The sequence below is a fragment of the Trachypithecus francoisi genome, unplaced genomic scaffold (assembly GCF_009764315.1).
Source record: "Trachypithecus francoisi isolate TF-2019V2 unplaced genomic scaffold, Tfra_2.0 Lachesis_group1, whole genome shotgun sequence".
Taxonomy (NCBI): Eukaryota; Metazoa; Chordata; class Mammalia; order Primates; family Cercopithecidae; genus Trachypithecus; species Trachypithecus francoisi.
In genome coordinates, this window is record NW_022681454.1 from 153608873 (window position 1) to 153680961 (window position 72089).

General features: G+C 35.8%; 1 protein-coding gene across 1 annotated transcript; it reads right to left on the reverse strand.

Annotated features, from left to right (window-relative positions):
• Positions 1 to 26098: 26098 nt before the first annotated feature.
• On the reverse strand, positions 26099 to 38706 carry LOC117086072 (NADH dehydrogenase [ubiquinone] 1 beta subcomplex subunit 11, mitochondrial-like). Its single transcript, XM_033215578.1, has 3 exons — positions 38702 to 38706; positions 34295 to 34296; positions 26099 to 26686 (listed from the first exon to the last, which is right to left on the reverse strand). The coding sequence occupies exon 3, from the start codon at positions 26664 to 26666 to the stop codon at positions 26205 to 26207; it is 462 nt and encodes a 153-aa protein (XP_033071469.1). The 5' UTR covers positions 26667 to 26686; positions 34295 to 34296; positions 38702 to 38706; the 3' UTR covers positions 26099 to 26204.
• Positions 38707 to 72089: the final 33383 nt, after the last annotated feature.

Consider the following 72089-nt stretch of genomic DNA (forward strand, 5'->3'; position numbering starts at 1 on the left):
GTGTGAAATATATGAAAAAAGTGAAATAAAAGTTATCTTGGTTTTAGTTCTAGCAGTCTTTGAATAGGTTTCGTGTTTTCAGTAGTATTCAGTTACTGCAGTATAATCTTGTATATTTTAAAAAGTCTGTTTATTTTGGAAGTTTGTTATTTCTGTTTTAGTGTAGGAGCTATGTGAACAGTAATGATCTTGTTCCCCCCACCCATTATTTTTTCCTGGGTTTGTTTCTTTTACTTCATTCACCTAATGATAGTGTCATTGCTCTAGAATGAATACAATAAATGACAACAAATACTCAATATTTATCATGGATGTCCATAGTATTCATTTTTAATCACAAGTAGCAGACGTGTAAATCTAGACAATTAATTCATAAAAAATATTTAGTTATTTCCCTTCCAATTTAGACAGGGAGCAACCAAGAGAACAAAGAATAATTTTACATAAAAATTAATGAGACACAAATAATCTATCATTCTTTTTGCTGCAAGGACAAAATTTGCCATGGAATATTGAACAGAACAGTTTGTAGGAATATATGAGGCCAATGTTTCTCTGCAGTCTTTTACATTTGAAACTAGATTTTTATCCATAATTCTCATTATACAGAACTAGAAGGTAAAGTCAAGCAGTGCAATTTGTGATGGTTTGACTCTTTCAATGGCAATATTTTGCAGGCTTGGTGGTAATTAAATGGGAATTACTTAGAAATATTCTAATTAGCTACAGTTTTAAATTACTTAGAAAACCTGTAATAATCCGTTGACACAGGTCAGTGTTATTCTTATTTTACACATTATTAATGGAACAATAGAAAAGTTGATAAGCATAGTCATAGTGGAGATTCAGCTGCAAAATTATTATGTCTTTTATTTATATAAATAGATAAGGAAGATGATGATAAATTAAAGAATATATGTGTTTATTACATATATACATATGCATACATATTTAATATTTGTTTCCCAAATTTCAAATCAAAATTTAGTAATTATTGTCACTCTAATGAGCCACAGTTCATACATACATTGACTCAAAATAATTTTAATGACAAAATTAATATTGAGTAGCATGATTAATGAAACAAAAATAATTTTAATGACAAAATTAATATTGAGTAGCATGATTAATGAAACATTACATTTAACATTTTATTTCTAATCTCTTTTTTGTTGTTGTTTGGTTTGACTTCCATAGTAAACAGATTTCTTTACAGGAAAACTTAAGAGTTTCTTAAGTGCAATTTTTATTATTATTGTTTTTGCAGAATGTTCCCTATTTATTCTGAAAAATATGAGAAAAAAGAGATGAGGATATATAGCTTTGGAATAACTGTGGGTCCTTATCCAGTAAGTCACCACAGATACCCTGACTCATTTTGATGACAGTTTCCTCTCTTATGTGATTATAAACACTTCAAGATACAAGTTGAGTAACACAACCATATTGAATATGACAGCTTGAAAAAATGTGTAGTAGAGAGATGTTACAAATGTTACAGTAGCATATTCACATATAAGAAAGACACTGCAGATAATTTTCTTAGTAAAGAATATGTATGAGTACCCTATATTCTACTGTGTTGCATATTTTGGTTTGGTTTGTTTTTCTTTGTTTTAGTAAACTAAGAAAAACAATTTCAAGGTCATTGTCAATGAAGACAAACAGCTATTTCTTCCTATAATTTAAATATAGGGTTATCAAGAACCACACTGTATATTATATTAACCTGCCTTTTCAAATACACAATATATTCTGGTTGTTTGTAACAGTATGGGTTATGTTATTTTTCAACTTTAAACATCATAAAAAATCATATATATACATAGAGAACAAAACTGAGCAAAGAAATATTTGATACAAAACTACTGATGTAGGTTAAAGTGAGCATAGGAGCTAAATATAAAGATAGAATACAGATAGAATAGATACAAATATATAGTTATATTTGTAATAGTTATCTTCATAACATGATCTTGAAAAACACTTCTTGAATTTGCTACTTTGAATTAAGTAATTACTTCTTTCATGGCAAATTAAATATAAGCATGTTTATTTTATAAAGAGACATTGTGTCATTTGGAGTATTGGTATTGCTGGGATACCCCATAACCACCAAACCTCAGTCCCTAAAAATGGCAAAAGCTTAATTTTTGCTTATGCTACATGTCCAACATGGGTTAGATAGAAACATCTACTGTATCACATTCTCATTTAAGAAATCCAGGATGAGGGAGAGTCTGTTTCGGTGCTTTCATGACTGCCGAGGCAGCAAAAATAACATGTGAGAAATTGTTTACTGATTTGTAAGTCTTCCACTTCAAAGTGACATATGTTACTTCTACTTACAATGCATTGGTCAATAAAAGTCTTGTGGTCACTTTCAATTTCAAGTGGGCAGGTACATGAATCTGGGAGGAAGAAACAGAATTTATTTATTGAACAACACTAATGACTCTTTTAGCCTATCTTTTAAGTGACAAGTAGTTATCATTGAAAAATATATGCACTCCTTTCCATTGGAAGCAACCCCATTCAATCATAACATGAGGCACAAATTATAATCTTTTTGCACTTGTGAGGAACATTCTTTAGCAAATAATAATACACAGTAGACACTACATCAGCTTATCTCTTGAGAGATTTACTAATTAAAAACGCAAGCTATCTGTTCTCATTCCTCCAATATACAATGGGGTAACAGACATAGGATGGTCATACAAAAAATATCATAAAGAAAATGATGTATAATGAATAGTAGCCATATTCACTAGTATACAACAATTCTGAAATCCTTGTGGGTAGATCTTTTCAGAGCAATACCGTGGGTGCTCATTAATGTTCCTTAGTAGGACTTGGTTTTATTACCAGGCTGTAGATCTTTGTTTTATTGTTCTCTGTGGCCTCAGTTCCTCCCTATAAGAGATTATCCTGGCCAGGTGCGGTGGCTCAAGCCTGTAATCCCAGCACTTTGGGAGGCCGAGATGGGCGGATCACGAGGTCAGGAGATCGAGACCATCCTGGCTAACACGGTGAAACCCCATCTCTACTAAAAATACAAAAACGAGCCGGGCGAGGTGGCGGGCGCCTGTAGTCCCAGCTACTCGGGAGGCTGAGGCAGGAGAATGGCGTAAACCTGGGAGGCGGAGCTTGCAGTGAGCTGAGATCTGGCCACTGCACTCCAGTCCGGGCGACAGAGCGAGACTCTGCCTCAAAAAAAAAAAAAAAAAAAAAAAAAAAAAAAAAAAAGAGATTATCCTACTTGCCTCTGTGCTTTTCTTGGAGGTGCTGAGCATCTTTCTCCATCCACTACCTGCCCATGGATGAGTTAGGAAACAGGGATTATTTCCTTAAATCCTTGTAGAATGTTTTGCACAAGGCCAGTGATTTTTTTTTGACATACAACTCTCCTAACTGATTTGATTGCAGTCACTTCCATATGACAACAGCCACTTACATAGTTAATTTTCTGGAATTATTTCTTAGATTTTTATGTAGTTCCATATATTCCTCTCTTGCTCTTTCTTTTCTTCCCTTACTCATCTTTCTCTAATACCTAATTATAAAAATCTTGGGCTTTTTGTAAATTTAGTCTTTTTTTTTTTTTTTTTTTTGAGATGGAGTCTCTCTCTGTCGCCCAGGCTGGAGTGCAGTGGCCAGATCTCAGCTCACTGCAAGCTCCGCCTCCCAAGTTTACGCCGTTCTCCTGCCTCAGCCTCCCGAGTAGCTGGGACTACAGGCGCCCGCCACCTCGCCCAGCTAGTTTTTTTTTTTTTTTTTTTTGTATTTTTTAGTAGAGACGGGGTTTCACAGTGTTAGCCAGGATGGTCTCGATCTCCTGACCTCGTGATCCGCCCGTCTCGGCCTCCCAAAGTACTGGGATTACAGGCTTGAGCCACCGCGCCCGGCCGCAGTCTTTTTTTCTTAATTGAAATGTTCCTCAGCACCCCATAATTGGACTTTTACTCTGAGACACCTAATCAGTAGGTAGAATAAATGGAATAATATCTCTGATCATGGATTAGAAAATTTAATATTGTTGTCTATACTATTGAAAGTTGATATACAGATTCAGTGCAAGCTGTTATCAAAATCTCAATGACAGTTTTTACAGAAATAGAAGAAACAATTCTAAAATTTATATGGAACCACAAAGGACTCCAAATAGCCAAAGCCATCTGGAGCAAAAAGGACAAAGTTGGAGGCATTACACTTCCTGATTTCAAAATATGTTACAAGGCTACAGAATTTAAAACAGCATGGTACTTGTATTAAGATAGATATATTGCCAATAGAGCAGAATAGAAAGCCAAGAAATAAGCCCATGCATGTATCATCAAGTGATCTTCAACAAGGTCACCAAGAATACACAATGGTGTTGGGAGAACTTGATATTCACATGCAAAAGAATGATATTAACTCAAAATGGATTAAAGACTTAAACAAGGACCTGAAACTGTAAAACTTTTAGAAGAAAACCTAATAAATGCTCCATGACATTGATCTTGGCAGTGATTTCTAGGCTATAACACCAAAAGCACAGGCAACAATAGCAAAAAATGTACAACTGGGACGTCATCAAACTGAGAAGCTTCTGTACAACAAAGGAAACTATTAACACAGTGAAAGGCAGCCTATGGAATGGGAGAAAAATATTTGCAATCCACATATCTGCTCTGGGACTAATATCCAAAATGTAGAAGAAACTCCCTCAACTCAATAGCAAAAACTACCAAATAACCCAGTTTAAAAATGGGCAAAATACTTGATTAGATATTCCTCCAAAAAAGACATACAAATTGCCAACAAATATATGAAAAGATATTCAACATCACTAATCATGAGAAAAATGTCAATCAAAACCACAGCGAGATATCATCTCATCTGTTTTGATGTTCAGTATAAAAAATAGGTAAGTGTTGATGAAAGCGTGGAGAATATTCAGTGCTAACACACTACTGGTGAGAATGTGAAACGGTGCAACCCCTATGGAAAATGATATGGAATTTCCTCAAAAATTAGAAATAAAATTACAGTATGCATTTCCACTTCTGGGAATTTATCCAAAAGAATTAAAATCAGGATGTCAAAGACGTATATGTACCTTCATGTTTACTTTATTTACAACATTATTTACAACATTATTATTTATTTACAACATCATTGCAACATTATTTACAATAGCCAAGATAAAGAAACAACCTAAATGTACATTGATTTGTGAGTGCATAGGTATATACATACAATGGAATATTTCAGCGATTAAAAGAAAATCCTGCCATATACAACATGTATCAACTCTGAGATGATAATGCAAAATAGGATAAGCAAATCACAGAAGGACAAATATTGCATGATTCCACTTATATGAGGGTCCTAACATTTTGAAACTCATAGAAGCAGAGAGCAGAATGGTGGTTGTCAGGTGCTGAGGCTAGGGGAAAATGGGGATTTGCTGTTCAATCAGTGTGAAGATTCATTTATGCAAGATCAATAAGTTCTAGAGGTTAGCTGTAGTACATCGTTATGCTTATAGTTAACAGTATTGTATTGTACACTAATTTTAAGAGGATAAATCTCCTGTTACTTGTTTTTACCATGGTGAGAATACAAAGCAAAACAAAATTAAAAATTAGGTGCCAAATTTTCCCTCTTAGCCTTGACATATCTTAGCCTGTTAACATCTGTTTTCTGCTAAACAAAAGGAAGAGTTGTTTTTTTTTCTTTTTAGCTACTTATTCAGCTTTTTTTGTTTTTACTTCAACATCACTTAAATATTTCTGCGTCTATTGAAAAACCAATGCATACAATGAGTTGCATATAATTTGATGGTGACCTCTTGCACTGGACTGATCAGTAAGACTGACTTTCCTGAAGTTTGCTGTTGAGGAAGGTCCTTCCTTTTTTACTCATTCATGGGCACTGCTCTGAAAAATGTATAACCATGTGGGTCATTTCTATGTTTCAGTGTAAAACAAGAATTCTCCCCAAATTTTAGAGATTAGTTCCAATATGTACAATAAAAGTAATCCTCAATCTATTCTTCTAGTCTAAACATGCAGCTACAATTAAAGTCAGAGCCTAACAGAATTGTAAGGATAGAGTGTTTGGACATTTTCCAAGTGCCCACTTACTTTCTGTTCTTGATTTGGTTTTGCCATTTAGAGCTCATAAATAGGGTGAATCCAAACAAGACTCTTAATTCCTCTTTCTCTAGAACAAGAATCAGAAAACTTTTTCTTTATAGGGCTAAATAGTACATATTTTTGGCTCTGTGGATCCTATAGTATCAGTCCCAACTGCTCAGCACCAACGTGGTTATGCAAAAGCAGCATAGGCAAGATGTGAACAAATGACCATGGCTATAAACAAAATCAAATAATACCTTATTTACAAAAATAAGTGGTGGGCCTCATTTGACTCATGGGCAGTAGTTTGGCAACCCACACTCTAGACCTGTGCTGTTCAGTAAGTCAGCCTTTAGACACATGCCTATTTATATTTAAATGTAATTCAAATAACATTAAACATTCTAGTTCTCAGTCATCCTCACCATATTTCACGTGCTTAATAGTCACATGTGGCTAGCGACTCTCTATTGGGTCATGCATTAGAACATTTTCATCATCACAGAACTTTCTATTGGGCATCTCTGTGGTCTAGACCAATTTAGTTGAAATTCTTTAGCAGGCTCTATGCTATGCACTGAATTCTTGCAATAACCACGACTTCACCAGAAGATATTACGTACAGCTGCAGTTGACCATATTGTTTGGACTTATATTGAAGTTGCTGTCATTGACTCCAGTATTTAAGGAACCAGAAATAAATTCTAAATACATCAATTGCCCTGGAGTAAGAGGATCTCTTACACTCCCCACTATATGCCTGAGAGTTTACCTTAGTTTCTTAGAAAAGAAAGTTCTAAATTCTTATGAAGTAAATATGAAAGTCTTAATGGCAATGAATTCTCTCTATAGTGCTTGGTCAGACATTATTTTAAGCTCTTTCAGTGTTTTTTTTTTTTTTAAGACTAAACTATGCCATAGTTTTGGTTAGTGCCAAAGATTCTGATTCACAATGTTTTCTTGAATTGAAATATCATTGCCTCCCAAATTTTCACTGTCATGGCTTATCCTCTCGAGTAGATACCCTTCACACTGATTTTTGTGAAAACCTTGTCAGGGTAATAAAACTTCAACCTGGTTCCAGCAAATATGCCAGAATTTAGACCTCCAAATGAATGCCCTCCATGCCAGAAAAAAATTAGCTTGGAAGCTATGCATTTATTTCAATGATGCTGCCGTTATTTTTTTTTTTTTTTTTTTTTTTTTTTTTGAGACGGAGTCTCGCTCTGTCGCCCAGGCTGGAGTGCAGTGGCCGGATCTCAGCTCACTGCAAGCTCCGCCTCCCGGGTTCACGCCATTCTCCTGCCTCAGCCTCCCGAGTAGCTGGGACTACAGGCGCCCACCACCTCGCCCGGCTAGTTTTTTGAATTTTTTTAGTAGAGACGGGGTTTCATCGTGTTAGCCAAGATGATCTCGATCTCCTGACCTCGTGATCCGCCCGTCTCGGCCTCCCAAAGTGCTGGGATTACAGGCTTGAGCCACCGCGCCCGGCCTGATGCTGCCGTTATTTTAAAGGTTTTAGAATTAGACTGTAAGAATTGCCTTCGCAACATAAATAACTTATATTTTAGAAAGTATTCAATGCTCCTTAAATTATGATGGGGTTACATCCTTCTAAACTCATTGAAATTTGAAAATATTGTAAATCAAAACTGAATTTAATAAACCTAGCCTACCAAACATCATAGCTTCGTCTAGCCTACCTTAAACATGCTCAGTTATTTACATTAGGCTACGGTTGGGAAAAATCATCTAATAAGAAGCCTATTTTATAATAAAGCGTTGAATATCTTGTGTAATTTATTGCATACTATACTGAGAATGCAAAACAAATGGTTATATGGGTACTCAAAGTATGTTTTCTATGGAATGTGTATCTGTTTACACCATCATAAAGTCAAAAAATCTTAAGTTGAACCATGGCAAGTCAAGGACCATCTCTATTTATTCAGCATTTGCTGACTAGTACATTGCACTTATGTAGTGCATAGGATGTTCAAACATGAGAAAGAAACATTTTTTAATTCTTAAGGAGCTTGCACGGTAGGACAAATAGACACCTACTACCAAAACTGCAATGAAAGCAATAAATTTAGGCAATAGTAAAAATAGTAACCCAAAGTTGTTCATTGAACAGGAAAATGGCAAATCCTAACATATACTTTGGTATGAAAATATGAGGTGTAACTACAGTATTAGTGCTTTAGCTCTGGAAATGATTCAAAACATTTAATAGTGTAATAGGCGAGTGACATGAAATCCTTCTAAATAATCACCTAGAAAAACATGCCTAATTTACATGTTGCACAGCCTTTGCATATTTGTATTAAGATGTATCATTATAATTTTGAATATATTAAAGTGGCATCCTTGTGTAGGGTAATACCTGAGATTCACTGTCTCACGGACATGGAAAACTAGGACGTGGACACACAAAGAGTGAGGTTCAGAGTGGAAGTTTAATAGGTGAAAGAAAGAGAAAAGCTCTCTCTTGCAGACAGAGGGGTCCTGAATGGGTTTCCACTTCTGCAGTGAAATAAGGAGGTTTTGTAGATGAACTTGAAGAGACAATGACTGATATACATTGGGTTCCAAAGATCAGTTCAATCAGGTGTGCCATTTACATAGCGTGTGAAAAGCTGGCTGCCCCACCCTAATCTTTTATTATGGAGATGGGTTCTCCACCTGGCTGGTGCCATGTTGCCTGGTTTGGTATGGTACACATAGTGACAAAGAAAAGGAAAAAATGGAGCCTCCATTTTGAACATGCCTGGCCTCCAGGTAGCCCTTTTCTATTGGCAAGCTGTTGACATTCACTCGTGCAAGCTTCCAGCTTGTTATCTATGTCTGCAACTCAATTTTTTAGGCTGCTCTTTGTTAGAAAAATGATTTTGGAGCTATTTTTTGTTAAAGGGAAGCCTTGCTGAGGACTCTTTTACCCTCACTCTCTGCCTAAATAATTTTTTTCCAACTCACGTATTGAGTATCTAATACATAAACAAAAATTATCACGTTATACCTTGAACATTTTCTGTATCAGACAACTGGAATTATTGCTTTTAAAATTATTTTCAACATATCACAAACTGGAAGGTTTTTTAAGGGTTAAATAGCTGCTGGAATGATTGATTGAACAGTACAAGGAAAGATGATATAATATACATATGGACACGCATTAGAAGAAACAGGATGAGAAGATGGCAGACAAGATCAGGACTAGCTTGAAGCTCCTGCTCGGACAGACAGAACAGTGTGTGGAGACTCACATCATGAACATTTGCTCAAAGACATACCACAGGAGCATACCTGGAAAGTTGAGAGAATCCACAGACCCTTTGAAGGAACTGGATTGTTGCTGCAGGCTCCCTGAGATGCCAAAAAAACTGTGAGTCACCTTGCTTTCCCAGCTGGGAGACTGGTAGTCTGGGATACGTTTTCAGCCCTGATCACCAACTGCTTGGAAATAGACTCATTGATGTTGGGAGGGCAAAGAGGGAGTGAGACAACCCTTTAGGACTGTGGGCTGTGTGGGAATGAGGTAAGCCCTGTGACTGTCGGATTTGCCTTTCTTCCCTGGTGCATTGGTTCATTTTCATGCTGCTGATAATGACATAACTGAGACTGGGAAGAAAAAGAGGTTTAATTGGACTTACAGTTCCACATGGCTGGGGAGGCTCAGAATCATGATGGAAGGTGAAAGGCACTTCTTACATGGCAGTGACGAGAGAATAAGGAAGAAGCAAAATCAGAAACCCTGATAAACATGAGACTTATTCACTATCATGAGAATAGCATGGGAAAGACCAGCCCCCATGATTCAATTACCTCCCCCTGGGTTCCTCCCACAATAGGTGGGAATTCTGGGAGATACAATTTGAGTTGAGATTTTGGTGGGGACACAGTCAAACCATATCATTCCCCACCTGGCCCCTCCAAATCTCATGGCCTCACATTTCAAAACTATTCATGACTTCCCAACAGTCCCCCAAAATCTTAACTCATTTCAGCATTAACCCAAAAGTTCACAGTACAGAGTTTCATCTAAAACAAGGCAAGTCCCTTCTGCTGATGAGCCTGTAAAATCAAAAGCATGCTAGTTATCTTCCTACAGGCTAGATGCAATGGGGGTACAGGTATTGGGTAAATACAACCATTCCAAATGGGAGAAATTGGCCAGAACAAAGGGATTACAAGGCCCATGCAAGTCCAAAATCCAATGGGACAGTCAATTTTTTTTTTTTTTTTTTGAGATGGAGTCTCGCTCTGCTGCCGGGCTGGAGTGCAGTGGCCGGATCTCAGCTCACTGCAAGCTCCACATCCTGGGTTTACGCCATTCTCCTGCCTCAGCCTCCTGAGTAGCTGGGACTACAGGTGCCCGCCACCTCGCCTGGCTAGTTTTTTGTATTTTTTAGTAGAGACGAGGGGAACAGTCAAATTTTAAAGCTCCAAAATGATCTCCTTTGACTCCAGGTCTCACATCCAGGTCACGCTGATGCAAGAGATGGGTTCCCATGGTCTTGGGCAGCTCTGCCCCTGTGGCTTTGCAGGCTACAGTCTCCTTCCCAGCTGCTTTCTCAGGCTGGCATTGAGTGCCTGTGACTTTTCCAGGCAAAAGGTACAAGCTGCCGGTGGATCTACCATTCTGGGGTCTGGAGGATGGTGGCCCTTCTCTCACAGCTCCACTAGGTAGTGCCCTAGTAGAGACTCTGTGTGGGGGCTCCAATCCCACATTTCCCTTTCACACTGCCCTAGCTGAGGTTCTCCATGAGGGCCTTACCCCTGAAGCAAACTTTTGCCTGGGCAACCAGGCATTTCCATACATCTTCTGAAATCTAGGCAGGGGTTCCAAACCTCAGTTCTTGACTTCTGTGTACCTGCCCACTCAACACCATGTGGAAGCTGCCAAGGCTTGGGGCTTCCACCCTCTGAAGCCACATGAGGTGTACGTGGGCCCCTTTCAGCCATGGCTGGAGCAGCTGGAACACGAGGCACCAAGCCCCTAGGCTGCACACAGCATGGGGACCCTGGGCCTGGCCCACAAAACCACTTCTTCCTCCTGGGCCTCCAGGCCTGTGATGGGAGGGGCTGCCCTGAAGGTCTCTGACATGGAGACATTTTCACCATGTTCTTGGGGGATTAACATTAGGCTCCTTGCTACTTATGCACATTTCTGCAGGCAGCTTGAATTTCTCCTCAGAAAATGGGTTTTTCTTTTCTACTGCACCATCAGGCTGCAAAGTTTCTGAGCTTTTATGCTCTGTTTCCCTTTTAAAATGGAATGCTTTTGACAGCACCCAAGTCACCTTTTGAATGCTTTGCTGCTTAGAAATTTCTTTCGCCAGATACCCTAAATCATGTCTCTCAATTCCAAAGTTCCACAGATCTCTAGGCCAGGAGAAAAATGCCACCAGGCTTTTTGGTAAAACATAACAGGAGTCACCTTTGCTCCAGTTCTCAACAGTTCCTCATCTCCATCTAAGACCACTTCAGCCTGGACTTCATATCACTATGAGCATTTTTGTCAAAGCCATTCAACAAGTCTTTAGGAGGCTCCAAACTTTCCCACATTTTCTTGTCTTCTTCTGAGCCCTCCAAACTGTTCCAACCTCTGCCTGTTACCCAGTTCCAAAATCGCTTCAACATTTTCAGGTATCTTTTCACCAACGCCCTACTATAACTGGTACCAACTTACTGTATTAGTTCATTTTCATGCTGCTGATAAATACGCACCTGAGACTGGGAAGAACAAGAGATTTAATTGGACTTACAGTTCCACATGGCTGGGGAGGCCTCAGAATCATGGCTGAAGGTGAAAGACACTTCTTACATGGTGGCGGCAAGAGAAGAATGAGGAAGAAACAAAAGCAGAAACCCTGATAAACCTATCAGATCTCATGAGACTTATTCACTATTACAAGACTAGCATGGAAAAGACTGGCACCTATTATTCAATTACCTGCCCCTGAATCCCTCCCACAACACATGGGAATTCTGGGAGATACAATTCAAGTTGAGGTTTCAGTGGGGACACAGCCAAACCATGTCACCTGGTGACCTGTACGACTGAGCAGAGGCAGCCATAATCCTCCTGGGAACATAACTCCATTGAACTGGGAACCACACCCCCCATCCCCTACAGCGGCCACAGCAAGCCCTGCCCAAGGAGAGTTCGAGCTCAGACATACCTATCCATGCCCCCACTCAGTGGAGTAGGGCTGAGACTGGGGTTGGGTCTTCTGTGGCAGATGGAAGTCAGGGGTGGAGGCCCTGGTGGTCTTACTCTCCCTGCCTTGGTTGCCAAAGACAAATGACATAACTTCTTGGGAGCTCTATGCCCTGCACACCACTCAAGAAACCTGAATACTTAACCAGGTGTCCCTAGGACAAGTTTGCATCCTCCCTATAGTACTGCTGCTGATGTGCTCTTGAAAGCAGCACCTCCTGGCTGAAGGCCAGCCAACACAGAACTAGTGCACTAAACAAAAGTAAAACCAAGGACCCTCACAGAGTGCTTTACTCCCCTGCTACCTCCACCAGAGCTGGTGCTGGTATCTATGGCTAATGGACCTGAAAATGAATCACATAACAAGACTCTTTGCAGACACTCCCCAGTACCAGCTTGGAGCCCAGTAGCTCTCCTGGGTGGCTAGACCCAGAAGAATAAAACAATCACTGCAATTCAACTCTCAGGAAGCCCCATTCCTAGGGGTAGGGGGAGAACAGCACATCAAGGGAGCCCATGGGACAAAAGAATCTGAACAGCAGTGTTTGAGTCCCACATTTTCCTTCTGACATAGTATATTCAAATGAGAAGAAACCAAACAACCAATTCGGGTAATATGACAAAACAAGATTCTTTAACACCCCAAAAAGATCACACCAACTCACCACCAATGGATTCAAACCAAGACAATATCTCTGAATTACCAGAAAAAGAATTCAGAAGGTCAATTATTAAGCTAATCAAGGAGGCACCAGAGAAAGTTGAAGTCTAACTTAAACAAAATTAAAAACATGTTACTGGATATAAAAAGAAAAATCTTCAGTGAAAAAGATAGCTTAAATAAAAAACAATCACAACTTCTGGAAATCAAGCCACACTTAAAGAAATGAAAAATGCACCAGAAAGTATCAGCAATACAATCAAACAAGCTGAAGAAAGTGCTCAAAGACAAGACTTTTGAATTATTCCTGTCTATCAAAGACAGAAAAAAAATAAAAAAGAGAACAAGGTCTCCAAGAAGTTGGGGACTATATTAAGCATCCAAAAATAAGACTATTCATTGTTCCCAAGGAAAAAGAAGTCTAAAAGTTGGGAAAATATATTTGAGGGAATAATTGAGGAAAATTTCCATAGCCTTGCTAGAGGTCTAGATGTCCAAACATAAGAAGCTCAAAGAACACCTGGGAAATTAATTGTGAAAAGATAATTATCTAGGCACATAGTCATCACATTATTTAAAGTCAAGACAAGGGAAAAAATCTTAAGAGCTCTGAGGCAAGATTATTAGGTATCCTATGAAGGAAAACCTATCAGAGTAATAGCAGATTTCTCAGCAGAAATGCAACAAGCTAGGAGGGATTGGGATCCTATTTTCAGCCTCCTTCAACAAAACAAGTATCAGCCAAGAATTTTGTATCCAGAGAAAGTAAACTTCATAAATGAAGAAAAGATACAGCATTTTTACAGACAAACAAATGTTGAGATAATTTGCCACTGCCAAACCAGCACTACAACTGCTAAAAGGAGCTCTAAATCTTGAAATAAATCCTGGAAATACACCAAAATAGAACCTCCTTGAAGCATAAATCTCACAGGACCTATATAACAATAACACAATACAAAAATTATTCAGGCAATAGATGGAATGATGAATAGAACAGTGCCTCATATCTTCATAATAATGTTGAACGTAAATGGCCTCAATGCTCCACTTAAATGATACAGAATGGCAGAATGAATAACAATTCACCAATCAAGTATCTGCTGTCTTCAGGAGACTCACTTAACACACAAGGACTCTCATAAACTAAAGGGGTGGAAAAAAATATTCCATGAAAATGGACACCAAAAGCAAAGACAAAAAGGGACATTATATGATGATAAATGGACTAATCCAACAGGAAAATATCACAATCTTAAATATATATGCACCTAAACCGGAGCCCCAAATTTATGAAACAATTACTAAGATATAAGAAATGAGATAGATGGCAACACAATGATAGTGGGGGACTTTGATACTCCACTGACAGCACTAGACAGGTCATCAAGACAGAGTCAACAAAGAACAATAGATTAAACTATACCCTATAACAAATAGACAACATATTTTCAGAACATTTTACACAAAAACTGCGGAATATACATTCTATTCATCAGCACAGGGAACAGTCTCTGAGATAGACCACATAGTAGGTCACAAAACAAGTCTCAGTAAATTTAAGAAAATCAAAATTATATTAAGTACTCTCTCAGACCACAGTGGAATAAAATTGGGAATTAACTCCAAAAGGAACCTTCAAAACAATGCAAATACATGGAAATGAAATAAGCTGCTCTTGACTGATTGTTGGGTCAACAATGAAATCAAAATGGAATTAAAAATTGTTTTGAACAGAAGAATAATAGTGACCCAACCTATAATAACCTCTGGGATACAGCAAAAGTGGTGCTAAGAGAAAAGTTCATAGCATTAAATTCCTACATCAAAAAGTCTGCCAACGTGACCAACATGGCTAAACCCCACCTCTGCTAAAAATACAAAAATTAGCTGGGCATGGTGGTGGGTGCCTATAATCCTAGTTACTCCAGAGGCTGAGACATGAGAATAGCTTGAACCCGGGAGGTGGAGGTTGAGCTGAGATCATGCCATTGCACATCCTGGGAGACAGAATAAGACTCTGTCTAAAACAAAAACAAAAACAAAAAAACAAAAACAGTCTAAAACAGCACAAATAAACAATTTAAGGACACACCTCATGGAAGTGGAGAAAGAAGAACAATCCAATCTCAAACCCACCAGAAGGAAAGAAATAATGAAGATCAGAGCAGAACTAAGTGAAATTGAAACAACAACAACAAAAAACAATATAAAAGATAGATGAAAACAAAATATTTGAAAAGATAAAACTGATAGAACATTAGCAGGATTAACCAAGGAAGGAAGAGAGAAGATCCAAATAAGTTCAATTAGAAATGACACGGGAGATATTACTACTGATACCACAGAAATGCAAAAGATTATTCAGGGCTACTATGAACAGCTTTATGTGCATAAATTAGAAAACCTAGAGGAGATGGATAAATTCCTGGAAATATACAACCCTCCTGGATTAAACGAGGAAGACTTAGAAACTCTGAACAGACAAATCACAAGCAGCAAGATTAAAATGGCAACAAGAAATTGTCAGCAAAAGTTCCGGACCAGACAGATGCACAGCTGAATTCTATCAGACTTCAAAGAATTAGTACCAATCCTATTTACACTATTCCACAGGATAGAGAAAGAGAGAACCCTCCATAAATTATTCTACAAAGTCAGGATCATCCTAACACCCAAACCAGGGAAGAACATAACAACAACAACAACAGCAAAAACTACAGACCAATATCCCTAATAGACATAGATGCAAAAATTCTCAGTGAAATACTAGCCAACTGAATCCAATAGCATATCCAAAAGAGAATCCACCATGATCAAGTGGGTTTTACACCAGTGATATAGCAATGGTTTGACATATGCAAATCAGTAATGGTGATACACCACATAAACAGAATTGAAAACAAAAATCATGTGATCATCTCAATAGATGCAGAAAAAGCATTTGACAAAATCCAGTATCTCTTAATGATTCAAACTCTCAGCAAAATTGGCATACAAGGGACGTACATACATTAAGGTAATAAAAGCCATCTATGAAAAACCCACAGCCAACACTATACTGAATGAGGAAAAGTTGAAAGCATTCACCTTGAGAACTGGAACAAGACAAGGATGCCCACTTTCATCACTTCTGTTCAACATAGTACTGGAAGTCAGAGCAATTAGACAAGAGATAGAAATCAAGGGCATCAAAATCAGTAAAGAGAAAGTCAGACTGTTGCTGTTTACTGATGATATAATTGTATACCTAGAAAACCCTCAAGACTCATCCTGAAAAGCTTTTAGAACTTGTAAATGAAGTCAGCAAAGTTTCAGGATACAAAATTAATGTACACAAATCAGTAGCTCTGCTATACATGAACAGTGACCAAGCTGATAAATCAAGAACTCAACCCCTTTCACAATAGCTGCAAAACAAACAAACAAACAAACGAAAAAGGAATATACCTAATCAGTGAGGTGAAAGACCTTTATAAGGAAAACTAAAAAACACTGCTGAAAGAAGTCATGGATGACACAAACAAATGGAAACACATCCCATGCTCATAAATGGGTAGAATCAATCCTGTAAAAATGACCATATGGCCAAAAGCAATCTACAAATTCAATGCAATTCCCATCAAAATACAACCATCACTCTTCACAGAACTAGGAAAAACAATCCCAAAATTCATATGGAACAAAAAGAGAGCCTGAACTGCCAAAGCAAGACTAAGCAAAAAGAACAAATCTGGAGGCATCACATTACCCAACTTCAAGCTATACTGTAAGACCATAGTCACCAAAACAACATGGTACTGGTATAAAAATAGGCACATAGACCAATGGAACAGAAGAGAGAACCCAGAAATAAAGGCAAATCCTTTCAGACAACTGATCTGTAACAAATCAAACAAAAACATAAAGTGGAGGAAGGGCACCCTATTCAACAAATAAATGGTACTGGGATCATCAGCAAACCACATGTAGAAGAATAAAACTGGATCCTCATCTTTCACCTTACACTAAAATTAACTCAAGATGGATCAAAGACTTAAATCTAAGACCTGAAACTATAAAAATTCTAGAAGATAACATCGGAAAAACTCTTCTAGACATTGGCTTAGGCAAAGACTTTATGACCAAGAATCTAAAAGCAAATGCAACAAAAACTGATAAATAGATGGGACTTAATTAAACTAAAGAGCTTCTGTAAAGCAAAAGAAATAACAAGCAGAGTAAATAGCCCACAGAGTGGAAGAAAATCTTCACACTCTATACATCTGACAAAAGACTAATATTCAGAATCTACAAAGAATTCAAATCAGCAAGAAAAATCAATCAATCCCATCAAAAAGTGGGCTAAGGAAATGAATAGACAATTCTCAAAAGAAGATATACAAATGGCCAAACAGCATATGGAAAAATACCCAACATCACTAATTACCAGGGAAATACAAATCAAAACCATAATGTGAAACCACCTCACCCCTGCAAGAATGTCAATAATCAAAAAATTAAAAACTAACAGATGTTGGCCTAGATATGTTGAAAAGGGGAACACTTTTACACTGTTGGTGGGAATGTAAACTAATACAACCACTATGAAAAACAGTGTGGTGATTCCTTAAAGAACTAAAGGTAGAGCTATTATTTGATCCAGCAATCCCATTCCTGGGTGTCTACCTGGAGTAAAATAAGTCATTATATGAAAAAAGACACTTGCACATGCATGTTTATAGCAGCACAATTTGCAGTTGCAAAAATATGTAACCATCCCAAATGGCCATCAATCAACAAGTAGATAAAGAAAATGTGGTATATATATATATCACATATATATAATGGATCTATATATATATTGGATATATATATATGAATACTTTTCAGGAAAATCGATGCTTGCAGGAAAATTGATGCAGCCATAAAAAGGAATGAATGAATGGCATTTGCAGCAACCTGGGTGGAACTGTAGACTATTATTCTAAGTGAAGTAACTCAGAAATGGAAAGTCAAACATTTTAAGTTCTCACTCATAAGTGGGAGCTAAGCTAAATGGATGCAAAGGTGTAAGATAATACAATGGACTTTAGGGACTCTGGGGAAAGAGTGGGGGGGGTGAGGGATAGAAGACTACACATTGGGTACAGTGAACACTGCTTGGATCATGGGTGCACAAAAGTCTCAGAAATCATCACTAAGGATCTTATTCATGTAATCAAACACCACCTGTTCTCCAAAACCTATTGAAATAATAATAATAATAATAAAAAGAAATAGGCAGAGAGATACCAAAGAAGTAAATGGCCTCAAAGGCTTCCCAGGTTACTCATTTATTGGCTAGATTTCAGATAGATTAAAATTAATGATTTAAAAATAACTATTTCTGGCCTCCATGTGTACAGTTAAGCAAAATGTGCTCATGCCGTCCAAAGGAGCCTATTTGATGGAATAGAATTTCTAAACACGAATTTAAACATTACTCCAAAATAAAGCATAAGGAATGAGAAAAGCATATGCTGAGGTATAAAAAACAATGTCATGGTTTGTGGAAAAAAGAAAGCTATGATGAAATATCCTGTCCCTCGTGGACATCCATATTTTATTTATTTAAGCTTTGTGTTTCTTTTTGACTATATTAGTAAGTATTAACATTTAAAACAGAAAATATTGAAATCATAAATTTCTGTTAAAGGTATAACATTCCCCAATATCCTTCTAAATATTTACAAGAAAAGGGCAAATAAAAGATTGACAAAGAGTGTGAATACACATGTCAGAGAGAGAGACTTTAAATGGTTAATATAAACATGAAATACAGAGTCTTAAACTACTTATCACCAGAAGAGTGATGTTGAATACATTAAACCACTCTTTTTATTGTTGTTCATTACATGTCTGACAACACCCAATGTTAGAAGTGTGTGGTAAAATCATCACTCATATTCTAATGGCAGGAGGGTGAATTCTCATACAGGTAATGCACTAGTAAACTTGCACTTGCTTCAAACTAAGAAAGGGGTAAATAAATAATCACGTTTGTCTTTAGAATTCTCATCTACATTTCTCTTCTTTCAAGTATCCTATCTGGTAATAGCAATATGTGAGTGGCAATGTGCTCCGCATCAATATTTTACTTACATAATACTTTTCAGGAAAATGAATGCTTGCTTTTTGGAGTCTACAGAAGTCTCATTTACTTTATTACTTAAATTCCAATGATTTTAGTACCTATGTTCATGCAGAATCTCAGATCCCTAGGCAATTTCCTCGTCTTTCAAAACAAAGTAATCTGGTAACATTTATTAGAATAAAAAATGCATACGTTTAGCTAGAAGTGAGAGGACAGGGAGATCATTTGCTTTTCCTTCATATACCTCTTTACTATTTGAATCATTAAAATGCTGATAAACAAGTCGTTATTAAAATAAAACTGAATGAACTGAGTCATAAAAAGTGATTAGTCTAAATCTACGAATCATAATTTATTTTATTTTTTTTTTTTTTGAGACGGAGTCTCGCTCTGTCGCCCAGGCTGGAGTGCAGTGGCCAGATCTCAGCTCACTGCAAGCTCCGCCTCCCGGTTCACACCATTCTCCTGCCTCAGCCTCCCGAGTAGCTGGGACTACAGGCGCTGCCACCTCGCCCGGCTAGTTTTTTGTATTTTTAGTAGAGACGGGGTTTCACCGTGTTAGCCAGGGTGGATCTACGATCTCCTGACCTCGTGATCCGCCCGTCTCGGCCTCCCAAAGTGCTGGGATTACAGGCTTGAGCCACCGCGCCCGGCCACGAATCATAATTTAAATTAGCTACCTTCCTTGATTAAAATTGGTCATGACGTAGGATAGATAATGTTCCACTTTCTGTTATTATCACAGCAACATAAAGGCAAGAGTAAGCATTTGCAACTTTTTGCTTTGAGCTTTAAAATTATGGTAAGTTTTGGATGTGGGTAATCTTTTGATAGTAATGTATGACAGTGATTCAGTTATGAAATGTTATTGCCAGGACTAGTAATTGGTAGTAGGGATACAACATTTTATTTCACCACTTTCTGTTTTCTTGCAGAAAATAAACTTTAGAGATAATAAAAAATTGACCAATTAATAAAGCCTTGGTTCTTGATACACAGTGCTTCAGATAATTGCCCACTCAACTCTCCCAAACCCTTTCTTTTTCAATTTTCTTTAAATTCTTTTTATTAAATCTGGAAGAAAGCCCCAGTGGCTATATTCATGGCTCATAGCCCTGGTTGCTAATAGCAGCTTGTTAAATCTGCTCAGTAACTGGATGCAGCTAAAAGATCAAACTCATGAATCCAAGTTCCTGAATCAGAATTCCTATAAAGGGTCATGCAAAATGTAGATCAAAGAAAAAATGTGTGCAGACACAATAAGCCCTTCTTACTTATGTTATGTGACTGGAAGTATTTGTTGTTCAGGGAAAAATGAAAGGAGAAAACTTACATATGTTAGTTAAATATTTTCCAATTTGAAATATGAATTGACTTCTACTTCATTTTGCTTAGAGACATTCCTAATTTTAAGTAAAAATATTTTAAGGAGATTTTTCAAAAATATACAATAACCATCTAAACCTTATTGAATAAGTTTAATTCAGAGTGATCCACATGGAACACTATTTATTTAAGAAATATATTTCAATTCTCACAATATTTGGTCTTTGTCAAATAAGAAGAGAAGTCATTTCAAGACACACATGTCTGGAACAGTATTTAAAGTATTTAAGGAAAAATATGGAGAAAGAAACAGTAGCTTTTACATAAAAGCTGGCTGTTCATCACATCCTGGTGTAGAAAATAGGGATCTAAAAGGTTCAGACAGTTCAGGAGAAAGAAACACAAAGCTTAAATAAATAAAATATGAATGTCCCCGTGGGACAGAACATTTCATCATAGCTTGCTTTTTTCCACAAGCCTTTTTTTACAAAGGCTTTTTTTTTTAACAACTTTTTGCTTTGAGCTTTAAAATTATGATAAGTTTTTCATAAGCCATACTATGGGAGAAGTCCTTACCCTGGCAAAGTCAGTAACAGAGGTCCAAACTTTGTGGTTGCAGGGTGGATCAGAGGCTTCCAGGGCTCATCCTCTGCCCCAACATCCTACCAAAATGAATTGCTCTAACACTTAGCTGTAGCTGCTCTCTACAAGGTTTCACAAAAGGGTACTCTTCTTTATGCAAGGTCACTTTGCTGGAGATCATTCTTGAAAAAGTTTATACGTCTTTTATGTGCTAATAAGGACTTAAACGCGGTGTTGGTAATCCTTAGAAATAAAAAGAAACTTATTTTGACAGTATGAAGAGTCTGCTACCATCAGAACTTTCAGAAAAATTGCCAATGAATAAAATGCAACTTTGATTCTTTGCTCTCTCCCTCGCCATATCTTGCATCCATATTTCTTTCCCCAGCCATGACAGTTATCCATTGCCTCGCACAGATATTCTTGTGTCCAAGTTGTCCCATACTGCAGAATAACATCTACTGAAAGTCCATTTCTATCCTAAAATAATATTTCCCCTTTTTTGCATAATTCTTCAAGAAATAGTATGTGTCAGGCACTGTACTAGACACTAGGAAAGCAAAGATTAAAAAAAGACATGACTCTTTCTTCAAAAAGCTTAAAGGTATTTGGGAGAAACATATATGCTTACAGAATACCTGTTTTAGGCAATCTGGTCAGGAGATTGGAAAAACTAAGATTAAGGTATAAAGCAGCCTAGTATATGAGGCTTAAGTTATCTAGTTTACCTATAAGTTGAGAAAGTCTTTTCATTCAAATTAATTTTTATTGTATAAAAATGATAAAATTTTGGAACTTTTAAATAAAGTTTTCAATCACATTTCACAAAACGATTTCCTAGCCTTATTAATTGTAAATCTTAAAGACCAACTTATGATATATCTAAAAAAAAAAAAAAGAAGGGGCAAGTTTCAAGGTGCCTTGATTTAAAGAGCAGGAATTCAAGCACATTAAAACAGCCAAGCCATGAGCAATTTCTTAATCTGGTTGTGTTCTTATAAAGGAATACCCGAGACTGGGTAAATTGTAAAGATAAGAGGCGAATTTGACTCAGAATTCTGCTGGCTAGAAGATTGGGCATCTGGTGAGAGCCTCAGGCTTCTTTTGTTCATAGTGGAAGGCACAAAGGGATCTGGCATGTGGAGAGATCGCATGGTGAGGGAGAAAGCAAGACGGGGGCAGATGTCAGGCTCTTTTTAACAACCAGCTCCAACAAAAAGTTAGAATGAGAACTCGCTCATTATTGCAAGGATGACAACAAGCCGCTTATGATCTTATTAGCCAAATACCTCCCACTAGGTCCCACTTTCAACATTGGGGATCAAATTTCAATATGAGGTTTTTGGGGACAAACATACAAACTATAGCATTTTACTCTGGTCCCACAAATCATATGTCCTTCCTACATATAAAACACTTTTAGGTCATTCTTTTGCTGTCACTAGGACAGGGACACAATGCAGCCGAGTTCTTTACTATCATGTAACAAGTAGGACTTTTGTTCCCTGATATGTTTTGGATCTGTGTCTCCATCCAAATCACATGTTCAATTATAATCCTCAAAGATGGAGGTGGGGCCTGGTGGGAGGTGATTAAATCATGGCAGCAGTTTCTCATAGTTTAACACCATTCCCCTGTGGTACTGTTGACAAGATAGTGAGCTCTTTTGAGATCTGGTTGTTTAAAAGTGTGTGGTACCTCCCCATTCTCTCTCTTCCTACTGCTCTGGTCATGTGATGTGTGTTCCGTCTTTGCCTTCTACCATGATTGGAGGCTTCCTGAGTCCTCTTCAGAAGCAGAAGTAACTACTCTTCTTGTACAATCTGCAGAAACATGAGCCAATTAAACCTCTTCTCTTTATAAGTTGCCTAGTCTCAGGTATTTTTTATAGCAATGGGAGAGTGATCTAATACACTCTCATTCCTAGTAAGTTCCTCATTTACATCTGAGACTTCATCAGCTTGACATTTACTCTCTTTATTTCTTTTGGAATTTTTTATGTCTTTTTTTTATTTTTCTTTTTAATTTTTTTTTATTTCAATAGGTTTTGGGGGAACAGGTGGTGTTTGGTTACATGAATAAGTTCTTTAGTGGTGATTTCTGAGATTTTGGTATACCAATCATCCAAGCAGTGTACACTGTACCCAATGTGTAGTTTTTATTCTTCACTACCCCCTCAACCTTTCCCCTGGGTCCTGAAAGTCCATTGTGTCATCCTTATGCCTTTGCGTCATCATAGCTTAGCTCCCCCTTATGAGTGAGAACATACAATGTTTGATTTTGCATCCCTGAGTTACCTCACTTAGAATGATGGTCTCCAATTCCATGCAGGTTGCTGTGAATGCCATTATTTTATTCATTTTTATGGATAAGTGGTATTCCAGGGTTGGCATTTTTTTCACAATGACTTTGCCAATCTCTAAGCAGTTTCACACTTTCCTTTGTGTTTTACTCTTCTTCTGAGCCCTCCAAACTCTACCAACCTCTCCCCATTTCCCAGTTCCAAAGCCACTTTCACATTTTCAAGTATCTTGACAGCAGCATCTCACTTCTCAGTACGAATATCTGTCTAAGTCTGTATGTACCACTATAAAAGAATACCTGAAACTGGATAATTTATAAAGAAAAGAGGTTTATTTGGTCCTAATTTCACTGGCTGGAAGATTGGGCACCTGGTGAAATCCTCAGGATACTTCTGTTCATGGTGGATGGCAGAAAGGGAGTCAGTGTGTACAGAGATCGTATGGTGAGAGACGAAGCAAGAGAGAGAGAGCATCAAGCTATTTTTCACAACCAGCTCTGGTAAGAACTAATAAATCAATAACTTACTATTAACATGAGGACAGCATCAAGTCATTTATGAAGGATCTACCCTTATGAGCCAAACACCTTTCATTAGGCCCTGCCTCTAATGTTGGGGATCTAATTTCAACATGAGGTTTGGGGAGACAAACATCAAATTATAGTAGGGATCCTTTTTGTAATGATTACCATTGATGTAATTTACAATGTAGAATAATGTCTTCTTCAATAGAGATTCTTAGGTAAATTTTCATATGGCTGTTGCTCAAACAGCTTTGATTCAAACCAGAAAAGGGTTATATAAATAATCATACTTATCTTTAGAATTTCCATGCTACATTCTTTCCTCCAACTAAGCATCCAATCTGATACCAAGAACTGTGTCAGTGAAAAAGGATCTCCACTCAAGTTTCTAGTTATATGGTACTTTGAAGCAAAATTTCATGGTTATCTTTTTCAGATGGACGTGTCTCAGTAGTCCTGTTTACTTCACTATTTAAATTCCAGTCACTGTAGTGCTTCCAAAAGCTTGTTTAGGATCTCAGACTTTCAGGAAGTCCCATCTACTCATTCCTAGTACTTCTGAGAATCTCTGGAGTCTCACAAAATGGTCAGCCAGGTCCCTGCCAAATATTATCTTCTCCACTGGGTCTCCCATCTCTTCCACAGCGCCACTGTGCATGCATTGAGTTTCTTCAGAGCCATCTTTGGGCATTGTGAATCACACACTATAGGAGTTCTCACAGTGTCGGCATAGTGCTGTTTTCTGCTCCAAAATGGAGAAAATGCTTAGTAAACTCAAACATGAGCATTATGACTAGAGACCAACGATGACGATCCCAGTAACAGTGCTGAAAACCAAATATCATGCTGATGGCTATATTTTTCTGCCTCTCTTATTCTATGTTTACCTTCCCTCCCTGTGTTCTCAGTCCTCATCTTAAAAAAACATTCCAGCTGGGCATGGTGGTTCACACCTGTAATCCCAGCACTTTGGGAGACCAAGGCGGGAGGATCACCTGAGGTCAGAAGTTTGAGACCAGCCTGACCAACATGGTGAAACCCTGTCTCTACTAAAAATACAAAAATTAGTCAGGCATGGTGGCGGAGGCCCGTAATCCCAGCTACTTGAGAGGGTGAGGCAGATGAATTGCTTCAACCTGGGAGGCAGAGGTTGCAGTGAGCTGAGATTGCGCCACTGCACTCCAGCCTGGGTGACGACAGAGCGAGACTCCGTCTTAAAAAAAAAAAAAAATTTCCTTCTGCTGGACTCTTACTTGCTAAAATCAATCAACTCATATGTATAGAATCCTGAAGGCCTCAGAAATTCTCATATTTAGATTCAGAATGTCTTAGAGTGATCTCGTGGCATGCATATATCATATTTCCTGTTGAGTGAATGTGGTGAATTTTTCTTTCAAGAAAATAGCATCAGAAAACTTAGCTAGAGAACCTATCTGGAAGGCAAACATCAACTCCGAAAAATATGTGATTTTCTAGCTTTGTTCTCATAGGGTAAGATATTCTATGAATAGTTGTTAAATTATTTGATGCCAGTCTTTTCTGCTTTTCAGCAGAAATCCACAAAGGTAAGCTAATGAATACTAACAAATTTAAATTTATTTACCTATAAACTCTCCTTTGTTTTGGCTCCTTTTTCACCTATTTTGATGTGTGGAATTAGAAATAAGAAACTATGTATTTCGTTATTTTCTGTTAAATACAGTGATATTTCAGACTGATGTATTCTAAAAAAATTATACATTAATCTAGTTGTTCTGCCACCTGAATATATTTGAACTCCACATTACATTATTAACATGCAACCATGATATTCTTCTGAGAATATCCAGTATGTTTTATTTTACCATTAGTAGTAGAATAATATAGTTGACAAAATTTAGTAATCCTTAGTTATCTGAATTTTGGAAACACTGTATATAATTTATTCCTGAATTAGTTTGTTCCAGAGATGGAGCTTGAAGAATTTTCATTCCTCAGAGGCTTGAATTTTAATAAAAAAATTGAAATTTTAATTACTTTTCCTGAGTTTATATACTAGATATATTCTTAAAAATTTGGACTTTTATTTTGTTATCTTTTACCCTGTCACAAAAAAAAAAAAAAAGGTTTGCATACATTTTTTTGAAAGGGAAAAGGACTAGTTGTTACAGGGATCTGGGATCAATAAAACAAGATTATGATTACAGTAATCTTCCCTTATCCACAGTTTGGCTTTCTTTTTTTTTTTTTTTTTTTTTGCGAGTCGGACTTTCAGCCCCTTTAATTAGGTGCTCTGAGAAGAGGTCAGAATGGCAGGCAGGAGGTGGGGAAGGTGGTACTTCTTGAGCCCCACTCAGCAACTGGTCACTCATCCTCTGGCAGCTGGATCTTGCTGGGGTCGAAGTAGTTGGATTCCATAATGGGAAGGCCATTGGCCTCTCGGTATTTCACAAGTCTCTCAGCTTCGTGGCGGGACCACTCTTTCATCCTGTAGTCAGGCAGATAGGCCACATAGGTGCTGCCAAGGACCAGGACGATGGAGACGCCAAAGAAGAAGACAACTCGCATGTTCCAGACGTCTAAAATGGGGTCCTTGTCATAACCATGGGAGTCTGGGTTCGTCTCATAAAAGTTTTCGTCTTCGGGTTCTGGGTCCTCTTGCCACGGTGTGGTCGGTTCTGGGGCCCGCCTTCCCGCCACAGCGAACGGGGCGATCACAGTCCTGGAGAAGCTAGATCCCCAGCGGACGCGGGCGGCCGGGAGCCCTCGCGTTGCCGCTGCCACCAAAAGACGGCGAGCGCTCAAACCAAACAGCCCAGCCGCCATGACAGATGGTGCTGCAGGGTCTAAGGGGCGGGGACGGAAATGCGACTGTGCGCAGCTGCAGTGGGTGAGAGCGCGACAATTATCGCTCCCCCTCCACCACGCTATATAGGTCCCAGATCTGATTTTGTTTTCCAGTGAGGCGGGGCGTTGAGCAACCGTCTTTGCCTCCAGTTGTCCTGGCTTCGTGGTGCCAACCATTCTCTCCCCCTTTCGGCCAGGCTGAGAAATTTCTTATTGATGGATCTGCTCATTTCCTGGATAGGAAGAAATCGGGGCTAGTTTGGCTTTCTATACCTGCATTTATTCATGGTCAACCATGGTCCAAAAATATTAAGATATTTTGAGAGACAGAGAAAGGCAGACACATACACACACACACACACACACACACACAAATACACACAGAGAGAGAGACTATATTCACATAATTTTTATTATGGTGTATTGTTATAATTGCTCTATTTCATTACTAGTTATTGTTTTCCATCTTTTACTGTGCCTAATCTTTAAATTCAACTTTTCATAGGTATATGTGGGGTTTGGTGCTATTTGGAATTTCAAGCATCCCCTGGGGGTATTGGAATATATACCTCACAGATAAGGGGGGACTACCATATAAAGTTAAGTTAGAAATCATAATACTACTAGAATTGTTACTTGTCTATGACCTTAAGTGTAATGAACTGACTAGGACTATAAACAGAACACTACTCATCAGGAGAACTGTTAACCTTTCCAATCAAAAAGGGTTTGTTTTGGTTTCATGTTGCATTTTCAAGGTTTAATGTTTTTTCTGTCAATTTTTACTTTATTTATTTTATTATACTTTAAGTTCTAGGGTACATGTGCACAACGTGCAGGTTTGTTACATAGGTATACATGTGCCAACATAATTTGTTTAATGATACAAGCTTTATAGAATCTCAGATTAAATGATTTGCCTGAGGATACATAGTCATTGTGCACTGAAACTGTCTTAAATCTAAGCCCTATGGTATGGAAGTCTGTGCTTATTCCATAAAGTGTAGCTGAAACATTTAATTGTGTTTGTGAACTGAGAATTCATTATGACAATCTCAGTTATTATTAATTCCAGTTAGTACTGGATTAATTTGTCTCTGATTTAAAAATATATGATTCAGAAGTCATTAATCTTAGATTGCTCTTGTTTTCATTTGATATTATTAGAAGAAAATATCTTAGTCATATAGTTTTTACTAATTTGATATAAAAGCATATTTTACAGCTAGTACCTAGATGTTTCCCTTGAAATAGAGTTTATATTAGAAAACCTAACACAACATTTTCTATACTGTATGGTACAAAATTTTCAACTATCACTATATGGAGTTATAATAAATGATTGGTAATATGCTTACTAATGACTTGCAAAATTTCTTTTTGGTAGAGCAGAAATGGTAACTAATTTATTTAGCTTCTGCTACTATAGATTAGCCTATTCAGTTGTTAAGGTATATTTTTAATTGTTTTAGAAACATGTTCTATATGAAGGTTATAATGAATTTACTAATGGGGTCTTGACTACTATTCTTTTCATTCATCTTCTGCTAGGAAGGTATTGATTACTGTCCTTTGAATGACTTCACATTACTTTCATTTTCAATTATCTGTAACAGGACTCAATAGAAAATAAAGAATGGTTCTATTTTTTAAAAAATAGAAAATGACAATATGCAAAGATGTATAGTATCTGCAAGAGATGATATTAATTTTAGGTTTGTTCAATAATTTCCATCATTAGAATATGTTCCTTGGAAATCACAGAATGAAGAATCTGATAGGAAATGTTAATAGCATCAAATGGAATAAATTATTTTCCATGTTATAATAATCTGATTTAAATAGTACTCTAAGAAGGTAAGTTTTCTTCTACAATTGAGGGATTTAACTTTTACAGACTGTATTGTCCATCATGTTGAGGGATGTATTGATTCCCATAGGTTTTTCTGATACCTTTATAGCCTTATGTATCAGAAATGCTTTGCATCAAACATAACTATCTTCTTGTCTACCACAGTGAAGCTTCTGAAAAAATACAATTTGTACATTTGTTTTATTATATTACATCATCATGGATTCTTAAAAAAAAAGAAAGCCAATTCTCATTGATAGATTTTTAACTACTTATTGCTGGTAGTCTTGTGGTCTTGGATACAAGTGCAAGTATAAACATAATAACTATAATCAAAGTAATATAAAATCCTTTTAATTTTGGAAGTTAGTGGGTTTAAATGCCATATTTTAAATTGAGAGGGAGGTAGAGAGGTATCTGTAGCCTAAACAAAACTTTAGTGTATGAGACAATTTTAATTTTTTGTTTTTAATTTATTTGAGTACAGGTTATGCTATATTCTATAAACATTATTATATTATATTATATTAATATTACAATTGCATTGTATTATATATGCAACTGTTGCTGAAACTATGAATAAAGTTTTTGTTTGCTTACCTTTTGAGGGAGATTTTCTAAAAGTATTTTTATCACAATATTTTCTTTTTACTCCCTATAAAACTTCTTGATTTCAAAGAATTTGAGAGTAAGAGTAGAGGCCAAATTCTTCTCTTTGCATCTTACTATTGAGCAAAGGAGACAGTTGTGACTTTCTTTTGCAGAAATTCTCTTCCATAGAATTAATCTTTGCATATAAAGTGGGAATGAGAGGCTGTGCTGCTGTCGTCACTGATGTTCACATGATTAGAAGATGTTTTGGTTGTTTAAAATATAGTATATTTCGGCCGGGCGCGGTGGCTCAAGCCTGTAATCCCAGCACTTTGGGAGGCCGAGACGGGCGGATCACGAGGTCAGGAGATCAAGACCATCCTGGCTAACACTGTGAAACCCCGTCTCTACTAAAAAATACAAAAAACTAGCCGGGCGAGGTGGCGGGCGCCTGTAGTCCCAGCTACTCGGGAGGCTGAGGCAGGAGAATGGCGTGAACCTGGGAGGCAGAGCTTGCAGTGAGCTGAGATCCGGCCACTGCACTCCAGCCCGGGCGACAGAGTGAGACTCCGTCTCAAAAAAATAAAATAAAATAAAATATAGTGTATTTCAATGACTGTTTTGATTGATAAAAATGAGTCTAATTTGAAAAATATGTTCTTGATTTTACTATAATAGACAATTTCTATAGAGGCAATAGCAAATATATATAATATACCTTTTGAATCTCTAATCCTAAGAAGCATACCTTTGAGCTAAGAAGAAATGTGATCTAATAACTCTCTTAACGGAGATTATTATTTTATGATTTTAAACATTACCATCCAGAAGGTCTTGTTTATAACTGAACTTCAATATGAGATAATTTTCTTTCTGAGAAGAAATAAGAAATAGGAAAACATTATTCAACATGTAGAATGTTTTATATTTTCAGTATGGCTAAGAAGTATTATACGTTGCTTAATTTCCAAATACTTGTGGACCTTCCAGGTTTCAATCTTTTTAATATTTTATAGTGATCTGAGAACATATTTTATATGATTTCTATTCTCTTAATTTTGTTAAGATGTGTGCTGTGGCCCAGAATATGGTTTATATTGGTGAATGTTTTATGAGCTTGAAAATAATATGTATTTGGCTACTATTGGATGAAATATTTGATAAATGTCAATTAGATCAAGTTTACTGATAGTGCTACATAGGTCAGCTATATCCTTACCAATTATCTGCCTGCTTATTGATTACTAGTTGAGATATGTTAGAGTCTGAACTGTAATTGTGTATTTCTCTATTTTTTTCCTTTCATTTACATTGTTTTAGCCCCATGTATTTTGATTCTCTTCTTTTAGGTACATAAAGCTTTAGTATTGTAACGTTTTGGAGAATTGGCCACTTTAACCTTATGTAATGCCCCCATTTTTCCTAATAATTCTTGCTCAGAAGTCTTCATTGCCTGATATTAATATAATAGCTTTATTTTAATTAATATTAGCATAGACTATCTTTCTCTGACCTACACAATTCCTTATATTTAAAGCATTTTTCTTATAGATAACATATTCTTGGATTTCTAATCCACCCTTACAGTGATGTCTTTCAACTGGCATATTTAGATATTCAAATTTAAACTAATTATTGATATACATCAATTAATATCTACTATTTTTATAATTGATTTTGTTTTTTTCATTTTTCTTCTTTGTTTTGTTCTCATTTTCTGCTTTCTCTGGTTTTAATTGAACATTGAACAAAATTCAATTTGTTTCCTTTCTTAGCATATAAATTGTACTTCTTTAAATAATTAATGGTTGATCTAAATGTACAACATACACTTTAACCTAAATTCACCTTCAAACCATAATATACCAGTTCAAGAGGAGTACAGATATTTTAAAGCAAAATATTCTAAATTCCCTTTCTTTGTGATGTTGCTGTCATTAATTTTACTTAATATATCACCCAATGCATTGTTAGTATGAAAACTTTAAAAGTTATTTCAAAATCAATTAAGAATAAAAAATTAAAAAGTTATTTTGGCTTTCATTTATTCCTTCTCTTTTGACCTTCTTTTTTTCTTTATGTAAATCCAAATTTCTAACGTGTACTATTTTTCTCCTGTCTGAATTAATCATTTTAACATTTTCTTCAATGCAAAAGTCCTGGCAGCAAATTCACTCAGTCAGTATTTGTCTGAGAAAGTCTTTATTTTTGTTTTGTTTTGTTTTTGAAGAATAGTTTTGTAACAGCTCAAGGTTGTTGGGGTTTTTATTCTTTCAAATTTTCAAATATTTCGTTTCAATCTTTTTTACTTTCGAAATTTTTTAAATTATACTTTTAAGTTCTGGGATACATGTGTAGCGTGCAGGTTTGTTACATAGGTACACACGTGCCATGGTGGTTTCCTGCACCCATCAACCCGTCACCTACATTAGGTATTTCTCCTAATGCCATCCCTCCCCTAGCCACCCACCACTCCCGCCAACAGGCCCCGGTGTGTGTTGTTCCCCTCTCTGTGTCCATGTGTTCTCATTATTCAACTCTCACTTATGAGTGAGAACATGCAGTGTTTGGTTTTCTGTTCCTGCGTTAATTTGCTGAGAATGATGTTTTCCAGCTTTGTCTGTGTCCCTGCAAAGGACATGAACTCATTTTTTTTTATGGCTGCATAGGATTCCCTGGTATATATATGCCACATTTTCTTTATTCCATCTATTCTTGATGGACATTTGAGTTGGTTCGAAGTCTTTGCTATTGTGAACAGTGCTGCAATAAACATGTATGTGCATGTGTCTTTATAGTAGAATGATTTATAACCCTTTGGGTATATACTCAATAATGGGATTGCTGGGTCAAATGCTATATCTGTTCTAGATACTTGAGGAATCACCACACTGTCTTTCACAATGGTTGAACTAATTTACACTCCCACCAACAGTGTAAAAGCATTTCTATTTGTCCACAACCTCTCCAGCATCTGTTGTTTGCTGACTTTTTAATTTTCCCCATTCTAACTGACATGAGATGGTATCTCATTGTGGCTTTCATTTGCATTTCTCTAATGACTAGTGATGATGAGTTTTTTTTCATATGTTTGTTTGCCACATGAATGTCTTCTTTTGAGAAGTGTCTGTTCATATCCTTCACCCACTTTTTGGTGGAACTGTTTGTTTGTTTGTTTGTAAATTTGTTTAAGTTCCTTGTAGATTCTGGATATTAGCCCTTTGTCAGATGAATAGATGCAAACATTTTCTCCCATTTTGTAGGTTGCTTCTTCACTCTAATGATAGTTTCTTTTGCTGTGCAGAAGCTCTTCAGTTTAATTAGATCTCATTTGTCACTTTTGGCTTTTGTTGCCATTGCTCTTGGTGTTTGAGTCATGAAGTCTTTGCCCATGCCTATGTCCTGAATGGTATTGCCTAGCTTTTCTTGTAGAATTTTTATGGTTTTAGGTCTTATGTTTAAGTCTTTAATCTGTCTTGAGTTAATTTTCATATAAGGTGTAAGGAAGGGGTCCAATTTTAGTAAAATAATTGATTTTCAGTTTGTTCAGATTTTCCATATCATAAGGATGAAAATGAAGACTTACTCTTTTTTTTTTTTGAGATGGAGTCTTGCTCTGTTGCCCAGACAGGAGTGCAGTGGCGTGATCTCAACTCACTGCAAGCTCCGCCTCCTGGGTTCACGCCATTCTCCTGCTTCAGCCTCCCCAGTAGCTGGGACTACAGGCACCCGCCATCTCGCCCAGCTAATTTTTTGTATTTTTAGTAGAGACAGGATTTCACCATGTTAGCCAGGATGGTCTCGATATCCTGACCTTGTGATTCACCCTCTTTGGCCTCCCAAAGTGCTGGGATTACACATGTGAGCCACCGCGCCCAGCCGACTTACTAACTCTTTATATGTTAAAGTTTAAATGGTAAGTTTCTTATTATACTTGCAAATTTGCATTTTCCTTAGTACCAGTGGGACTGAGTGCCTTTCCCTATGTTTAAAAACATTTTGCTTTTTAAAAAATTTTGTCAATTCCCTGTTTAAATGCTATTTCTCTTCAAATTCTCCATTTCTCCGTAAAAATAACTCCCCAAGTTGGTGTTTAAAACTACAGTTTGTTATCTATTTTATTTTTCTGTGGGGTTGACTGGGATCAATCCAGCAGCTTTAGGTTGGTATTTTATGCAATTGCAGTCACATGGCAGCTCAGGAGCTAGGGCTGGAGTAATCTGAAACTTTATCTGGTGTGAATGTCCAAAATAGTTTATTTACATCTGGTCATTTGGTACTTGGCATAAGTTTTATATTGCTGCCATACCAATTATCATTAACATAGTGGCTTAAACTACACACATTTGTTATCTTACAGTTTTGTAGGTGAAAAATCTGACATACTACTCACTGGGCTAAAACGAAATTGTTGATAGAGGCAATCAATAATTGTCTAGAGCCTCCTTTAAATTATTAGTGCCTCCTTTCTGGAGGTGCTAGGCTAGGGTGTTGTCTATTTCTTGCTTACTTGGGCTATTGACAGAATTCAGCTCTCACTGACTCAGATTTTTACCTCAGCTATATGTTGAGGTTTCTGTTTTCTTCTTGACTGTCCGTTTAAGTGAGGACCCTTTGTAGCTCCCTCTAGAAGCTGCCCATGTTCTTCGGCTCATAGCCCTCTTCTTCCATTTTCAGACAGCAATGGCAGGCTGTGTCTTCTCTCTGTGTATTCCTTTTAATCTGTCCTCTTCTTACTTTTATTGCATCTCTCTGACTCAATGTTTGACATTCCTCTTCCATGTGTAAAAGCCTAATAATCCAGAATAATATCTCTATTTTAAGGTTTCTATTCTTAGTCCCATATGCAAAGTTGCTTTTACCATGTAGGGTCACAGAATCACATGTTCTGGGGATTAGAGCACAGACATTTTTGGGGACCATTATCTGCCCATGATGTATCCATTGCCACTCTTTCTCCACATGGTATCTTGTATTCCAAGACCATGCCACATGGCTTGCCTCTGTTTTCTTTTTTTATTTTATAATTTTTGAAAATTTTATAGATTCAGTTGACACATGTGCAGGTTTCTTACATGGATATATTGTGTAATTTTAAAGTTTTGGCTTCTCGTATACCAATCATCCGAATAGTGAACATTGTACAAAATAGGTAATTTTCAACCGCTATCCACCTCTCGATCCCCCTTCTTTGAGGTCTCCAGTGTCTATTATTTATCTCTGTATGTCCATGTGTGCCCATTATTTAGCTCCCACTTATAAGTGAGGATATGTGATATTTGGTTTTCTGTTTTTCAGCCATTTCACTTAGGGCAGTGGCCTCCAGCTTTATCCATGTTTCTGCAAAGGACATGATTTTATTTTCTTTTATGACTGCATAGTATTTCATAATGTGTATATGCCACATGTTCTTTATGTTATCATCTAAATGTCCTAAGTTGATGGACACTTTGGTTGATTCCATGACTTTGTTATTATAAATAGTGTTGCAATAAACACACAAGTGCAGAGCCTTTTTGATATAATGATTTCTTTTGTTTTGCATAGATAGCCAGTTACAGGATTGCTGGATCAACTGGTAGGTACTATTTTTAGTTATTTGAGAAATCTCCTAATTTACATTCCCACCAGTAGTGGATAACTGTTCCCTTTCCTCTGCATCCCTGCCAACATCTGTTGTTTTTTGACTTTTTTATGATAGTTATTTTGACTGGTGTAAGATGGTGTCTCGCTGTGGTTTTAATTTGAATTTCTCTGATAATGAGCAATTTTGAACATTTCTTCATATATTTATTGGGCAATTGTATATTTTCTTTTGAAAAATCTCTGTTCAGTCCTTTGCCCACTTTTTAATGGAGTTGTTTGTTTTTTCTTATTGAGTTGAGTTCCTTGTAGATTACTCATATTAGTCCTTTGTCAGATGCATGATTTGCAAATACTTTTTCCTATTCAGTGCGTTGTCTGTTTACTCTGTTTACTCTGTTGCCAATTTTTTTTTTTTGCTTTGCAAAGCTTTTTAGTTTGAGTCTCATTTGTTTGTTTTTGTTTTTGATGCATTTAATTTCGAGGTATTAGTCATAAATTCTTTGCCTAGACCAATGTTCACAAGAGTTTTTTCTAGGTTTTCTTCTAGAATTTTTATAGTTTCAGATCTTACATTTAAGTCTTAAATCCATCATGAGTTAATTTTTGTATATGGAACCGTATGAGAGATAGGGTTCCAGTCTCACTCTTCTGCACATAGCAATCAAATTTTCCCAACATCATTTATTGAAAAGGGGATCCTTTCCCCATGCTGTTTTGTTTACTATAGCTTGGAGTATAATTTGAAATCAGGTAGGGAAATGCCTCCAGCTTCATTCTTTTTGCTCAAGACAACTTGGGCTATTTGCACTGTTTTTTAGTTGCATATAAATTTTAAGATTTTTTTTCTGATTCTTTGAAATATGAGATTGATAATTTCATAGGAATTGTATCTGTAGATTGTTTTGTACAGTATGGTCTTTTCAGCATGTTGATTCTTTCAATCCATGAGCATGGAATGTTTCTTCATTTGTTTCTGTCACTTATGATATCTTTCAGCAGTGTTTTGTAATTCTCCTTGTAGAGATCTTCCACTTCCTTGGGTTAAATGTATTTATTCCCAGGTGTTTTGTGCATGTTGTGTATATTGTAAATGGAATAGAGTGCTTGATTTGGTTCTCAGCTTGAACATTATTGGTGTATAGAAATGGTACTGATTTTTGTGCGTTAATTTTGTATCCTGAAACTTTATTGGGGTAATGTTTCAAGTCTAGGAGTCTTTTGGAGGCGTCTTTAAGGTTAAGTATAAGATCATGTCATCAAAGAACCAAGATAATTTGACTTATTCTTGGAATTTTAATGCTTTTTCTTTATTCCTCTTGTCTGATTGCTTTGGCTAGGACTTCCAGTACAATGTTAAATAGATGTGGTGAGAATGGGCATTCTTATCTTGTTCCAGCTGTTTATAAGGAAGATGCTTTTGACTTTTCCCCATTCAGTATAATGTTGGCTGTGGGTTTGTCATGCATGTCTTTTAGTATTTTGAGATATCCTCCTTTGATGCTTAGATTATTAAGGGTTTTTTAAAATAATAAATGAATGCTACATTTAATTGAATGCTTTTTTCTGTATCTATTGAAATGATCATATGTTTTGTTTTTTTTTCATTTGGTTTAAGTGATGGATCATATTTATCGATATGTGTAAGTTGAACCATCCTTGGGTCCTGGAATAAAACCCACTTAATCAGGATGTGTTATCTTTTGTTATATGCTTCTGAATTTGGTTTGTTAGTATTTTGCTGAGGATTTTTGCCTCTATGTTTATCAGGGATATCGGTCTGTAGTATTTTTGTTGTTGCTGCTGTTGTGTCCTTGCCTGATTCTGGTATCAGGGTTATGCTGGTTCTGCAGAATGAGTTAGGGAGGAATCCCTTCTCCTCAATGTTTTGAAATAGTTTCCATAAGATTGGTAGGAGCCCTTTGTATGTCAGGTAAAATTTGGCTGTGAATTCATCTGGTCCTAAGCTTGTTGCTGTTGTTAGGATAATTTTTATTACTACCTCAATTGTATTACTTGTTATTGGTCTGTTCAAGGTTTATATTTCTTCCTGTTTCAGTCTTGAGGGGGTGTATATTTTCATGAATACGTCCTTTTCCTTTAGGTTTTCTAGTTTGTGCATGTACAGACACTCACAGTAGTGTCTGATGATATTTTGTATTTCTGTGATACCTAATGTAATGCCACCTTTATTTCTGATTGTGCTTATTTGAATTTTCTGTGTTTTTCTTGGTTAACTTAGCAGTCTATTAATTTGGTTTCTGTTTTCAAAGAAACAACTTTTCATTTCATTGATCCTTTGTATCCTTATTTTGGTCTCAATTTTACTTAGTTCTGCTGTTGTCTTTGCCATTTCTTTGCCATTTCTTTTCTTCTTTGAGGTTTGTTTTGTTTTTGTTTTATTAGTTCTTTGAGGTGTGGCATTAGGTTGTTAGTTTGAGATAATTGTTTCTTTTTGATGTTGCCTGTAATGCTACAAACTTTCCTCTTAGCACTGTTTTTGCTGCATGTCAGAAGTTGTCATACGTTTTGTCACTATTTTCATTCATTTCAAAATTTCTTTTATAATTTCTTGCTTTAATTTCATCAGTCACCCAAAAATTGCTCATGAACATATAGTTTAGTTTTCATGTTTGTATAGTTGGGAGAGTTCTTCTTGGTATTGACTTCTAATTTTAATCTACCCACATCACTTGCCTTTCTAATGGCATGGTTATACCAAGGTTATAACACTTTTTACCTGGTAGCTTGCTTCCAAGGAGGAACTCCCCTAGAACAGGTATTCTAAAGAGTCAGGCAGTAGAAGCTGCCAGATCATTTGGCAGTAAACCAAGAAATAGCACAGCATAACATACCTTCTATAATCCTATATGGCTGAAGCAGCCACAAGACCTACCCAGATTTGAGAAAATGAAGACAACAGATCAACACCAACTATCTTATTTGTGAAGTCAAATTGTGGGATGGAAATATATAATAAGCTACAATTTTCATTTCCAATTGCTGTGTAAAAATCTACTTGCAATTTAGTAGCTCTAAAACCAGTCTCATGATTTTTATGGGAGCAGTTCTCTCTTGAGGCAGTCATAGTTAGATACTAGATGAGACTTCAATAATCTGAATTCTCATCTAGTCTAGATATCCAAAGTGGTACACTTACATGGCTGCAGTTGATGTTGGGTTTTTGCTAGGACCTCAGTGTGAGCTGAGTGCATCTACACTTGGCTGCTTCAGGTGGCTTGAGTTTGAGAATGAGTGTTTTAAGAGACCCAAATAAAAACTATAAGACTTTACAACTTCACCTTGGATGCCTCAGAAGGTCATTTGATCTGCATTCTATTGGTAAGTCAAAGGATTTTGGTCCGCTTAGATTTGAGGTGAGGACAAAAAGTCCTCAAGTAAAAGAAAAAGTACTCAAGTATCTTTCTTCAAGCAGTTTCTCAGCATGGCCAGTTAGGCTTCCTCACTGCTATGGGGACCTCAGGGTTCCAAATCAGGGCAGAAAGTGCTGATCTTTTTAAAGGAAAGGCCTGAAACAGGCATAGCATCACTTTTGCTTAACTATAGTTTCAAAATATTCATTGGTCAGTCTGAAGCCAAGGGGAGGGGAAATATACTGTCTCTGAAAGGAAGGAGTGTTAACAAACTTAGAGCTATCTTCAATCTGTTACATACATAAAGAAAAACAGAAAATAGCTCCTTCCTTGTTATGTGAGTTGCAAGTGATTTTTCAAGTTTGTTTCTTGTCATGGTTTATTTTGTACTCAGCAAATTAAAAAAAAAATTGTGTTCACATCTACTTATATCATTATAGTTCTTTGTTTTGTGTTTAGAAATACTTTTCTTATTCGCAACTTACTTTTAAAAAATTCTTATATTTTCTTCTAATGCTGTTATGGACTTCTTTTTCTGGGTTTAAACCTCTAAACAACATGTGATTTATTTTTCTTTATGTTTATTTTATAAATATACTTAAAAGTCTTGAGACTACTCTGTGTTTTCAATATTATTTATTAAGTAGTATATATCTTCCTTCACCCCACTAGTTTCGTTCTCTTATAATCAAACATCTTATAAGTCTAATCCATTTTGAACATTTTCATGTGTTCTTTTGATCTATCTATTCATGTACAAGAAAAATGGTTTTAAAAATTGTGGTTTTGTATCATCTAGAAGGTATATATTTCCCAGTATGGTTCCTTGTCAGAATGTTCTTTGAAATTCTTGCTTATTTATTTTTCCATTAAAATATCAGAATTAGTGTCTCTGGTTCCAAAAAGTTCTAAAAATTGACATGCTTCTTTTTTAGAGAAAATATGTATTTTTTTATTTTTATTTTTTGTTTTTTTCAGACAGAGCCTCACTCTATTAACCAGGCTAGAGTGCAGGGACACAATCTAGGCTCACTGCAAGCTCTGTCTCCTAGGTTCATGCCATTCTCCTGCCTCAGCCTCCCAAGTAGCTGGGACTACAGGCGCTCGCCACCATGCCCAGCTAATTTTTTTTTGTATTTTTAGTAGAAAGGGGGTTTCACTATGTTAGCTAGGATGTTCTCGATCTCCTGACCTTGTAATCCGCCTGCCTTGGCCTCCCAAAGTGCTGGGATTACAGCTGTGAGTCATCGCGCCCGGCCAAAATGTGTATGTTTTTTAACATATAATGCATCTATCCAAGAAGGTAGTATGACTTTCCAATTATTTTTCCAATCTGTGATGGTTATGATTAAAAGGGAGAGGTGAAATTCATGCTATGTTCTTCATCAGCCTCTTAAATTTTGTTTTACATAGATATTATACATGTTTTGTTTAAATTATTCCTGGAATTCTCTTTTTATCCTAGTTATTATTATTTTCTAATAAAACCATTGAGTACATTATCATTCGTATATACTTTTCTCAGACATACTTCTGATTTGTCTATTTATTATCTTTTTTTAAGTTTCTTTTAGTTTTCTGAGCAAAATTATATTATCCAAAATAATAGTAATTTTTATCTCTAAAAGTATACATTAAAAAAATTTTAAATGACACAATTTTCTCAAGTATATTTGTCTACTGGGGTAGAAGGACATATCGTCTTCACATGGAAATGTTTATATGTGCATATAATTATCACATATTATTCATAACATGAATTTACCACTGGAGTTTCATGACTTTGTGTTTGGAAACATTTGATCCTGTCCAACATACATGTTTTATGTATAAGAGAAGAAAGATTTAAGAATATAAGTGACCCATGGAAATTTGCTACCTAGTTATGACAGAATTAGGGTGACTAAGTCATCTGGGTCAGAGGTAGAGGAAGCGTATCTCTCTTCCTTCCCTTAGTTATACTTTCTACCTCAATTAAATGAAACTGCTTTCAATCTCTTGCCCTAGCTCCATGCCTTTGACTGTGTTATTCTTCCTGCATATTGTGCTTCTCTCTCACATCCATAATTCTAGTCCCTCCCCAATCATTTTGAAAACTCACATCTTGTTTTGATCATCCTTCCATGCTCCTCACTCTCCATAAAATACAACACTACCCTCGCAAACCAAGTATTGCTATGTACCTTTCTCATGGCTCATATCATTTGGTAACTTATGCTCACTTGTGTGCATGTATTACGTTCCTTTCTAGGCCATATTTTACTTGTCGTGCTCAGTCTTGTCATACTTCCAAGTTTTAGCACAGTGCATTGAACATAATAGAAAACTGAAGATGATTCTTGAGTTAACGACTAATAACATTCATATTTATTGAGCCATTATGTATATATGACTAATCTATTTACACCTAAATTTATGTGCAAGTACACAGATTTATACACATACCTCCATGCATATACATATGCAGTTACAAACTCTAGTGTTGATAATTTTCAATATATTTAAATCATCAATGAAGATATTCTTATATAATATTGCTGATAAGACAGTTATATTCAGTGTTTTGAAGGTCAATACATTCTGACATTAGCATGTAAAGTGGATATTAACATTATGTAGATAAATGTCTTTTGTAAGTTTATTATAGTAAGGAGAAGCATCACATGTTTCAATATTTGTAACTGATGATAAGAAAATGTAAAATTTATAAAAGAAAATGTTTCAAAAATAACACATTTTATTTATAATCTATACTTAGAACAGAGAAACACTGTATATGGGTAACATATAACTTACTAAAGAATCATAATCACATTGTCATATTTTTTCAAGTCTTAGGTCATTGCTTAAAATGGAAAGTTTCCTGTTGTCAGTACAGTATAAGAACAAGAGGCAAATTCTGTTAATTGGAACAGAAAGTTCTATAAATGAGTGATAAATATGATGAGAACACATTAAATGCAGATGGGTTTGAGAAGTCGTAGCACTCATGATGAGAGTTTCAAGTCTGTTTTATCACAAACGAATAGATTGGAAAAACCTGATTACCTTACCTGTCCAGGTGGGCAATAAGTAAGATAACTTCTTATACAAAATGTATTTTCTATCAAAGAAGGTAGGTATTTTTACTTGACTTATTTAATTAATTTTCTTTATAGAGTATGCCATCTGTTACTCTGACTTGTTATATGGTGAAAGGGCATTTTGGATGCTGCATGACCCAATAATCATTCTTTTCATTATTCACAAAGTCAAAATTGAGAATACATCACCTATACTGTCACATGCCTTTCTCAAAAGTCAACCATTTGAAGAGTAGCCCCAAATGAGATTTTTTTATATAAAATAACTGAAAAAGATGTTATTCTATTTATATGAACATTTTTTATAATAGATGTATTTCCTTCTTGGTACTTAACAAAGGTTCAGAGGTAGATTAAGTTTTCTTCCCTATTTATTTTGCAGGAGAGTTTATTCGTACTTTATTTTTAAGGAAAAGTATTCACTAACTATTAAGTAAATTTCTATTTGTCAAAAGCTGGTAGTAGTATCTGTTAAGGAAAGCCATAGACATAATCTAAAACCTGGAAATCCAATAAAAATGTGTACATATATTCAACAAAAGCTGTGTAGTAGAATGTTCACAATAGCCATGTTTGTATTAGTCTCAAATTGAACACTATCCAAATACCTGCTAAGAGAGGAATGGGTAAATATATGATAGTGTCCTCACAAAACGCAGTGCCATAGAGCAATGAAAATGAACAAAATACTGTACCTAATAATCTGGAGGGATCACATAAGCATAAATGATGAGTGAAAGAACCGAGATACAAAAGTCTGCATATTAAATGGGTCTATGTAAATAAAGTTCAAAATAGAGAAAAATGACTTGTGCTGTGAGAAGTGAATATAGTTAGGGTAGTGACTGGAGGAGGCATTTGAGGGACTTCTGATGCTGGTAACCTAATAATGCCTGTTATAGGTGTTCATTAAATGAATATACTCAAAGTCATTAAGCTTATGAACTTATGGTATGTGTGCTGTTCTGTATATATGTTTTGATTTAATAAAAACTTTAAAAGTACTGCCAGTTAGCTGGACAATCAGATTTGTATATTTATAATCAAGTTATTATGGCCAGTTACTGCAAATGGCATAATTTACTAGTCAACAAAGTCAACAAGTGACTTTGCCTTTGTTAAGAATGAAAATATAAATGCCATTTATAAAGGAATAGCATGATTTTCTGTAAAAATCTAGAGCAAAAAAAGTATAATGATATATATTTATGGTATTTTCAAATTTACAGAGTGGTTTCAAATACATTATTTAATTTTCTCCTCATTCCTATGTTTGCCAGGCTAAGGAGAAACTATTCCTGTTTTTGAGGAGAAAAGGACTTTGATTCTATTAAGTTTATGGTGCCTGCTTTGAAATAATCCTTGTTTGTAAAGCTGCTATAATCACGGTATAACTTAATATCATAGAAAATTATTTGGTGAAAAACAATTTGATAAAATTTACATAACATTGGCAAAGGTGTTGCTGCTCAAATTTATATAAGCTCTCCAAGTTTTCCCCTTACAATTATGAACATATTTAAGGTGCTCTGGTTTGAGGTAAAATAATTTTCTGTTATTTATAGTTTTGCATTTAAGAAAGTTTTCTAGGCCCTAGATTGAATGAACAGAACATATTTGGAGAAATTATCTTAACTTTTATATTTATCCACATATGTGGATAATCATTAGCTTTAATTAGTTATTTCATAAATATTCTGGACAATTTCCTATCTCATTGAACTTTAATAAGCAACTCACCCTGATGATATAAAGGTGAATCATGTAGTTTCCATTAGGAAGTAGAAGCTTGAATTTCTGTGACTTAAGCCTGACACCTGTTACACCTGTTTGTCTTTCCTGCAGTTAAAATAGAAACATCTGTGGCTATAATTACAGCGACAACAAGACCTGGGCTTAAATGACATGCTTGGAATTATGGTTCCAGTTTTATTTCTCCTCAGTTGGAAATTCTTTTAGGACTTTTAATTATATGTCATCCTTCTCATAAAATTGAGAATCACCGACACTTTTTACAACTTCCTTATTCTCGTATGTAAAAATCTGTTGTTAAGATTAAGATCATGCATGAAAAGTATAACTGTACCTCATTTTTTCTACTTACTATCACACATTAAAATTATTATCCTCAGCAGTGAAGATATTAGGAGCTAATGCTTGATGAATAAGTCATTATCAATTTTTCTAAAATATTCTCTAGTTTTATCTGTAAGAAACAGAGGATATGGTTGGTCTAGGAAAAGTATCCTAAATAATTCTATAGTGATTGCATCCACATAAAAAAGAGATTTTATCCATTGCTCAAATACAGAACTTTTTTTTTTTTTTTTGAGACAGAGTCTCACTCTGTCTCCCAGGCTGGAGTGCAGTGGCCGGATCTCAGCTCACTGCAAGCTCCGCCTTCCGGGTTTAAGCCATTCTTCAGCCTCAGCCTCCCGGGTGGCTGGGACTACAGGCTACAGGCGCCCACCACCTCGCCCGGCTAGTTTTTTGTATTTTTAGTAGAGACAGGGTTTCACCGTGTTAGCCAGGATGGTCTCAATCTCCTGACCTCATGATCCGCCCGTCTCGGCCTCCCAAAGTGCTGGGATTACAGGCTTGAGCTACCGCGCCCGGCCCAGAACATTTCATATGAGGTTTTTTTAAACTAAGCATTTTATAACAGTTTTAGGTTTACAAAACCTACAATTTTTCCACAACCAGATTTCCCTATTGCCAACACCTTACATTGTTCTGATATATCATCACAATTAATGAACTAATATTAATAAATTATTATTTACTAAAACCTATACTTTATTCAGATTTCATTAGTTTTTCCTTAATGAGATTTTTCTGTTCTGAGGTACCATGTTATATTTAACCATCATAGCTTGTAAGGCTTTTCTTGGTAAAGACAGTTTCTCAGACTTCTGGTTTTGATGACCTTGATAGTTCAGAGATGTAATTATCAGGTATTTTGTAGAAGGTCCCTCAAATTGGTTTTGTCTGATGTTAGTCTCTTGGTTAGACTGAGGTTATATGGTTTTGGAAAGAAAACCACAGAAGTAAAGTGGCATTTGCATCACATTATCTTGAGGTTACATTCTATCAATCTGTATTATCACTGTTGATATAACATTGACACGTGGTGGTGGTAATGTTTGTCATGTTTCTTCATTGTAAAGTTATTACCCCTTTTCCATACTCTACCGTTTGGAAGCAAGTCACTGTGCACCCACATTTAAGGAGTGGGAGTTATGCTCCACTTCCTTGAAAGGGGATATACACAGAAACTGGAGTTTTTGTAACCATGGGATTTTTCTCTTCTCTTCCATTTATTTATTCAATCATTTATTTATATTAGTATGGATGTTCATTATGTATCTTTATAATTAAAAATATACTATAGGCTACAATATAGCAATACATTATTTTATTGCTCACATTGTTCTATCTTTGACTACTGGAAGCTCTTTCAGCTGGCTCCTGTGTCACTTTGATATACCTCCATGCTTATTTTTGAGCACTGCTTTACTTTCTGGTGCTATGGGATGCTCAAGGCTCATCTTGTATATTCACTCTCCCAGTCCTTGAATTAACCATGTCTCTAAGGAGCACCAGTCCTTTTATTGGACAGTGGTATCAGAAATCAAGATCTGAGCACTAGGTTCACATTACATTTATCATTGGATGCTAGTCCTAGAATATCCATGAATGAAGCTCTGTCCATTATTCCTAATAATTATTTCACCAAAATTGTATCTATGTATCTAATACATAGTCTCACCAAAATTGTACCATAATGTATATTATACTCAAATTTTGGTTAGATTATAAAAATAAGAGATCTTTTCTATAAATGAAAATATTGTTCATTTTGAAGGATCATTAATACAATGTAAATGTACAAGGCCAGTATTAATTGCTACAGTGTAAATCCTTAAGAGAACACACATTTTTGTGATGCATATCAATATTGTCTCAAAGATTGAAAAAATACGTCCAGTGATTTGTGCTATGATTACTAACATTTTCCCTGTTTACACTAGAGAACGTACTTTTTTCTGAGATTTCATGGCAGTTTTTTTTAATTATATATACTAGCACTAAGGTAAAGAGAAACAAATTGAAGATATCAAACACAGACACGCTCAACATCATTAATGATCAGAGAAATGCAAATCAAAACCACAATGTGATATCACCTTACTCCTGCAAGAATGGCCATAATCAAACAATCAAAAAAATAATAGATGTTGATGTGCATGTGGTGAAAAGGGAGCACTTCTACACTGCTGGTGGGAATGCAGTAACCACTGTGGAAAACAGTGTGGAGACTCCTTAAAGAAGTAAAAGTAGAACCACCATTTGATCTAGCAATCCCACTACTGAGTTTCTACCCAGAGAAAAATAAGTCATGAGATTTTCTTTTTTTTGGCGGGGGAGATGGAGTTTCGCTCTTGTTGCCCAGGCTGGAGTGCGAAGGCGTGATCTTGGCTCACCACAACTTCCACCTCCTGGGTTCAAGCAATTCTCCTGCCTCAGCCTCCTGAGTAGCTGAGATTACAGGCATGTGCCACCACACCCAGCTAATTTTGTATTTTCAGTAGAGACAGGGTTTCTCCATGTTGGTTAGGCTGGTCTTGAACTTCTGACCTCATGTGATCCGCCTGCCTCAACCTCCCAAAGTGCTGAAATTATAGGTGTGAGCCGCCACGCTTGGCCAGAAGTCATGAGATTTATACAAAAAAAGATACTTGCACATGCATATTTGTAGCAGAGCAATTTGCAGTTGTAAAAATATGGAACAGCCCAAATGCCCATCAGTCAACAAGTGGATGAAGAATTGTGAGATGTATGTATATATAGACAAAGGCTTGAAGCAAACACAGTTTGTGGGTAATTAACATTGTTGACCCCCCCAGGTAGAGAGCAGCCCTGAGCCGAATGATCAAAGGTTTGTTTCTGGAGACAGGAGTCAACAAATTTATCTAGCTAAGTTCCTTTACATTCCTTTGTTATCTAACCTTTGCCTTCAGACTCCAGATGGGAGAATCAGCTGCCTTCAGTCATAATTCTCTCCTGAAGCTTTTGCAAAACCTCCTGGCCTTCCAAGAAGGTTTGCATCTTGCCCTATAACTTTTTCTTATAACTTTTCCCACCACCCTGCCCAATCTCCTATATAGTTATATAAAAAATATAGAAAGCTTATTTATTTATCTGTTTATTTACTGCTGGTTTAGACTCTGTCATCAGTAAGTGCCTTTTTCTTACCTTGCTTCTGTTTCCTATTATAAGAGAAGAGGAAAAAGCATTATTTGCTTATTTGCTTTAGTGTCTTTCTTATTCAAAGTGTTTCTTAATGTTCAATAGTTGTAACTTTTAAAGGTGAATAAATGGATGTCTAGCACTGCCTTCTATGCCAAAGGAGTGTCATTTGAATCAAGATATCACTCGGTAAAAGTGTCTATTTTCTTTAATTTTATACTCAGCAAAATGGAAATATAAATTCAAATGTGTAACCCTGTCCTCTATAAAATGAAGATGAATTAGTCAGGAGATGATTTTTCAAGTCCCATCTAGTTTTTTAAAATTTAGTAAGTCTGAAGAGACACTTAAAAGTAATGGTTACATATTCTGTTAAGGTTTCTGCAGTCATTGTAAACGTGGAAATTTTCAGAACAAATAAAAAAAAATTCAGTTTTTCACTTTATACTGCCCACAACAGCACGGGCTATGTCACTGTCTCCTTTGCAAAGTTGAAATATGTTTCAAGAGTTTAATCTTACTAATTGATTTAGGAGTTTGAACTTACTGACTTATTTGTCGATTTACTGTTGATTGCTTTTGCTCTCTAGTGGCAGAAGATTTGAGAATCCGCAACATCTCAAGAAGGCAGAAAAAATACTATTATAATAAGATATGGATACGATTAGAACAGAAATAATTTCTCTCATTTCTTTTATTACCATTTCCCTACTGCCTCTTAGACCTATTATGAACTGTTTTAGAGTCTATGTGTTGTATCCCAGCACTCATTTCTTCATGCTTTCTCCTGATTTCTTATATGGTTTCCTAATAGATATTCCAAATGTAAATGTAGAAATCTGCACCAGAAAAAACAAAACTCAGCATTGTATATTGATTTGTGTTTTAAGAGAGACCTGAATTTACCCAATTCTGATGACCAATCATTATTTAACAGTAGAGAAAAATATTCAAATATTCGTTTTTTTAAATTCTGATGAAATATTATTTTATTGAGAGGTATAAGGAGAACTCAAGAGATGCCTATTTAAGTGAGGGGAAAAAACCTGAAAAGAATGAGGGCTGAAAGAAAGGTAATAATCATTATATGCTTAATCTCCATCCAAAAGGAAAGAAATATATATGAGTTCTCATTTCAAGATGCATGTTGTACAGAATTAAGACCATTTTTGGTTTTTAAGTTTACTATGGAGAAAGTTTGAGACGAGAAGAAGAAAAATAGATTTTTATAGTGCCTATGATATCCTGAGAAAATCGACTTGCTTTACAAAAAATAAAATTATAAACACAGCATCTAAAATATATCAATTATATATGCAATTAGAATTATTATTCAGTTTGCTAAAAAGGTGATTCTTTCATTTGCAACAACATGGATGAAACTTGAGGACGGCCGGGCGAGGTGGCTCATACCTGTAATTGCAGCGGGCAGGTCACCTTAGGTCAGGAGTTCGAGACTAGCCTGGCCACAATGGCAAAACCCCGTTTCTACTAAAAATACACAAAAACTTTAGCCAGGCGTGGTGGCGGGTGCCTGTAATCCTCGCTACTTGGGAGGCTGAGGCAGGAGAATCGCTTGACTCTGGGAGGTGGATGTTGCAGTAAGCTGAGATTATCCAACTGCACTCCAGCCTGAGCAACAGAGCCAAAGTCTGTCAAAAAAAAAAAAAAAAAATCTGGAGTACATTATGTTAAGTGAAATAAGCCAAACATGGAAACAAAACAAAACAAAACAAAACAAAACACCATACTGCAAAAAAAAAAAAAAAAAAAAAAGTGTTGACTAGATCGAAGCAGAGAACAGAATAGTGGGGGTGGGGTGGGAGTGGGAATGGGAAGATACTGGTCAAGGGGTACAAAGTAGCAGTAATGTAGAATGAATGAATGTAGAGAACTAAAGTACAGCATGATGTCTGTAGTTAATATTATATTGTATGTTGAAAATTTTGTTGTATGTGGAAACTATTATTAACTAAAAGAGGTAACTATTTGAGATAATATACATGTTACATTGTTTACCTCCAGTAATTATTTCACTGTGCAATACATCAAAACATCATCTTGTTTACCTAAAATTTAAACAAACAATTTTTTGTTATCTTATAATGGTACCATAGTATATAGCTAATTATCATCTCCTTGATAGAAACTTTGCAAGACTTTAATAATTTACTTGTACATTTGTTTTACTTTGTTGCAGATAACCAGATGCTTAATAAGAAGCTTTTGGGTTACGGTGACTATTTTTGACTATTTCTGTATTAAAATATTGAATATTTCTCTTGTTAACTGTGTCAACAAGTAAAATTGGAGTTTTAGTTGGAAAAATGATGGAGAGTAAATTCTCTAATTACTCTTCAGAGTTATACTGGCATTTGTCTTTGATAAACAATGATAGCCTTCATCTCGCTCATAATAAGCCATGCAAAACTACGTATAACAAGCCAACTTGCATGCATTCTGATGGTCTCTTCCCAATTTAAATGTGAAAGTAGGCCCAAGGGCCTAAGTTCTTTCATTTCTTTTACCTATCCCAATTTTTTCTAAAATTTTTTAACTCTAGATCTTCTTTTCTATTATTTTTTCTTTATATTCTTAGACTATAAGATTAGACTAGTCTTAGACTAGTCTTCCTGTTTTCTTTTCAACTTATGCTGAACATGATATTCAGTAGTCCCTGCATATATGTTTGAATTTCAAGTAAAAAAATGGAAATCACTATATTTTCTTTTACAAAAGCCAGAGGAATTCAAATGTATTGATTTTATACTTAGTTTAATTCAGAAACTGATATTTTACATTTGGTAAGCTTGGCACTAACAAGCCATAGGCTTTGCACATATCAATTCTAATCACTGAGATTCTGTTTTAAACATTTTTATAATGTTTAAAAAACGTATGTTTTAAATTTGACATACAATATCAAACATATTTAAAAGCATGATATTTTGAGACACATATGTGCAATGATCAAGTCAGGGTAGTTAGCACATCTATCATCTCAAACCTTATCATTTCTTTGTGAAAACATTCAAAATTTTCTCCTTCAGCTATTAAAAAAATACAGCAAATTATTGTTTAGTGTAGTTATCTTACAGTGCTATAGAGATCTACACCTTGTTCTTCCTGTTTAACTGTAATGTGTGCTTTAACCAACCTCTCCCTCTCCTGCCTCCTCCCTACACTTTTCAGCCTCTACTAACCACTCTTCTACTCTCTACTATTTTCTACTTCTTAATCACTGGGATTCTAATTTCTCAGAAGTAAAAGGAGTATTTGAGCCTGTGATTATGATTTTTTTCAAATTTAATATTTAATAAAGAATAGAAAATAATATGAATTTAAATATAATTTTAGGAAATCTAATACAAGCATATTATAGACAATTTAGAAGATAAACATTATTTACACTTGCCTCACTGTAGTATAGCCATGGACAGAAATGTAGAGTATGAATCAAATGCATATAGAGATGATAAAAATCGTGCACATTCCTGCAATAGTTCCTGCATCAAATAGTACTTAATAAATACTTTATTTCCTCTTTTCTTTCCAATTCATTATGACATATCCTTTTATTCTCCAATTATTTATTTAGCTACTCAGTCATGTATTTTTAACTTACTGAGTTTAATTTTCTTATCATTAGTTTATTTGTCTAAAACTTTGAACAATAAAACTTGAATTAATTATGTGTTTAAATAAATGGTATTGAGATAGTATGCCTAGTTTTACTGCGTGGATATACATGATGTATTCTCACCTATTTTACCATATATTTTGACCTTCTTTTACCTGTTATTCTGATTTATTTTTTATAATCATATTGAAGTGTATATACTTCTCTAAGCTGTCACAAAATCTTTAAGATATAAGATAGAGTATAAATAAATAACAGATACATATTCCCTTCATTCTAATACTTGATGAATTCTCCAATTTAATTCATATTTTTAGGTTGCTATGAAAGTCTCTTCCTAACAAATACCTCAAATAATACCACCTTTTGCCATCACTAAAATCATTCTATTTGGTTATGCATTTATGAAAAATGGTGTCTGGAGGATCTGCTAACTGGTTCATATGACATGACACCACAAGATTACTCTTTGAACAATGCCAATTTAATCAGGCCACTCTCATTCATAAATTCAATATTATCAACATAGTCAAGGTCAAAAGCTTTAATATGGCATAAATATTCCGTAGTGATTTGTTTTCTTAGCTTTTAGAAAGCTTATTTCCTGCCCTACCCTTCTGTCTACCTTATATTCCATTCGCATAGATCAATGTACAATTTTCTCAGGAGTTATTATGTCCCTGAATGCCTCCACATAGTCTCTAGGTATGAAGGCACCACATCTGAGACCAGGAAAGAAACCTATGAAATCTCTCTCTCTCGAAATTCAGTTGTATTAGCACATGTATAGCTGTTCTTAATTCCTCAGGCAGAATTATTTAATTATTTTGTGTTCACACAGGTCCGCTCGTATCTTTCTTACGGCATCTATCAGACTGCATTTTATTTATGTCTTACTTCTTCTCAATAAACTGTAAACTGCGGCTAAAGCCTTAAGTAGGACTCCACAAATGTCAAAAGAATGAATGAATAAGCAAAAATAAAGAAGTGAGAAAGAAAATATTTCATTTTAGGTATCAAGGTAAATGAGAACTTTTAATAGACTATAAACACAAGTTAACTTTTTTTCCTTCATCATGGAGAATGAAAGAAATCACAAATACAAACTAGCACACCATAGACATACAAACTTGTGTTTAGAGAACTTGAAGAAAAATGGTTTCACTAACATTACATTAAAATAAATGATTTTATTTACTCTCAACTGACTTTTAATAAAATATAATGGAAAAATATGAAAAAAATATTGTTTTCAGTTTCATAAACTTTTTACAGAATACAGTTTCAAAATTGAATAAGAGGGCCAGAACTGATACATCTTAGTTAAAAAATCAATGTTTAAATACCTAAAATATTTAAAACTGATAGTCCCTTGGCTATACACACACACATACACACATACACACACACAGACACACAGAGAGAGAGAGAGTAAGTATAGAAGCATGGGAACAAATACAGATATAGATGCATACACACAAACATACATATGAGGCTTTTGAGTTTCCCTGCAGGATAAATGAATCTGTTAGTAACTCATTTTGTTCTGTTACAGACAATTTAACATTTTTAACATTCAGTTGATATGCTGTGTTAGAATAAATCTAGTCGAATAAGTAGTGCAGATTGCTTCTTTATGACTTATTTGTTTCAGGTTTTATTGATCCTCCCTTCTTGACCTCAATGAAAACCAAAGAAAATATTAAGAAACAAGTCAAAAAGGAGATATAAAACTCAAAAAGTAACATACTTATTGACCTGGAGAATTATGGTTTCAATAGAAACTGGAGAGTACGAGTCAGAGTCAAAATAATTAGATTGAAAGTGAAGGTTTTATTCTCATACCTTTGACACTAGAAAAGGCAGGATGGATAGAAAATAATTTGGACACTTCAGGAAATGAGAGGAAATTACTTTCGCAACCCACATGTACCTGAGAGCCCACTTTTTACACTCTGCAGGAAGGAAAGTCAGACAAAAAAGCAACTGATTAGATTTCTTCTAGCTTAGTTATTTTGTATTTGCAATGTTTTCTTAACTGCTGTGACCTTAGGACTGCAACATTTTATACATTATGTTTACAAAAAGTGCAAAGAGAGCCTCTGCTACTAAGGGACTAATTTGCAGAATATGAAGATGTACTTGATGAAAACCTTAACAATGAACTGGTAAACATAGGAGCAATATTATCTTCAGGTTATTTGACAGACTATGAAAAACTGGAATAAATTAATTTAAAGACCAGAAACCAGACATCCCTCTTGGGTATACATTTTGAAGACACTGAGCCATAAAAGGAAAGGTATTTACATCTTATTGTGCTGCTCCTTAGCCTTCATTTAGGTGATATATTGTAATGATATCCGGGTCTAAATGCAAAAGAAATGACTGATGATGCTTTTAACGCTCAAGAATGAAAAGTTAATCATGTCACAATAGGAATTCCATTTAAAATATGCCATGGACCTTTGATGACCACTTGAAATTTTTCTCAGGGAAAATGTGCTTGCATAACATCCCATAGTAAATATGACTGGAAATATAACTGGTCATAACATAATTGCTAATAAAATTATATGAAATACTACACATCCTTTGAATGTGTTCTGGAACTATTAATGTTAATGGGAATAACTTAGCAGGTAGAAATGAAAGCTAGAAGGCATTTGAACAGCTAACACTTTAGGAACATCATGGACATAAGCAGAATCAATAGGACTTGAGCCATATGTTATATGTGCCTCTGTCTTTGTAATGGCTATAATTTGACATAAAAACAGGTTCTTCTCTTATCCTAACTACCGGTTTCTTTCTGGTTGTGAGTCACTATAGAAGTAATAATATCAAAAACCTTATGCCATTATTCTTTAGGAAGTACTGTGACTACAAAATCCTATATTTTAAAAATCAATTTATCTTATAAAGTAGCTCTTAGAGACTTAAGATAGTGTCCAGAATGAGGAAATCATATTTTATTATTCTGACTCCATCATTGACTTGCCTTGAGATTCTGGATAAATTCTGTATTTAGCCTTTCTGTGCTTCAGCTTATGAAGCTGTAAAATTGATACAAAGCAATTATCATGCCCTATATTAACCCAATGATAAAATGAGTTTAAAATACAATCGGGTTATTCCAATAGACTTTTTCAAAATAACAACTTTGCTAGAAATGTTTCTATTGTATAGCTATGGGTTTGAACATGACCACTGAAAACCCTTCCAATGCTTGCAACTACCAGGTGGCTGGGGCCCTCTTCACTGGGGGGAAAAACTTCTTTTTTTATCCTTCCTTTTCCCTGCTACTACTCCTTTTATCTAGTATTCAGCCTGATAGTATTTTAACAGAATGAAAGATTTGTAATTTATCTACTCAACAGCTATTTACTAAATGACTTCTAAGTGCTAAATGGATCTTTGTGCTGTAGATTCAACAGTAAACAAAAACAAAAGCAATAACCAGAATCTCTGTCCTCAGGAGAGATTCTGGTGAGTGGTCAGAGAAAATAAATGAGTCCACTAAATTATATGTGAAAAATATTACTCATAAAATAAGGAATGGCAGGGTGTAGGGTATACTGATGGGATGTGTTGTAATTTTATGTAGAGTCGTCAAAGAAAGTTTCCAGAGATAGTGATGGTTGCATAAAGACTCTCTAATAAGGTCAAGAAAAAAATACGGGATATTTGAAGGAGTGGAACTCAAGGCAGCAAGGTTTTGCAAAATAAGTGAGCGGCAGGTAGTAGAAGATGTGGCCACAGAAGTAGCTGATGAAGTCTTTGGCATTTAGTCTGAGTTAGATAAGGAGCAAGGGGAAGGTTTCCAGCTCAGAATGAAATGTTCTGATTACATTTTAAGGTGATCACTCTGCCTGTTTGAGAACAGATAATAGACAAAGATGAAAGTAAGAAAACCACTTTGCGGGCAGTTACAATTATCCATGGGAAAGATGATGGTGGCTCCCCTTCCTCAACCATATTGATACATAATTCACAAATAAAAGCTGTATGTATTGATAGTGTACAATGTGATGTTTTGATATACATTGTCAAGTGATTTCTGCAATCAAGCTAGTTGCCATATCCACCACCTCATATGGTTACCTTTTTTGCATATGTGGTAAGAACATTTAAGATCTACTTTCTTAGCAATTTTCAAGTATATAATACAGGACTTATTAACTATAGGCACTATAGTCACTGAATTAGTTTGTGCTTCTATAACAAAACAGCACAGACTGGGTAATTTATAAATAACAGAAATTTACTTCTCACTTCCCAGGGACTGGGAAATCCAAGATCAAGGAAGTAGCAGATTTGGTGTCTTGTGAGGGCTGTTCTCTGCTTCCAAGATGACACCTTGTTGCTGCCTCCTCACATGGGAGAAGGAGGAAGGGCAAACAACGTAGCTAGTTATCTCCAGCTTTTTCAATAAAGGGATTCATATCATTCATGTGGGTAGAGCCCTCATCACCTAATCACCTAAAAGCTCCACCTTTGACTGTCATGACCTTGGTGATTAGATTTTAATATATAAATTTTGGAGAAACACATATTCAAACCATTGTAGTGGCCATGCCACAAACTAGATTTCCAAAATGTATTCATCCAGTATAATTGAAACGTTGTACCCATTGATGAAAAACTCCCCATTTTCTCCACCCTCTTGTCCTTGGCAATCACCATTCTATTATTTATCCTCTGGGTTCATCCCTGCTGTCACAAATGACAGGATTACCTTTCATTTTAAGGCTGAATAATAGCCTACTGTGTGTGTGTGTGTGTGTGTGTGTGTGTGTACGTATACATCACATATTCTTTATCCATTCTTTCATCAATGGTTGCTTAGGTTGAATCCATATCTTGGATATTATGAATAATGCTGCAATGAACATGGGGTGCTCTTTGACATACTGATTTTATTTCCTTTGGATTTATATGCAGTTACAGAATTGCTGGATTATATAGTAATTCTATTTCTGATTTTTAGAGAAACCTCCTGTATTAGTCCGTTTTCACTCTGCTGATAAAGATATACCTGAGACTGGGCAATTTACAGAAGAAACAGGTTTAATGTTTAATGTCCTTACAGTTCCACATGGCTGGGGAGGCCTCGTAATCATGAAGGAGCAACTCACATGTGGAGGGTGGCAGGCAAAGAGCAAGAGCTTATGCAAGGAAGCTCCTGTTTTTAAAACCATCAAATTTTGTGAGACTCATTCGCTATCACAGGAACAGCACAGGAAAGCCTCACACCCATAATTCAAGCACCTCCCACTGAGTTCCTCCTAGGACATGTGGGAATTGTGGGAGTTACAATTTAAGATGAGATGTGGATTGGGACACAACCAAACCATATCATTCCACCCCCAGCCCTTCCCAAATCTCCTGTCCTCACATTTCAAATCCAATCTTGCCTTCCTAACAGTCCCCCAAAGTCTTAACTCATTTCAGCATTAACTCAAAAGTCCACAGTCCAACATCTCATCTACGTAGAAGCAGATGAGACAAGGCAAGTCTTTTCTGCCTAGGAGCCTGTAAAATCAAAAGCATGTTAGTTACTTCCTAGATACAATGAGGGTACAGCCATTGGGTAGATACAGCCATTGCAAATGGGAGAAATTGGCTAAAACAAAGGGGCTACAGGCCCCATGCAAATTCGAAATCCAGCAAGGCAGTCAAATCTTAAAATTCCAAAATGATCTCCTTTGACTCCATGTCTCACATTCAGATCACACTGATGCAAGAGGTGGGTTTCCATGGTCTTGGGCAGGCAGCTCCACCCCTTTGACTTCGCAGGCTACAGTCTCCCTCCCCATGCTTTCAGGGTCTGATGTTGAGTGTCTGTGGCTTTTCCATATGCATAGTGCAAGCTGTTGGTGTATACCATCCTGGAGTCTGGAGGACAATGGCCTTCTTTTCACAGCTCCACTAGGTGGTGTCCCAGTAGGGACTCTGTGTGGGCTCAGACCTCACATTTCCCTTCTGCACTGCCCTAGCAGAGGTTCTCCATGAGAGTCCCACCCCTGCAGCAAACTTCTGCCTGGATACCCAGGCATTCCCTACATCCCCTGAAATCTAGGTGGAGATTCCCTAACCTCAATTCTTGACTTCTGTGCACTTGCAGGCTCAACACCATGTGGAAGCTGCCAGGATTTGAGGCTGGCACCCTCTGAAGCCATGTCCTGAGCTCTACATTGGATCCTTTCAGCCATGGCTGGAGTGACTAGGATGCAGGACACTAAGTCCTTAGGCTGCACATAATACAGGGACCCTAGGTCTGGCTCACAAAACCACTTTTTCCTTCTAGGCCTCTGGGAGGGGCTGCTCTGGAGCCGCTCTGACATGATCTCTGACATGCCCTGGAGACATTTTCCCCATTGTCTTGGGGATTAACATTTGGCTCCTTGTTACATATGCAAATTTCTGCAGCTGGTTTGAATTTCTCCTCAGAAAATGGGATCTTCTTTTCTATCTCATTGTTAGGCTGCAAATTTCCTGAATGTTTATGCTTTCCTTCCCTTTTCAAATTGAGTGCACCCAAGTTACCTCTTTTTTTTTAAATTATACTTTATGTTCTAGCGTACATGTGCACAACGTGCAGGTTTGTTACATATGTATACATGTGCCATATTGGTGTGCTGCCAAGTTGCCTCTTGAATGCTTTGCTGCTTAGAAATTTCTTCTACCAGATACCCTCTATCATATCTCTCAAGTTCCAATTTCCATAAATCTCTAGGGCAGGGGCAAAATGCCACCACTCTCCTTGCTAAAACATAACAAAAGTCATTTTTGCTCCAATTCCCAACAAGTTTCTCATTTCCATCTAAGATCACCACTGCCTGATCTTTATTGTCCGTATCCTTTTCAGCATTTTGGGTAAAGCCATTCAACAAGTCTCTAGGAAGTTCCAAACTTTTCCACATTTTCCTGAATTCCTCTGAGCCCTCCAAACTATTCCAACCTCTGCCTGTTACCCACTTCCAAGTCACTTCCACATTTTTAGGTATCTTTTCAGCAGTGCCCTGCTCTCCTGGTAACAGTTTACTTACTGTATTAGTCCATTTTCATGCTGCTGATAAAGACATATCCAAGACTGGGCAAGGTACAAAAGAAAGAGGTTTAATGCACTTACAGTTCTGTGTGGCTGTGGAAGCCTCATAATCATGGTAGAAGGCAAGGAGGAATAAGTCACATCTTACGTAAATGGAAGCAGGCAGAGAGAAAGAGCTTGTGCAGGGAAACTCCTGTTTTTAAAACCATCAGATCTTGTGAGACTCATTCACTATTACTAGAACAGCACAAGAAAGACCTGCCTTCATAATTCAATCACTTTCCACTGGGTTCCTCCCAGGACACATGGGAATTGTGAGAGTTACAATTCAAGATGAGAATTGGGTGGGGACACAGCCAAACCATCTCACCTCCATATGGTTATTCATGATGAATGCACCAATTTCTTTTTTTAGACAGTCTTGCTTTGCCGCACAGGCTGGAGCACAGTGGCACAATCTTGGCTTACTACAAGTTCCACCTCCCAGGTTCACGCCATTCTCCTGCCTTAGCCTCTCAAGTAGCTGGGACTATAGGTGCCCTACACCCTGTCTGGCTAATTTTTTGTATTTTTAGTGGAGACGGGGTTTCACCGTGTTAGCCAGGATGGTCTCGATCTCCTGACCTCATGATCCACCCGCCTCGGCCTCCCAAAGTGCTAGGATTACAGGCATGAGCCACCACGCCTGGCTGAATGCACCAATTTTTATTCTTACCAACAATATAGAAAGATTCTCTTTTCCCTACATTTTGCCAACACTTGTTATCTATCTTTTTGGTAATAGATATTCTAACAGGTGTGAGGTGATATCTCATGGTTTTGATTTGCATTTCCCTGATAATTAATGATGTTGAAATACATAGTTATATATTTTTCCTTATGCTTTTTGGCCATATATATGCCTTCTTTTGAGAAATGTCTATTCAGGTTCTTCACCAATTTTTAAATTGCTTTGTTTTCTTACTGTTGAGTTGTTTGATTTCCTTCTGTGTTTTAGATATTAACTCTTTATCAGATGTATAATGTATCTTTGTTGTGTCTTTGTTGTTTTCTTTGCTGTGAAGAAGACTTTTTATTCCATGCATTTTTATTTGTCAGTTTTTTTGCTTTTGGGATAATATTTTAAAAATCGTTGGCCAGACCAATGTCAAGAAGCTTTTTCATATGTTTTCATCCAGTAGTTTTAGAGTTTCAAGTTTTACATTTGTCTTCAATCAATTTTGAGTTTATTATTATATATGGCGTGAGATAAAGCTTCAATTTTATTCTATATGTGGATATCCAGTTTTCTCAGTACTATTTATTAAAGCAACTGTCCATTCCCTATTGTGTGTTCTTGGCATGTTCATCAGAAATCAATTGAACAACAATGTATGGATTTATTTCTGTGCTCTCTATTCTGTTTCATTGGTTTATATATCTGTTTTTATGTGAATACCATGCTGTTTTGATTACTATGGCTTTTTAGTACATTTTGAAAGCTAGTAGTGTGATACCTCTAGCTTTGTTCTTTCTGTTCAAGATGCTTTTGCTATTCAGATAATTTCTTATCTATTAATAATTATTTTAAATATGGAAGTATTTAATTTGACAATCAAAAGTCATACAGTGGTTGAATGGATTAAAAAAAGAAAACAACAAAGAAGATCCAATATTTAGTGCCTACAAGAGACTCACGTTAGCTTTAAGGGCACACATAGTCTTAGAGTGAAGGGATACAAAAAAAATTATACACAAAGGTAAGCAAAAGAGACCATGAGACATATGCAAAGCATTCCACCCAACAGTAGCAGAATACACATTTTTTTATAAGCACATACAGAACATTCTTCGAGATAAATTGTATCTTTGGCAACAAAACAAGTCTTAACAAATTTAAAGTACTGAAATATATCAAGTATTTTTTCTGTCCACAAGTATATACAACTGGAAACCAGTAACAGAAAGAAAATTAGAAAATTCCCAAATATGTGAAAATTAAACAATGCAATTCTGAGCAAGCAATAACTCAAAGAAAAAATCAAAAGAGAAACAAAAAAAACCTTGAAACAAATAAAAATGGAAATAACATACTAAAATTTATGGGATGTTGTGGAAGATCGTGGTGGCTTTGAATAGGGTGGTGGCAGAAAAGGTGATGAGAAATGGTCAGATTCTGGATATATTTTGGCTATAGAGCCAAGAGGATTTGCTTTTAGAATTGAATTTTGCTGTGAAAGATGGGATGCCTCTGAGGTTTTTGTCCTAAGCACCCAGAAGAATGGAGTTGACATTAACTAAGATGACAAGGATTGGGTATAGGGGAAACCAGTTTAGTTTTAGATAAACCAAACATTTATTTATAACATATGTTGAGTTTGCAATATATGTTATCAGAATAAAAATTGTGCATAGACAGTTGTCTATTCTAACCTCTTGTTAGAGAGCAGTCCAGTCTGGGAATATAGCTTTGAGAATCATCAGCAGATGATGTTCTTTAAAGCCAAGAAACTGGATCAGGTCACCCATGGAGTAAATGTGGACAGAAAATAAAACAGGATCAAGGCTGAAGTCCTGGAGCACTTCTATAGAAGGAGATCAGGCTGACAAGGAGGAACCAGCAAAATTGTCTAACTGATATGGTTTGGCTGTGTCCCCACCCAAATCTCATCTTGAATTGTAGCTCCCATAATTCCAATGTGTTGTGGGAGGGACCCAGTGGGAGATAATTGAATCATGGGGGAGGTTTCCTCCATACTGTACTTGTGGTAGTGAGTAAGTCTCAGGATATCTGATAGTTTGATAAAGGGGTTTCCCTTTTTGCTTGGCTCTCATTCTCTCTTTTGCCCGCTACCATGTAGTAAATCCCTTTGCTATTCCTTCATCTTCTGCTATGATTTTGAGGCCTCCCCAGCCACGTGGAACTGTGAGTACATTACATCTTTTTTTGTTTATGAATTACCCAGTCTCGGGTATGTCTTTATTGGCAGTGTGAAAATGGACTAATACACTAACAATTAGCCAGTGAGGCAAAATGAAATGGAACAGAGGATTTCCCAGAAGCCAAAAGAAGAACATGTTGGCTGGGCACAGTGGCTTGTGCCTGTGATCCCAGCACTTTGGGAGGCTGAGGTGGGCAGATCACTTGAGGTCAAGAGTTCAAGACCACCCTGGCCAACAGAGCAAAACCCTGTCTCTACTAAAAATACAAAAAATAGCTGGCCATGGTGTGGGCGCCTGTAATCCAAGCTACTCCGGAGGCTGAGGCAGGAGAATGGTGTGAATCCGGGAGGCAGAGCTTGCAGTGAGCCCAGATCATGCCTAGAGGAGTGGAAAAATGGGGGAATAGCTATAAAGAGATCTGAGGTCAAGAGAAAGCTGTATTATAATGAGAAAGTTAACAGAATATTTCCTGATGCTTGAGCAATTGCTATTTTTCATTTTTTTTCTCACTGAAATAAGAAGCAAATTTATCATCAAAAAGTAACTACAAGGGAAGACATGCTGGAAATTTGAGGAGTGGAGAGTTAGAAAGTGAACACATACTAAAAAAAATGCATGGATCATTTAAAATGATGTTGAGTATGACAGAAACTGCCATGTCACAGTTATGAGAGGATGGACATGTCTGATTGTGAGAGCTGGTAATCACTTCTAAATCTCCATGCACTTTTGCATTCAGCTTCTTTTTTCTTCCCTATTTTTTTGTTTCCCTTTTTCTTTTCCTGCCATTGCAGGGTCTTTCTGACACCTTTTTAGATCATTTCAAGCTAGCTTGAAAGATATAAGGGATGTTTCAGGTTATAAAATAACAGTATTTATTTAAGTAATATTCCAAGTGACTATACACTCTGACAGCCTTCTGAGTCTTAACAAAAATTCCGTTTACATTTCTGGGGATTGTTTTCCTCCTGTTGTTTGTGTTGCTGTGTGACATATACATGCTTTGTTACTCTTTTGACAAGAATCCTGCTGCCTTTTTCTAAGCCCAGGCTCATGACATCTGCTCCAGGTTGTACATTTAATATTCTGTTTTTAGGTGACTCTTTTTTTCTGTATCCTCGTTGCCTGAACCTGACTTACTTTGCCTGGCCCTCATTATCCTTCACCTAGACTATTGTATTTTCTTCCTGACAATGCTCACAGCTTCTCATTTTCACATTCTGAGATTCAATACTTATGCTATTTAAACAAAACTGATCATATTTCTTTCTGGATTAAAAAGATGCAATGTACTGTATTGTCATTGTGATAAATTATAAATTTCATAATCTTGGCTAACCTTCCTCGTCTTTTTCTTACATACTTTCTTCCTGTATACAATGCTCATCACAAACCATTCACTCTTTTCCAAATGTACCATGTTCTTTCAGCCTTCCATCCATGCGTATATGAATCCGTGTGCCCTTTCCACTTACAGAAGGGCCATCCAATAGACCTAGCTCAAACATCTCTGCCACAGTGAAGTCTCCGTTAAATTTTTTGTGTATAGTTGCCAACTCCCTGATTTGTGCGTCCCTCTTCTTCCTAGAACATCAAGTCTTATAAGGGCAGGATTTGTGGTTTACTGCTGTAGCTCTCAAGTTTAGACTTGCTCTTGGTTTAATGTAGATGCCCAATAACTGCTTGCCCAGTGAATAAAAAATTCCCTAACCCATGTGGCAGAATCTGGAACAAAACAAATACTTTAAAATGACTATGTAATGCTTCTCTCTACTTTGCTTCTAAATATTTTGCTAACTTTAGATGCCCCATTATAATTTCTCATATAATACTCTACAGACTTTCAGTTGTAGTGAGATAACTCGTGTAACCTTGAGAATCACAAGATCTTGTTCATGGATATTCAAATAACTTCTTATTTGATAACCTAGACCCAGAGTGGACTTACTCATATTTTCCAGTGTGACAGATATTTACTTAATTTTGAGCATGATAGAGGATTTATGTGGAAATAAAGTACACTTTATTTAAAACCCTTTATAGATAAATGAGTTGAATGAAGATGGCCAAAATACATTAAAATAATTAAATCATAATGCTCCTTTGCCACTCCAGATCATTTTGTGTGCTGCTTCCTAAGTCTACAAAGCTTTTCCTTTCTTCCCATTCCCAAGCCAGATCCCCTCATCTGGGTAACACATACTAAGTTTTCAAATATTAACTCAAAGTCACATCCTCAGAAAAAAATAAGACTTTCCTGTCATATTATTTACTATGTTGTGATTTTATTTTCTACATATATCTTTTGTAGTTATATATTTACTTTTATGATGATTTGGTTATATACCATATATAGCATATATACCATTTAGTATACTATTTGTACTATATGCTATTACAGAAAAAAGTATATATGTAGTATGTATATAAAGTATATAGTATAAAATGGTTACAGAGAAAAGTTAATCCAATAATCATAAAAATAAATAAATACATATATATTAAAAAATATATATATAAATTCCATGCAGACTGGTCTATATTTGCTTCTGAAGTTTGAATTTAACTTCAAGACCAAGCTCAGCAGAGTGCTTATAATCAATATGACAACATAGGCAATATATCTTTATTGAGTGAAAGAATAAGTGACTATTTCCTTCAAGAAATCTTTTTTATCAAATAATCAATTATTTCCAGTTTTTGCTAGTCAGGATAGTTTAGCAGTATTTATAATTAGTATTACTAAGTGGTAGATCGTATTTGGTGAGTAACAAATTAACTTTATTTGCTAGTAGGTAAGTGCAAATGAATGTTATAGTAGGGGTGATTTCCTAGCCATGGACTATTCCCATCTTAAAAAATGAAGTTTTGTTTGTTTGTTTGTTTTGTTTTGTTTTTACTATTTGTGCTGTATTATTTTTTCTCAATTTCTGAGATTCATAAAAAGTGTTGTTCTAATTTTTAAATGTCTTGGCTATGCAATTAAGAATATCTTTTAAGTATCAACACTGTCCAAATGAAATAAATCTAAAACATTAGTGAAAATAATGCTTATATTTTGAACCAAAAGCACATAAAAACATCTTCAGTTGCTTGTGTGTTTTGGTGAACACTTTTATATCCTTCTCCATAGACTGCATGAATTCACTCTTTTTCTGGTACTTGATTTCTTTTTTTGTATGTTGTAATAGTTACATTGCAAACTCTACTTTGGATAAAGGAAAAAGAATAAGAACACAGTTTAGTTCACTCATCTCTGTTCTCCTTCCTGCCTTCGCACCACTGTAATGTCCCCTGCAGCTCTTCTCCCCTCCTGCAGATCAATATTTCTTGTCTTAGTTTAATGAACACTCCTACATTGATCTCTCTCAGGTGCTGTGCTATTTTATCACAGCTTTCTTGGGTACAAGTCTTTCTTAACTAAGTCAGTGGAGCACCCTGCCATTCCCTACATAATACAGGCTGCAACAATAGGACCTTTATTCATCATATTAAGTGTGATTTTTTTCCCCCTTCTTGGAAAGGAATAAATATATACACTTTTTATTTAATTCTTTAACTTCATTTTTTGGTCACCTTCCTTAAAGAATTCTAAAAACAACTTAAGAATGGTATGCAAAAACAAAGATAAAGAAAGTCAGGAATCTTTAAAGGCTTCTGAAATACTTTCTTACAAATGGAAAGTTAGAATAGCTTTGTTAGTTATTTTCATTCACTTTATGTCTTGTTACCATGGTAGCAATTCATTGAATAATCCCTGTCTCCAGGAAGATAAACCAGAGGTAACAGTATCTAACAAGTGACTCTTAGGTCCAAAGACAATGCTCCTGTCTTAGTTGTCCTGTGCTGGTGGCAAGAGAGAAATAAATAGAGAATGGGTGGAGGGCACAATAAACCCAAAGACAGTGTCTCTTGGTCTCCAATTTTAATAAGTTCTCATGCTTTTGTGCCGTTTTTTCTCCTTTTGCACTGTGTATGATTGATTAAGCAACTGCCTACTCCTAAGACATATTAAGTCAATTTTCTGCTTTATTTATCTGGTTTGCCTATCCTTGCCTTGTGTACCTCCAGAAAATTTAATCAAATAATCACACAAATAAATATATAATTACAAGAAAGTAAGTATAAAATAGAAGCAAAACATATTAATTCTATGAGAGTGTAATATATTCTGACACTTTTTCCTGAAGATGTGACTTTTGAGTTAATATTTGAAAAAATGATATGCCCTACTCAGATGAAGGGATCTGAGTAAGGTAGTGGAAGAGAGAAGAGTGGGTTAGAACTTTGTAGACTTAGGAAGCAGTACACAAAATAATCCTGAGTGGCAAAGGAGCATGATGATTTAACAGCTGAAAGAAGGGCCAACACCCACAAAAATGGGGCCCGATGAGCCTGAAATAGTAGGTGGGAATCAGGTTAGACAAAATCATGAACCTTATGTCAAGATTTCATTCTAATTGTAAAGGGGAGTGATTAAGAGATTGTGAGGGATATGAAGAGTGACTGTCCAATTAATATTTTTAAGAATGCTGCAACACGTTGAAAAGACTGAAGAGGTGGCAAGAGTGTTTGTAAAGAGACCAGTTTAAAGGTGATTTAAATTACGGTTGGAATCCCATGTAAAATTTTTCATCTACTGTGACTCTTTCTTAAGCTAACTGCTAGCTCAGGTTACTTTTCTTCTCTTTGTTGTTTTGTGCTCCTTCTTTTCTACTATGTTGTTGGTAATTACTTTTTTGTTGTTAGTTTTCTTAAAAAAGAAAACAAAAAACTGCAGTTGGGAATACCAGCAAGTATGACCCACTCAACAAGGAGGCCAACCTCTCTGCATTTGCAGCAAAAATAAGGATCAATTCCAGGATTCTGATTAAATGTTGATCAGTACTAGAAAGCCACAAAAACTCAACGTCGACATTGACTCCTCAATTTTTTTCCTAGCAAATTAAAAAAATCTACTTTCAAAAATGTCCTCACAGCTTCTGTTGCTTTCTATTCTGTTTCCATTCCATTCTATCACCATTTTCTCACCTCTAGGATAGCACACAAGGGTCTTAATCTGATTTCACATTTACCTTTGAAAAGACTAGTTTCCACACAGTAGCCAGGATGATCTTTTAAAACTGAAGTTGGATTATATCACTTCTTTCTTTAGAACAATCTATTGATTTCCAAGTCAACATCTATATAAGGACCAATCAATTCCTACATGGTCTAGACTATTCTTACCCCTCTGAGCTGATCTTGTCTTATTCCATCCTCAATTGTTATATCCAGATGCACTTTCTTCCTTGCTCTGGCTCAAATACAGCCAACACAATTTCACTGGAGGATTTGCCCTTACTGTTACTTCTGCCTGAAAAGCATTTCCAGTGGGTTCCCACAGGGCTCAATCCTTCCTTTCTGGTAGGTTTTTATTCAAAGGTCAGCTAATCACTGAGGCCTTTCCAATGACTCTACTCTAAGTTTCACTCATCTTTAGCCCGATTTCATTCCTTTCCTATGCTATTTCTTTGGTTTATTTTCTGTTTTCTCCAATTAGAATGTAAGCTCCTTGAAGGCAATGTTTTTGTCTATTTAGTTTATATATGCAGCATGCAGAACACAGCCTGCTACATGACACTTAATAGACTCTGTTGAATGAATAAAATGCCATGATTAATAGTATGTTTAATGGTACAATTCTCTTGGCACATCATAGAGATGGATCCCAACTTTATTACCTGCTGGGCAAAGGAAGCATGGATAAGGCTTCTAAGAGTTCTCCTGAGAAAGTAGTACCCATATGTTGGATGTAGTTAGTTCAGGTTTGTATATTCTGCGTGGTAGTTTGAGCGAAAATAAGGGTAAGGACGTAAGGTTACTGGGATCTACCACTGATAATCAATCCTTGGAACACTTCCAACCCAGATCAATTCTCTAGTCACGTCTTTTCTGTCAGTATTAAGTGTTGGCTTGTTTTTGTCTCTGCCCATTTTTTTCCCTACAATGCACATCTTTCCTCATTAGCCTATTGTGAAAAAGAATGCTATTTCATAGCTGTTTTACTAAATGCTGAAATCAAGTTCAATATATTATTTCCATGGAGAATGGTTAGGGGAGGTGAGAAGAAATATTTTTAATGAAAATGACAAGTAATCTCATCCTCCATTTTACCCTGACCTCCAATTAAAAAAACATTAAATGTTAATCACATTTTTAGTACCTATTTCCCATTTCATTTGATCTGATGATGTCACCAAGGAAACTGACCTACTTGGAGATCTAGGGAATGTCTGCTCTAAAACATTTTCTTACATCTCTTGTCAACATATAATGAATTTTGTAGCAATTTAACGAGAGAAAGAAGGAGAGGGAGAGAGAATAGAATTTGAAACTATACATACGTAACAAGGGATATGCCCATTTCTGCCATCTACAAGCCGTATTGACTTTGAGAAGCTACCATATTTTTTTGAGCCTCAGTTTTCTCTTTTAAAGGTGTGCATAATAATACCTACCTTGCAGGGTTTGCATGAGGATTAATGTAAATGAGAAATGTAAGTGTAACTGGAAATATAAACATCCTTGGCACATACGCTTGCTCTAAAAATCTTTGTTTTTTAGAATTTTTAGTTGTTTCCTTTTCCTTTTCACATAGTGAGTATTTACTTGTTTTGTGCCAGGCATGTAAGCTGCAAAAATGCTCGTACACAGCCTTGGATGTCCTTATTCTACTCCTAGATACTTCAGATTCCGTTCTAATTCTGCCTATATCTGAAATTGCTCGAATCTCCTCTTTCTTCGTTAGTGAATTGAAAATCTATTTTTTCATGTTTTAATGAGGTCTTCATACTGTGTGCCTGTATTCAGACCCAATATATGAGTCATTTTGAAAAACAGCTAATTCTATAAAATAATTGATTATTAAGAAAACACTTTTGTGTACTCAAAAATGTCCTTGCTTATTTCTTAGCTGAACTGAAATACATCTTCTTATAATTTAGCTTCTTCCTTCACTGATCCTAAATGATTATACACATACCGGATATTTTTTTCTCTCCCTGACAATTCATTACATTGAATGGCACATGCAATATCCCACCTGTCTTTCTAAAGGGACATCAATATTGGCCTACTTTGATTGAACTAGCTGGATCAGCAATTCATTAACCTGTAACACACTAGGCCTGTTGTTTCATTACTGCTCCCTTAAAGCTTCTCTGTTAGTCAGAAATAACTAAAGTCTCTAGTTTTCTGCTTATATTTAGCTTTATAAAATACAATGATTTTCTCTCTTAACCAAGTGCTAGAGCGTGGCCTCTTGATACAAGTCTATAAGAAAATCTGCCAGTTAAAACATGATGCTGAATACATACGAACATCTCACATTTTTTTTTCTTTGTACCTTGTTGCATTTCTCATCTTCTTACATTCTACATTATTTTCCTTCTTTCTATCTCTCATATTTAATTAGGCTGTGGGTTGAAATGTAATCCAAGAGATTGTTTTCCTCTTTGTCGTCTTGTTAAGAAATTGTCCCTTTTTGGTGTGGTTGAATATGACAGTGGAATAAATCATCAGATACTCCTTGGTACTCGGAGTACATATGTGAGTTATAACATCAGCTGATATTTGTAAACATAATTTGATATCTTCTACCACTTCATTTTTGCTGTATATATTTTCTGTCTTCCTCTTCGCTATACCAAAGTTATTTTTCTTATAATTGTCTATTGAGAATCACACCATTGCTCCTTAATAGCTTATATTCTTTTTTATGAAATCACATTTTATAATTTTGAGACAATTGTAGGTTCACGTACGATTTTAAGAAATAATACAGAGATTTTGTATACCCTTTACCCAGTTTCCTCCCATGGTAACCTCTTGCAAAACTAGTATGATACTGCAACCAGTATATTGACTGATACAATCAAGATGCAGAACATCTGCATCACAAGGAGGATTCCTTATCTTGCTCTTTTACACTCACACCCACTACCTTCTTACTCCCCACTCCACACGCAACCACTGGCAATCCTGTTTTCCATCCTATAATTTTGCCATTTCAATCATTTTACATAAATGGAATCACACAGCATGTAACCTTTTGGGATTGTCTTTTTCGCTGAGCGTTGTTCTCTGGAGATTAATTCAGGTTGCTGCAGTAGTCCATTCCTTTTTAGTGCTGAATAGTATCTCACAGTACAGGTGCACCACAGTTTCACCATTCGTCTATTGAAGGACATCTGGCTTGTTTCCAGTTTGTGGCTATATATATATATATATATAATCACACACACATATATATATACACACACATATATATACACATATATATACATACACACATACATGTATAATATGAATTCATGCTAACACAAACATATATGTGAATATCTATAATGCTATTATAGACATTCATGTACATATTTTGTGTGAAGATGAACTCATATTTTTCTAGGGTAAATGTGAAAGAGTGTAATTGCTGGTTGTATGATAGTTGGATGCTTAGTTTTCAAATAAACTTACATATTTTCTCCAGCAATATATGAGAGATCCAGTTTGTCTGCATTCTTACTAACATATATATGTCTGCTTGCTTTACTTTACTTTTCTACATTATTGTTTTTATCTAAAATTACCACACGTTATACAAGCTATCCCTCATTTACTGAGTTGCCACTTAAAAGTAGCTTTTAAATTTTCACTCGGGAAAACTACAATCTTGTCAGAATGTTGCCTCGGGATGCTAATATTTTGAAATGACATTAACCTTTACAAAAAGACCTTATACATTAAGGCTGAATATAAATAAAATTTGAAGCAGAAACCTTTTATTTTCTTTAGTGCTAGAGAAAAAGCTCAAACAATTTTAAAGTATACTAATTTTTAAAAAGAGCATACAGAATAAACTTGTTATAAGTAACTTTTATTGCAAATTTCTGCAAATAGCTTATCATCTACTTCTATCTACTTCTACTAAAACTTTCTCTAATACTCGTTCCCCTAACTGGATGTAATTTCTTCTTCTTATGAACTGCCATACCATTTTTTCTTCTTTTCTTTCTTTAAAAATGAACTTTGACATAGAAAAATCTGTACATAATGAATGTATACAACTTAACCGCTTTGGAGATAAGTATAGACTCAATGAAATCATCACTACAATCTGTGTCATAAATCTATCCATCACCTCCAAAAGTTGCTCTTTGCCCTCTCATTTATAAATATTATTACCATGAGCATTATTCTTATAATTTTGTGATAAGAGCACAACATAAGGCTACCCTTTTAGCAAATTTTAAAGCATATAATATCATATTGTTTACTATAGACACTAGGTTGTCCTATAGATCTCTAGGACTTATTTATCTTGTATAACTGAAATATTGCACTATTTGACTAATACCTTTCCATTACCCCCACCCCCCAGCCCCTGCCATTCACCATTCCACTCTCTGCTTCTATGAGTTTGACTATTTTACATCCATCATATAATGGTATCATGTAGTAGTTTTTGTTCTGTGCCTGGCTTATCATACTTAAGTATATTATCCTCCATATTCATCTATTTTATCACAAATGAAAAGAGTTCTTTATTTTTCAAGCCTGAATAATAATCCATTGTATGTATTTACCACATTTAAAAAATCTATTCATTGGTTGATAGACATTTAGGTAGCATCCCATGCTACAATGAACATAGGAGAGAAGATATCTTCTCAGGATCATAATTTTATTCCTTTTGGATTTTGAGATTGAGGGATCATATGGCAGACCTGAAACTATAAGACATCTAGAAGAAAACTTAAGGAAAAATATTCTGGACAATGGCCTTGGTAATTATCTCTTGGAAATGGCACCGAAATCGCAAGCATAAAAAAGCAAAAATAGACAAGTGGGACTGCAAACTACTAAAAAGCTTTGGCACATCAAAGAATATAATCAACCAAATGCAACCTACGGAATAGGAGAAAATATTTGCAAACCATATATCTGATAAAAGGTTATATTCAAAATACGTTAAGGAACTCCTATAACTCTAAATCAATAATTATCATAATCACAATCATAATAGGCTGACTGAATAATGGACTAATGACTTGAAGAGATATTTATCCAAGAAGATATATAGATGATAAGAAAAGTTGCTTAATATCACTAATCATCAGGGAAATGCAAATCAAAACCACAATGTGATATCACTTCACATCAGTTAGAATGGCTTTTATGAAAAAAAATATATATAGATAACTAATGTTGGCAAAGGTGTGAAGAAAATGGAACCCTTCAACACTGTTGGTGGGAATGTAAATTGGTGCAGCCACTGTGAAAAGTACATGAAAGTTTCTCAAGAAACAAAAACCAGAACTGTCATTTGATAGTTGATATTGTAATTGGCAGGGGGAAAGAATAAGGAGATAGATATATATCAGGGTGACATGGATGAGGAGTTTGAGCTGCCTGTTAGCTGTCCAAGACTAAAGAGTAATGTATACAGAGAGTTTGGGGTGAGATTTAGAATACAGATATAGATTTTAAATATATTAACAATATTAGCTTGGTTGTGGCTGAAACTATGAGGCTTGCTTGTCATCCAAGGAATATATTTCTAGAAAGAAGAGAAAAGGTTCTAAGACAGATTATGGGGGAGCGGGGGACAAAATGGCATTTAAAGGAATGTGTATGAAGAACATCTACAAAATCCCCTGGGGAACAGCAATCAGAAAGATAGGGAGACAGACAAATGATGTCTTAAAAAACAGGAGAGTTTCAGAAAGGGACTGGTCAATGTTCCTAAATATTTTGAGTCAAGTTACAAATCAAATGGAGTTTTTTTTGTTCAACGAAGAAAATCGCCTGCCTTAAGAAAGGTAGATGTATTTTAAAAAGCAATATGACAGTAACTTCATAAATTTCGTTTTCTCTTCTTCAGAAGGAAGGTGAAAAAGTCTCCTATAATTGAATGATGATTATCCGTGGAATACCCAATTATAGTCAGATGTAGTAACATATCTACCTAGTGTGAAGTAAAGACAACTTGCTAAGAAAATAGGGCATTCATTGCAAATTGAAATAACTTAGACCCAAGTCTCAATTAGTAACTTACTTGAGTGAAAACTGGAATCCTTTTGACTAAATATATTTAGCTTAAATATGTTTAGATAAGAAGAGGAAAGAGGTAAGTTTTAGTCATCTCAGGGATAAGTTGTTGGTAATAGAAAATAGAAAAGAGGCAATGGCAGTAAATGATTCCATGGTTTATAGAGGGTAGACCAGGTTTTTGTTTCACCTGAAAATTAGAAGACTCTCCTGATCCTTGGCTGCATGCAACTCCAAATTCTCAGGTGAGGGATAGCCATAGACTGCCATAATGCCTGCTGGCCTGATCTGAGTTATACACAAAGAAGGACCTGTTTCCCATGTTGGTATGGCTCGGGAAATCTTTGGCACTTCAGAATACATCTCTTTATCTTCTATATTTTATTTCTTACTTCTGGTCACCATTTCTGAATACAATTTTTAGGCAAGTGGTAATATGAAGATCATAAAATCAAAGGACAGTTTTCTGGTCTCTTAATTTAGAAGAAACCCTTGAGAAAATTCCAAAGGTCCTGAACTGATAAAATGAATATATAACAAGGGAATCTGAGTGCAGTTTGGTCCATGATTTTCTCGGTGGTTAAGAAGAATCGTCATTCTTAATAAATCCTGTGAAATCTTGAAGGATGCTGGCCCTTATGCTGGATACCCTTATGCTGGATACCCTTTTGCATAAGGTTTGCTAAAGCCACTCTCAGACATGACTTGGAATAGCTTTTGGTTTTTAATATTAAGTATTTTTTCTCAATGCCTGTTAGTAGTTTCCAACAAGAAAACAAGTTAAATGCTGATATGATTGTAGTTGGATATGTTGTCATTAATATGATTATATGATATTTCTATCTCACACTCACAAAAATCTTACCTGCATGTTACAGTGAGAGGTAGCATGCCATAATTAAAAGGTTTGCAATATGTAATTAAAACTGAATTCAAATATTGATTTTTGTTTACACTGTGGCTTA

Coding starts and splice junctions, on each gene's coding strand:
- LOC117086072 (XM_033215578.1), bottom strand. CDS start 26,666: ATGGCGGCTGGGCTGTTTGGTTTGAGCGCTCGCCGTCTTTTGGTGGCA.